General features: G+C 40.0%; 9 protein-coding genes, 2 long non-coding RNA genes and 1 pseudogene across 12 annotated transcripts in view; 8 read left to right on the forward strand and 4 right to left on the reverse strand.

Moving 5' to 3' along the window:
• Window positions 1–696: 696 nt before the first annotated feature.
• LOC121055142 (putative F-box/LRR-repeat protein 9) lies at window positions 697–2,068 on the reverse strand. The gene is given in 3 exon segments (XM_040526728.1): window positions 697–1,150; window positions 1,760–1,956; window positions 1,958–2,068. Coding segments are annotated over 3 exon segments (756 nt in total). The 3' UTR covers window positions 697–702.
• Window positions 2,069–4,793: 2,725 nt separating this feature from the next.
• LOC102719417 (F-box protein SKIP19-like) lies at window positions 4,794–6,372 on the reverse strand. Its single transcript, XM_015840033.1, has 2 exons — window positions 6,044–6,372; window positions 4,794–5,478 (listed from the first exon to the last, which is right to left on the reverse strand). Exons 1-2 carry the CDS (start codon window positions 6,370–6,372, stop codon window positions 4,929–4,931), a joined length of 879 nt encoding a protein of 292 aa, XP_015695519.1. The 3' UTR covers window positions 4,794–4,928.
• A 1,936-nt stretch (window positions 6,373–8,308) lies between these two features.
• On the reverse strand, window positions 8,309–16,090 carry LOC102719699. The gene is made up of 3 exons (XM_006659847.3): window positions 16,055–16,090; window positions 14,939–15,363; window positions 8,309–9,870 (listed from the first exon to the last, which is right to left on the reverse strand). Exons 1-3 carry the CDS (start codon window positions 16,088–16,090, stop codon window positions 9,153–9,155), a joined length of 1,179 nt encoding a protein of 392 aa, XP_006659910.2. The 3' UTR covers window positions 8,309–9,152.
• LOC102719982 (putative F-box/LRR-repeat protein 23) lies at window positions 14,486–20,646 on the forward strand. The gene is made up of 3 exons (XM_006659848.3): window positions 14,486–14,684; window positions 18,104–18,478; window positions 19,855–20,646. Exons 2-3 carry the CDS (start codon window positions 18,129–18,131, stop codon window positions 20,297–20,299), a joined length of 795 nt encoding a protein of 264 aa, XP_006659911.1. The 5' UTR covers window positions 14,486–14,684; window positions 18,104–18,128; the 3' UTR covers window positions 20,300–20,646.
• Window positions 20,647–26,618: 5,972 nt separating this feature from the next.
• Window positions 26,619–30,620, forward strand: LOC102715224 (nuclear transcription factor Y subunit A-7). The gene is made up of 5 exons (XM_015840323.2): window positions 26,619–26,739; window positions 27,503–27,616; window positions 27,898–27,969; window positions 28,053–28,217; window positions 30,071–30,620. The coding sequence occupies exons 2-5, from the start codon at window positions 27,509–27,511 to the stop codon at window positions 30,254–30,256; spliced, it is 531 nt and encodes a 176-aa protein (XP_015695809.1). The 5' UTR covers window positions 26,619–26,739; window positions 27,503–27,508; the 3' UTR covers window positions 30,257–30,620.
• A 4,532-nt stretch (window positions 30,621–35,152) lies between these two features.
• On the forward strand, window positions 35,153–39,458 carry LOC102720263 (MEIOTIC F-BOX protein MOF-like). The gene is made up of 6 exons (XM_040527040.1): window positions 35,153–35,253; window positions 36,511–36,622; window positions 37,156–37,342; window positions 37,930–38,705; window positions 39,085–39,240; window positions 39,354–39,458. Exons 1-6 carry the CDS (start codon window positions 35,168–35,170, stop codon window positions 39,447–39,449), a joined length of 1,413 nt encoding a protein of 470 aa, XP_040382974.1. The 5' UTR covers window positions 35,153–35,167; the 3' UTR covers window positions 39,450–39,458.
• Window positions 39,459–39,790: 332 nt separating this feature from the next.
• Window positions 39,791–43,107, forward strand: LOC102720545. The gene is made up of 6 exons (XM_015840034.2): window positions 39,791–39,860; window positions 39,997–40,089; window positions 40,187–41,331; window positions 41,902–42,063; window positions 42,167–42,356; window positions 42,635–43,107. The coding sequence occupies exons 2-6, from the start codon at window positions 40,014–40,016 to the stop codon at window positions 42,694–42,696; spliced, it is 1,635 nt and encodes a 544-aa protein (XP_015695520.2). The 5' UTR covers window positions 39,791–39,860; window positions 39,997–40,013; the 3' UTR covers window positions 42,697–43,107.
• Window positions 43,108–43,648: 541 nt separating this feature from the next.
• Window positions 43,649–46,456, forward strand: LOC102720821 (annotated as a pseudogene).
• A 7,149-nt stretch (window positions 46,457–53,605) lies between these two features.
• On the forward strand, window positions 53,606–54,350 carry LOC107304787. Its single transcript, XR_001550840.1, has 2 exons — window positions 53,606–53,740; window positions 53,968–54,350. It is a non-coding gene; the product is annotated as an uncharacterized LOC107304787 (long non-coding RNA).
• Window positions 54,351–61,317: 6,967 nt separating this feature from the next.
• On the forward strand, window positions 61,318–62,124 carry LOC102721103 (BTB/POZ and MATH domain-containing protein 1-like; the record flags this gene model as incomplete). Its single annotated transcript, XM_006659850.3, has 1 exon — window positions 61,318–62,124. A coding segment is annotated over one exon (633 nt), but the record flags the coding sequence as incomplete, so codon positions are not given.
• Window positions 62,125–63,646: 1,522 nt separating this feature from the next.
• On the reverse strand, window positions 63,647–66,564 carry LOC107304779. The gene is made up of 3 exons (XR_001550832.1): window positions 66,323–66,564; window positions 65,414–65,635; window positions 63,647–64,195 (listed from the first exon to the last, which is right to left on the reverse strand). It is a non-coding gene; the product is annotated as an uncharacterized LOC107304779 (long non-coding RNA).
• Window positions 66,565–66,825: 261 nt separating this feature from the next.
• LOC102721387 (F-box/LRR-repeat protein At1g55660-like) overlaps window positions 66,826–70,141 on the forward strand; it is a 3,708-nt gene continuing 392 nt past the window's right edge. Inside the window, exons 1-5 of one of the 2 annotated variants that reach the window (XM_015840238.1) lie at window positions 66,826–66,887; window positions 67,006–68,348; window positions 69,237–69,392; window positions 69,495–69,684; window positions 70,002–70,070. In XM_015840238.1, coding sequence (XP_015695724.1) covers window positions 67,023–68,348; window positions 69,237–69,392; window positions 69,495–69,684; window positions 70,002–70,021 — 1,692 coding nt within the window. In that variant the 5' untranslated portion in view covers window positions 66,826–66,887; window positions 67,006–67,022 and the 3' untranslated portion in view covers window positions 70,022–70,070. Of the gene's footprint in view, window positions 66,888–67,005; window positions 68,349–69,236; window positions 69,393–69,494; window positions 69,685–70,001; window positions 70,071–70,141 lie in introns of those variants that run through there. The other variant, XM_015840239.1, reaches the window with a different exon arrangement.

Here is a 70,141-nt window from a genome sequence, read left to right on the forward strand (position 1 = left end):
TTAATCCATGATTAGCCTATATGATGCTACAGTAAACATTTGCAAATTATGGATTAATTAGGCTTTAAAAATTCGTCTCGTGAATTAACTCTCATTTATGAAATTAGTTTTTTAATAGTCTATGTTTAATACTTCAAATTAGTGTCCAAACATCCGATGTGACATAAGGTTAAAAAGTTTAGCCACATCTAAACAACCCCCATGTTTAGTGGCATCGCATTTTAATTTGCTGTTGATCTAGCACATGGCTATCAGCATTTTCTTTAAAATTTTAGTTTTGAACTTTAAGGCCATGTTTGGCGCAACTCCACATTCTAGATACATATTGGATTTCGAGGTTATAAATAAAATTAAAGTGGTTTAAAATTTTGTATTTCATCTAAAACAGAACAAAATGTGCTACTAGTATTTATGTTGGGGAGCAGAGCGCATTTGTTTCAAAATATTGTCAACTTCTTAGCGGAGAATTCCCCGCCAATGAAACATCAGACACAACACCATGTCACCATCAGGCTGAAAAGATAACAAGCACCAAATCTTGAAAAGATAACTGAAGAACACAAATAAGATTTAAGTACATGCGATCATAAGTATTGAGATTGGAGTTCTCCAATAACTCACCAAAATAAGTGATACAGTCGCCATCATCAGAATAAAAATGATCATCAAAATGGAAACCATCGACAGCAGCACCAAGATCGATCATAAGTCGATAGCACCAATATCAAAGAAGAAGGGCGGCTTGAGAGTGATCTTGATCGTGGCACACTTGGCTAGTAGCACATCGTCGACGACGTCAAACACGATGGACCTGCTTACGTCGAGAAGTTCCAGGTGAGGGCAGCCGTCGATGATGTTCGTCAGCTCCTTTTTGTCATCGATCGTGTTGTCGGCGAGAACATTGAGGTGCCGCAGCTGGTGCAGCTTTGCGATCCCAAGCGAAGCCACGTCGAGGTGCGTGGTATGGAGAGGCCACTGCAGCACGAGTTCCTCCAGCTGCGGAGTCATGCTGATCAGCTGGGCTAATCCCCTTTCGGAGACCATCGGCGAGGAACACTCGAGACGGAGGCTCTTCACACAAGGCGACCTGCCCGTATACGAATTCACTAGAATCATTATATTTATCTTCCGAAATACAGTTACCTGACAAGGGTTTTAGCTATTTGCTATCTCTGTTTCATGTGATATAAGACTTTGTAACCACGCTTAGATTTATCTACTGATAATGCATATCATTTGTACAGCTCAAAAATCTTATACCGCGAAACGAAGGCGTTACAATTTAGTCTGGCTGACTGGCTATTTACCACTGTAGTATGTCTTATTTAGTGGTTTGAGAAGGCAGATCGCTGACCGGCTGTTTGAATCAAGTGACTTTTTGTTAATCTTTGTCACATCAGATGTTTAGACATTAATTAGAAGTATTAAATATATACTGATGAGAAAACTAAGCGTATAAATAAAGGCTATTTTATTAGACAGTTTTTTAGCATAATTAATCTATGATTAGTAAATATTTACTGTAGCATCACATTCGTTAATCATAGACTAATTAGGCTCAATAGATTCATCTCGTAAAATAGTTCAGCGTATGAGGTGAGTTTTATTAATAGACTATATTTAATAGTTTTAATTAGTGTCCAAATATTTGATGTGACGAAAAAAAAAGTCCATACCTAAACAAACAGGGAACAAATAGTCCATGTGAAATTTATTGGTCTAGTCAGATATGACTTTGCAGCTTAAGAATAGTATGTACCTGTCGGCAACATATACGAGGAGGTCATCGTTAACGAAGCTGTTCGGCTCGAACACCTCCAGCCGGCCGTCAGAGAGGTCCACGGCCACGTTCGCCATTGCGCAACAAGCCGCATGGTGGTGCGCCATGTCGACGCGTCGCCACAGGCGAGGCTGCTTGCCCGCGCGGAGCCATGAGCGGCACACCAGACCTGCCCCCCATGAGGATCTCCACGGCGCCGAGCTTGGCGAAGACCACCGAGAGCGCGTCCGGCGGGAGCTCCGACCAGTCCCTCGTCTCCGGCGCCGGCAGCGTCACCACGACGTCCATTTCACTACACTTGAAGCTGAAAACACATAGAAACACATGTCAACTTTCATGAAATCTTCCATTAAAAAGCAACAAATATAGATTTGATCGATGAGGAGTGGAAATATTACGGCCATGTTTTGAATCCATACCTTTGTTGGATGCCTGGATGATCCAGAGAAGATGGGATGTGGCTGCGTACGTGCTGTTTGGTCGCCTCGGCATTTTGTAGGTACGTAGAAGCATCAGACGAGACGAAAGCCTTTCGTGTTCCCTAGGCTGCATGAAGGAATTAATTGAAGAAGAAGACGAACGATCGGCTCTGGGAACTGCAGTAGCGCGGCCTCTCGTATTCTGGGCAGGAGGGATGCGGAAAGACTACCGGCGCGACCGCGTGAATTATCTTTGCACGTGGACTTTTTTTAAGCATGTAGTATAAAGTTTATATACAAAAAAACTATAAAACCTTATATATAGAAAATGTTAATAGGGAATTTTTACATGATTGTATTATTATGCAATGAATTATATGTGGGATGTATGCAATTGCGGATCCAGAAAAAATATTAGGAAAGGATAAACGAAAAAGAATATCTTCCAACCATTTCTTCTCTTTAGTATCTCTTTAGTAATAGCAGAAATTTTATTCCGGTGGCTAATGGGGGGCTTCAATGACGCAGATCGAGTAGGAGGGGCTGAAACCTCCTAGCCCCGGTGGTAGATCCGTCCCTGGATATATGTAACTTTTCTTTTTTACCAAAGTCAAATACAAAGTTTATACACGGTCACACAGAAAACTTATACCTGAATAGTATTAATACCAAATATTTGCATTTACAAATTTCATGTATATAAAAATTATACGTATAAAGTTTGTATATAAACTTTATATGTCTCTCTGTGTGTATATATATGAAATTTTTTTCTAGGTTACTAACTTGGAGGACTGTTCATGAGCCTTAGCTATGAATATTGTTGATAAAATCTATGGTATTCAAAGAAAAAAAGTGCTAAGAGAGTGATGCATTCACGCGGATAGTCATACACGAAGGTTCACGAAACACTTAGGGCTGAAAACGGAGAGAATACGGACGGATAACACATGTACCGTATTTGTTTTCAAATTTTTAGGCGGATACGAAAACGGATATGGATATCTCGGATACGGAAACAAATACGAATTATCTCGAATACGAATAAGGATCGGATGTAGTCGAACACGAATACGAAAATAAATATTTCTCGGAACATACAAATCACTTAAACCGTTCATAAAGACAAATAGCACCACATATATATAGCTAACTTAATCAAGATAGTTGTCATTTTAGGCTTTATCATAGATTAAACACGTTATATTTAATTTCACGGGTAACAGATAAATGACATAAGTCCACCACATAGCACATAATGAGTTCAACAAATACTGATAGTCTAATAGCACAAAAGCAATTTGTAGTAAATTGGTTGATGGGCCAGATCTGAAATCAAGTGGGCTGAACTAATTTCAGGTGTTCACGGATATCCGCTCATTATAATTTTCGGATATCTGTCGGAATATACGTATCTGTTAGAAACTGTCATACCGTATTCATATTTGAATCCAAACAAAATTATCCGTATTTGTATCCATATTCGAATTATCCGGGAAATATCTGCTCCGAGCTACCTCTGAATTTTTCAGATCGGACGGATACTATCTGCTCCGTTTTCAGCCCTACGTGACAGACCTACCCGAAAGGATGGACACGAAAGTTATTTAGGATAGGCTTTCGTTCAACTCAATAAATTAAGATAATGTTAAAAATAAAATAAAATTCGTTTCGTTGAACTAACTTGTCCTGAATTACCTACTGAGCAGGCTTCATGTAGCGAAGAAATTCAGAAAAGTTTGAACAAATTAAACTCTGCTCTATGATGCCCGTTCTCACATATGAGGATTTTTCCTACTATTTTCCTACGTCTGACTTCAGTTGGTCCCAGTAAGGGGAAGGGCACAAACACGCACGTATATTTCTACAAACGGTGCACACCAAAGGATTTAGCGTGTGTTGAATGCGCACAACTGGGTGCGTACTTGTTGTGAGTGTGGAGCATGTTTACGTGTCTATGCTTTATGTAGCGATAAAGCAAGTTCAATAGTATAGTGAACTATTGACTTTAAATCATTTATAGCCAATTTAATAGTCAATTCATATGATAGTTATTTATAAATATACGGTACATAATTAATATCCGGTCTCACATGTCATACATATATGTGTCTTGAGTATATGCTATACCTATCTATAAATTTACAGCCCGCTGCTCAGCTGGTTTATAGTATGGAAATATCTGCACTAAGAGTAAGTTCAATAGTATAGCCACTGACGAACTGAAAAACAGAGTTTTGGTGATGCCTAAAAAATTTCAGCGGCATTTCGGTTTCACAAACTACATTCTTCTCAACCAGTGAGGTTGTTACATGCAGAATAGACACCAACTTTGCTGTATCCAACGACCGAACGCGCCGTCCCACGCTCCAAATCCAACTCAGCCACTACAAACTAAAAAAAAAAAAAAAAAACTCTAACAACAACCCTGAAAAAATCTAAACTAGCCGTTGCAACTTGCAACACATCGAGAATCCAAGACAATGCTGCTACAACTTGCAAGGAACTGAATCAAACAAATAAAGATGCAAATACATAAATAAATACATAAATAATCAAAAGACCAAATACATAAATAATCAAAGGGAAACACATTAGTTTATCTGGTTGAGTACATTTGATTCAGAAAATATTCATCTTCATAAAACACTCAGACGTTGAGCAGTACGTAGTTCATGAAGTTCCCGACAAGACATGTACTTGATGCTTTGATGGATTTAATTATCCCACTAACGGTAATAGTAAGAGTTGCATTCACCAAACTCGTCATAATCGTAGTCATTATGGACCAGATTAAATTCAAAACCGCCATCGTCATCTTCTTCCCGACCAAAATAATAATCATCATAATCAGAAGCAGCCACAAAGCCGGAGGGCAGCTTGAGCGAATCGATCACGGCACACCTCGCCCGCAGGGCGTCGTCGACGTCAAGCAGGACACACCCATCTGCGTCAAGAAGCTCCAGGTGAGGGCAGCCATCAACGATGGCGGCCAGTGCTCCGCCGCGGACGACCATGCCTTTGAGCGTCAGGCAACGCAGCTCGTGCATCGCAGCTATCCCGAGAAGCTCGTCCTCGGAGATCCACCTGCGTACCTCGAGACGCCTGAGCCGGGGGCACGCCTTGGCGACGGCCTCATAGACGTTGCCGCGGAGCTTCTCGCAGAATTTGAGCACGAGATCCCCCAGCTGAGGAGACTTTCTGATCAGCTGTTTGAATCCCCGTTTGGTGACCTTCGAGCATGAATCGAGGTAAAGGCTCTTCAGAAAGCTCGAAGACCTGCACAAATACTCCATGAAATTAATGACTCAGCTAACATAATGCAAACAATCAAACAAACCTTGTCAACTTCTAGAAAGTTTGACACAAAAAAGTTTTCAGAGCTAATTAAATGAAAATTTACTGTTTGCTATAAACTGCTCCCTCCGTTTTAAAATATAAGAAATGAGTACATGGCTATTTTTTATCTATCATATCCATGCAACCATTCAATATCTAGCACACTTCTCTCATATAAATTTGATTTATTTTAAATTCTTCGCTAGCAACACGCTCAGCCATGCACATTACATACATGCATATATAGGTTATAGTTCTTATGTTTTGGAGAGTAGGGAGTGTTCCACATCTTGTCATTCAATCAAAACAAAAACACACAATCATCTATGCCAGGAAAGAATCTGTATTATATATGCATGTAGGTATAATGAATTTCCGTGTGCCTTCGGCTCACCTGGGCCAAAAAAAAAAAAAGAATCTGTACTATAATGTTGCACAAAATCACTTAAATTCAGTATCGGTACCAGTTGAAAATATGTATAAATTGTAAGAGATTTTGCCATACCTGTGCCCTACATACGTGAGGAGCTCATTGGTAGCAAAACCCCCACACTTGAGTACATCCAACTGCCTGTTCGATCTCTTCACGGCCACCTTCCCCAACGCATTCAGTATGCCTCGTCTATTGAAGCTGGAGCCCATCTCCCTGCAGACCAACATCTCCACGGTTCGCCACAGCACAGGCACCTTGGCAGCGTGGAGCCATGAGTGGCACACAAGCCCCGCGCCCATGAGGACCTCGACGGCGCCGAGCTTGGAGAAGATCACCGAGAGCGCGTCCAGCGGCTGCTCCGACCAGTACCTCGTCTCCGGCAGCGGCGACTGGCCATCCATTCCGCGGCAAGCCCGGCGACGGACAACGCACGCACCACCTGATCACACTGGCAACAATGGTGTGCATATATATAGGTGCTTCCCTTGATCAGATCGATTTGAGATTCAGAAGACTGATATGGTGAAAAGCTTAAAACTTAATCCATGGCATACCTTACTGACGTTTTAGTCTTACTCTTGTTGCTGCAGGAACCAGTTCGATCGTCCTCTTTTGATGACGGTATTTGTAGGGGTGGGATGGGCGGAGAGAAGCAAATCGGCTGAAGACGAAAGGTTTCTTTGAATTGGAAAAATACAAAGCATGCATGCGACCTCTCGCGTTCTGTGCATGTCGTATGGATGTGGAGCTGGAAATCTGGTTCTGAGTGCGATTGGCTCAAGTGAGCGGCAGCATAAATCCGCTCGTTGATTCAGAGAAAAACTGCTAAAAGTTTTTTAAAACTCAGTACATTTGTTGATTTATTTTCCTCTCAATATATTCAAGGATTTGCATTGGGTTGTAGGAGTATATCACTATACCAGACTCAATTAATAAGACATTTGCTTCTGTCTAACAAAAAGTATCTTAATCCAACGATTTAATATTATGAGGTAAAGATACCTCGAGCTCTTTTTTATTGGACTAGAGCAAATCTCTAGGGGCAACATTTACAAATGACCACACGCATTCTGTTGGAAGATTAGTTAGTTTACAGGCCTTTGTAACCACTAGGCTACAGGCTCTTTCGCCTCTCGAGATAGATTATCATCACTTAGTTGGATATTCACTCCTATTTTACTGTCATTTAAATTTTGGACTTTTTTTTAAAAAAATAAGATAGATTAATATGAGATATATCATTTTACACTAAGTTTATACTCAATTTCTATAAGCTGTACAAAATAACAAATTAAATCAGAACTAGTATATGTATATTCATTGTTTTTGTTGTAGTTTGTAGATGTCAAATTTAAATTTGCATGTTTGTGAAAAGATGTATCTCATATTAATTTATCTTATTATTTTTTTAATATTCTAATAACTATTTAGATGACTTGTAATAAAAGATAAAAGGATTCACCCGGCTAATCACAATGTCTCCTCGGTTGGAGGAGCTCGTGCTCCACTACTGCCCTGGAGCTACGCTTACTAAGAGCATCTCCAAGAGATTACTTACCTCACTTGCCATACTAAAATTAAACAAATTATCCTACAAGAGATTACTCATTTGGCTTACCATAACATTTGAATGGTTAAATATGGCTTCTCCCATGTTAGTAAGATTGTTATCTGTGGATCTTACGTGGAACCCACGAATCATCATCCTCCTTACCAAATTTGAAGTGAGGACAGATAGTGCATATCAGATTTAAAGTTGCCAAACATAACATAGATAACTAAATTTAGTTTTGGTGAGTCAAAATTTAACCATTTTAACGCGTCGGCGTCAGCGATGAGCCGTAGGCATCGTACGTAGACGGCTGTCCAAACCTGGGGCTCCTCCCCCCGCCACGCCGCCGTCCCGCGAGCCAAGTTCGCCGGCATCAACACGCTGACGCTTCGCCCATATCATGAAGCGGCCGTCTGGGGACACTGATCTTTTTACCGGATAGTGAGCAAGATTAGGAATTCTGACGATGCATGCTTCGTCTGCTCAGATAAACTTTGCAATCATATCACTCGCCAAAAAACAAAACCAGCAGTACCAACCAAGAGGATATCAGAGCAGTTACAATAGCAGGATATAAGCTAGCAATAAGTATATTTTAAATGGATAAGAGAGGATAGAGGAGAGGGATGTGCTACTAATTTGTAACCAGCTACACACAGACTCATATCACTCCCCAAAAGACAAAACCATCAGTACCAACCAAGAGGATATAAGAGCAGTTACAATAGCAGGCTCTAGCAATAAGTATATTTTAAATAGACAAGAGAGGATAGAGAAGAGGGATGTGCTATTAATTTATAACCAGCTACACACAGACTCCAAAACATAGTGTATGTATGACATCTGAGACCATATACTAATGTTTTATAGGTAACTATTGTATAAATTAGGTATTAGATTGACTATAGATAAATTGAAGCTAATAGTTGGCTATACTATTGAACTTGCTCTCTAATAATAGTCAAGCTGAGTAGTTGAGTATATATTGTCTAAGCATTACGCTTCACAGAAGCAATAGTACTAAAAGACTTCTGGTGCTGGAGTGCTATATATGTACGTATATCATATCTAGGTTCAAACCAATGTTATCTGATCGTCGAATTAATCACGATTAATCACGATTAATCGGGCTGATTGGTCCCCTAATCTTGATCAGGACATTCTAAACGATTAGGTCGGGGACGATCAATCGGCCGATCAGCTGGTCCAAACGATCAGGCCGATCAGGATGTTTGCCTGGAAAATCTTGTCACTTAGAATTCTAGTTGGGTCGGCCCATTATTTGTAGGGTTTCTTTCCCTCAAAGGTCTCAAAGGTAAGTACCATCTAACCCTCAAATAATATCACTATTGTTGCATATTATGGTGCACACTAAATATTATTATGGTCCAGTAAATATACCGCACTACTGTACCGATCAGCCTCGATTAATCGGGCTGATCGACGATTAATCGTCCTGATCGACCTGATCGGTGCCATGGCGATCAGGTCCGATCGGCCGATCAGACAACATTGGTTCAAACTACCACATGAGGAACATGGAAACTCTAACACGAGCTTGCAGAGACTTGAGCTAAAACAATAGCATCTAATCACTTAAACTTCCTAGGTCCAGCAAGCCGATGGAATTCACATCAGGAGCGCACGCAAGGCATTGAGGACCATCCTGCCTTCTTCATCAAGCTCTTCCTCGTTGATATCATCATCAAGGCATTCATTCTCCTCCGAGTATATAGCACACTCAATACAGGGAACCTGGTAATCATCATGATCCATGTCACCAGAAGAACTGCCTAACTCCTCCAAAACCGGGCTTGGAACCTTGCGATCATCACTCGCATCAGAAGAATTGCCTGAATCATCCCAGACAGGGCTTGCAATCTGAAATTCGTAGTCATCGGTTGAGTCATCAGGAAGCCTGAGTGCTTTGATCCTGGCGCACTTTGCTTGCAGGGTGTCATCCATGAAGACGTTGAAGCAGTGGCGTATGTCAAGGGATTCAAGGTGAGGGCAATTGTCAAGGATGTCTTCCAATCCTGCGTTGGTGAGGCTATTACCGAAAATCTGGAGGGAGCGTAGCTGAGTCATAGATGCTATCCCCATGGCTTCATCATCGTTGATGTCCTCATATTCTTCCATGCTGTAGAAGCCACATTCGCTCAGTCTGAAGCGCTTCAGCTGCGGGCATGCTCTCCCAACAGTCTCAAATACATCATGCCCAAAAACATTTTCACAAAGTGAAAGCTCCAGCTCCTCAAGCAGAGGGAACCTCTTTATTGCTTCTCCAAATCCTTCATTGGAGACATCATTACAAGAGATGAGGCGAAGACTCTTTAGACCTGGTACCCTGCAATGATATCAGTATATGGATATTAGTCAGCACTCAGCCCGTAAAAACAATCAAGATTACTGCACGAAACAACAAATAACATTTGTTTAGCCCAACAAATGCACAAGCATACAGTTCCTTGATTTGTCATTTACAGGTATATAAGATTACTGCACTCAGCCCGTAAAAACAATCAAGATTACTGCACAAGCCCAACAAATAACATGTTTAAATGGTAACAAGTGTCTGGAGGCTAGAGCTTGCAGTTGATGGTATTCAGCTGATTTCATTCTGTTTCAGAATTATTCTTTTTTAACATTATCTCATTTTGTTCTTTCAACAGGAAGATGCTAATGCTTCTAATCCCTGAAATTTACTCACAACTGCATTCAATTTCATAGAAATAAACGATTTCCATTCTCTTTAAGTTAAATGTCAGGAGCTTGTTATCAATGCTGTATTAACACATAATCACGAGTTCTAAAGGAAATTATGTTTATAAGATAATGATGCCTTTTTGGGTTGGGATGGAGGCAGAGGAAAGCACACCATATACATGCCCTTGGGGGAAAATTGCCAAAACACCACCCGTAAAGTTAGCACTCTCCAGAACGCCATTAGTAAACAAAAACTCTCCAAAACACCACTAGTAAACAAGGTAGTAATGCCAAAACGGCAAAATTCAAAAAACAGGCATTAAAAGTGACCATTCTACCCCTAAGCCTTGTATTAGCCGTATATTATTCCAGAAATTAGTAAAAAATATAAAAAGAATTTATTTTTGAATAAATAATCGTAGAAAATATGAATAATTATTTTTTGGTGCAAAAAATTAATTTCTGAAATAATATATGGCTTTTTGAAGACTTCATGATTTTGCGCGAAAAAACAATTATTCATATTTTCGATGACTATTTATTCAAAAAATATTTTTTATATTTTTTATTAATTTATGGAATAATATATGGCTAATACAAGGCTTAGGGGTAGAACGGTCACTTTTAATGCCTGTTTTGTGAATTTTGGCGTTTTGGCATGACTACCTTGTTTACTAGTGGTGTTTTGAAAGGTTCTTGTTTACTAATGGCATTCTGAAGAGTGCTGCCTTTACAGGTGGTGTTTTGGCAATTTTCCCAGCATTTTGATAAGATTGAACATACTAGAAAGATCATTGGAGATCACCTATGGTTATCCAATTGATATGCAGGGAAATTCAGCAGAGCAAATTTTGAATAATGTTATAGTGATGAGTTGCTTTTATTGATTTATCCAAGTGCTTCTAGTTTTTGAAAGTTGCTGGCCGTAGAAACTAATGAAGGTGCTCCGATGCAACCATGCAAGTCACCCAGTAACATTTTAAAAAAAGGACTCTAGACAACAACGGTTACAATGCTTAGGACAGTAAGTAATAACATGAGAATATTATATTACTCCGTATTATAGTATTATCACAGTACTGATAGAATCCACATGATGGTAATGACAAAATTTCTCAAAATGTCTAATGCGATTCAACAAAAATGAGCCTCTATGCATTAAATCAGGAACTAACGTAACTAAATACTTTCCCGAACACGATTGCATTTTGATAGCCAATTTGAACCAAACCCAAACACGAACGACGAAACATGGAAAGTCACCAAAATTAGGGGATTCACGGGAATCGAGATCCCACGCGTCGCCGAGGAAGAGGAGGAACTCGTCGTCGCCGGTGCACTCGCCCTAGAACGCCTCGCACTGTCCATGGCTATGCTTGACGGCGGCGTGCGCCACCCCGTGGAGATCAACCTGCTTGGCGAGCCCGGCATGGGCATGGGCATGGCCGCGCATGTCGACGCGGCGCCAAAGGTCGGGCTCGTCACGCGCGGCGCGGCGCCAAGAGCGGCACACCTGGCCGACCCCCGTGAGGGTCTCGATGTGGCTGAGCCTGCAGAGGACGGCCGAGAGCGCGGCCGGCGGAAGCTCCCGCCAGTCCCTCGCCTCCCCCGAGCGGCGGTTGCGACGACGACCTCGGTCATGATGGCCTCGCCGGCGGTGAGAAGAGGAGAAGGGCATTGCGGGAATGGGATTGGAGGGTAGGAATTATGGGAGGGGAGGAAGGTGTGGAAATGAAAAGCTGTAGGAGGCAGTTTCCGCGCCTAGAGTAGTTTCCTTGTAATGCTTTCGCCTGTCGAGTGGATGCAGTTTTTCAGCACGCCGGTCAAATAATCTCTCCATTCTCCGTTACTAGTATGTTATCTAAATAACTATTAAAAATATAAAAATAAAATAAAATTGATTAATATAAGTTATATCACTACACAAACATGTAAATTTAAATTTAACTTGTACATATGTAACATAAATAATTGTGAATGTACATATACTACTAGTTTTTTTCCTACAACCTATATAAATTGAATTTAAACTTGAATGGTTATGAAGTGATATAACTCATATTAATCTATCTTATTATTTTTTTTATATATTTTAATAATTATTTAGATAACATGTAAGCACCGTGTGCTTAAAACTATTTTCGCCCAGCGAGTGCACCGGAGAACAGAGATCGTGGGTCCTGCTTTGATACCATCGATTTGTGTAAAACTGGAAGAAGTTGATTTATTTGGTAGAAACGCTAGCTGCAATTTAAAAGCAAACACAACAGATAAGCGACTTCCCTTAAACTTTTAATATATAACTACTAATTTTTTACATATTTTTTAATAATTATTTAGATAACATATAAGCACCGTGTGCTTAGTTCGGGAGTTGATTTTAAGCCCTTGGGAAAATGTCATCTCATTTATTGCATGCTATCCAAATAGTCATCAAAAAATTTTAAAAAAATTATGAAGATAGATTAATATAAGATATATCACTACACAGACATACAAGTTCAATATGCCTTCTACAATCCATAACAAAAATAACAAATATAACTGTGAGTATACGTATACTATTTAGAGTTTAATTTGTTATTTTTGTTATGGATGGTAGAAGACATATTTAAACTTGCATGTTTAAACTTGCATGTTTGTGTTCGTGTAGTGATATATATCTTATATTAATCTATTTTCATAATTTTTTTAAAAAAAATTGATGACTTTTTAAATAGTATGTAATAAATGAGGGGATATCCCCTCAAGGGTATAGAATACTTTCCCAAACTATTCTAACATACAGCCAAGCTGGAAGCCTGGAAGAGGACGAGGACGACCTCCGGGAGCGCTTCCGGTGGCAGCTCCGATCAGTCCTCATATCCGTCACAGGCACGAGCAAGCAGGCTTCACAAAACCGTGATTATTATGGCAACGATTGTAATAATCGCACGTATCGCTAAGTTACCGTAGCAGGATGATATGGTTTGACAAATATCTGTCACGATTCAAAACTTTTAAAAAAAAATCAGTAGAAAAGTTAAAAAAAACCATAATGATAATTATGTTTGTTCTAAACTTGGTGGTGAATAAAACTTTCAAAACAATTCATGTATCAATTAAAAAAGTTAAAAGGTTTGAAGAAAATAAAAATCTCACTGTTTTCCTGGGTCCAATACAGCCTAATGCGGAGGAATTTAAAATTGCCGTGACAATCATAGCAAACCTTGCAATAATCACATAAAATCACGTGATTATCGTGATCAAAACCATGATTATCATTGTATTCAAAATCACACGATGATCATACTATACCATACGATTATCGTGATCAAAGCTATGTTATTGTTGTCTTTAAAATAGCCACGATAATCACACCAAACTGCTCGATAATCATGTTGAGCTCTACTTTGACGTCCAAAACCGTGATGATTTTTTAACCTTTTTTAATCATGTCAAGCGCGATTATCGTTGCTTCATCTTCCCTCCGCTGTGAGGGCGTCCCCAATAGTACTAGCTAGTAGCTAGCTAGGAGATGAGAAAATAGCCGGTCCAAAAAAGTTGTCTACTAGTACTAGCTATTTGTATATTGCTACACACAAAGAAACCGATTCAACTCATCGTGCAGTGTGCAAGATAAGCGACTCTCATCGCTGGCTCGAATTTTTATACGTCTCTTTCCTCCACGTAGGATACATGCTAACGTGTACAACTAAATAGCTAGCTCACTCACCCTTAGAGCAGGTACAATAGCAGGCTATAAGCCAGCTATAAGCATATTTTAAAGAGATAAGAGGGGAGAGAAGAGAGGTGGACTACTAATTTGTAGGTAGTAGCACACGGGCTCCAAGACAAAATGTGTGTATGACATGTGGGATCATGTATTGATGTTTTGTAGGTAATTTTTGTATGAACTAACTATTAGATCGGCTATAGATGAATTGGAGGTAGTAGTTGGTTATACTATCGAACTTGCTCTTAGACCACCTCCAACAATAGAGATGGCATACTATCTCTAAGCATTCTAAAAGACAACTTCTCCAATAGTCTAGTTCTAAACAAATAGCTCATAATATAAATGACCTCACCATTCATTCTTACTTGACATTAAAATATGTGCAAGATGTTAGATTGATCTCCACCTCTTGAGCCCAACGGCCCAAGAGGGACCTTGACACACGCTCTGATCGGGAGCGCCATCGGGAGCGCCCAGCCCATTGGCTGGTGGGCCCCTGTCACCCTGCGCCAAATAAAAGGGGATGGAGGCTGCACGGCACACGAAGTTCATCGTCGTCGCCACTCCATCCCACAGAACCCTAACCGATCTAGAGGGGCGCAACCAGTGACGGGATCGCCACCGCCGCGCCGCCACCTCGCCGGACTACTCCGACCACCGTCCCTGTCATCAGTCACAAGGGCCAGCGAGGACGACGATGGCCGGTTCTTCTTCTTCATCTGCAAGCGGCTCCACTGGTTTATACCCGCAACCCTAATCCCGTTTTGATACCCGTGCAATGTCATCGATTCATACAACAGTAGAACCCTACTAGAGCTAGAACCCTAGATGATTCGATAGGTCCTAACGATAGTATCAGAGCCAGGCCTCTAGGGTTTAGTTATGTTTTGGGTTTGAAATCCAAAGAAAAATCGAAAGGGATTCGATCCCCAAAAGAAAACCGAAAAGAAAAGCAAAGAAAAGAGATGGATGGGAGGGGCAAAACCCTAACCTCCATCGCCGCCGTCGGTCGTCGCTGACGCCGCTCGGTCGTCCCTCCGTCTTCACCGCCGGTGCGCACCCAAAGGTGGCCGACGTCGGCCGCCGCGGGACGCCGCCATGCCGGGTCGAAGAGGAGGAGAGCAAAGGGGGCAAAAGGCGCCGCCGTGTTTGTCGGGCCGAGCCATGCTCCGGTCGGGAGCCGTCGTGAGGCCGCTCGACGGCGGCGCGTTCACCCGTAGGCGAGCGCGCGCGCCGGCGAAGGGGCCCGCGGCGGTGCCGCCATCTCTGGACAAGGTCGGACAGGCAAGGACGGTGGGGGAGGAGAAGAGAAAGAGGGTGCCGGAGGCCGGCGCGAGGTCGCCGGCGATCGCTGGCTATGGCGCGGCGGCGCAAGGGCAGCCGATGGCGCGGCGGCGCAACCGAGAGAAACGGGGGCTAGGGTTAGGGTTTGTTCAGGGGCGGCGGCTGAGAAGGGGGTTTTGATCTCCCGATCAAGCCGGCCGGCCGTCCGATCGCCCAGCCCTAGATCGGACGGTCGGCGCTGCTCGGGCCAGATTAGGCCCAAGAGGGGGGCCGCGCGCTGGCACTTTCCCGGCCCAGGCCTAGGTTGTGGCCTAGGTGGGCGGAGGTGCGCGTGGGGGGAGAAAATAAGTCCACTGGGCCGACTGTTCTCGGCCGGAAGAGGTCTAATTTTGGTCCCTCGGGACCGATTTAAAAGGAAAAGAAGTCTATTTTACGCCCCTCTACAAAATATCTCAAATTAAAAGTCATTGAATGTTTATTTTGAATTTTTGTAAGCAATTTGAACCAACGTGACAATTTTTTAGAGAATATTAATTGTTTTTTCCGCTGCGAATAGTTTTACAGTGTATTTAATTGGATTTCCGCTGCAAATAGATTAAAATTAATGAAAGTTAGTGTTTCCAAAATTAAATTTCGAACTAACGGGAGAATTTAATTTTGGGGACATTGATTATGTGCTGTGATATTTGATTTTGACCAACGTTTTAATCACAATATTACAATTATGGTTTTATCTGTTATGTCTATTTCTACCTAACGGTAACTTAGGCCTAATGCATAATATTTTATTATTGATTTTGTTTTCACAATATATGATTGTTACCGGTGGATACTTCTTGATGGGTTGCATCAAAGACATCCCAACCTTGACAAGAGACAACTACCTTGAATGAAAAAGAAAAACTCGACCTTGCCTTTATCTTGGGAGAGGTGGTCTGGGTATTGACTACCCATGTCCTATAGAGCCTGCTGCACTAGTCAGAGACGCAGATGAGTCAGTTGTTGACTGAAAAGAGAGAGGGACAATGCTCCCCTCGTTATGTCATATGGCATAAGGAAATTTTACTAATTGCCACTTTTACATGTTGAGTGGCAATAGATTTGTCACTCCTCCTCACTGTAGCTGTGAGAGGGATTAAGATGATATGGCAAATAGTAGCAAAAAGTTAAAAGTCCCTATGGCATAGAGCATAAAAAGTGGGTCTTAGCCAACAATAATTGTTTGGCTATGGTAAATAATACGATTGAGCCCACTCAATCTCAAAATGTGACACTGTCACAGAGTATCTCGACATAATAAAGGGTCAATTTACTGGTCCTTCAAAGACTTATGTGACATAGCTGATTAAACAGCTTACTTCAGAAAAGTACCATGGAGGTGGTGTGAGAGACCACATCCTTAGGATGAGCGACATGGCTTCCAAGTTGAAGCCAATGGTTTTGGATAGATATCATTGTCGTTTGGAGACGACAAATGTAAACTATGATGTAATAATGAATTATTGGTCTTGTTGATTGCAAGATGAGCTTTATATTGTTATCTCTTTCTAAGAGTGTGAATGTTGTGTCCTCGTCGACAACAGAAAATAAGAAAAGAAAAAGAACTCCTAATGTCTCATCAAAATTATGACACCGTTGTTTCGGCCATATTTCGAGGGGGAGAATTAAGAGACTAGTTAAGAATGAGATTCTTCCCCCATTGGAGTTCTCCGACTTAGAACAATGCATAGATTGCATTAAAGGAAAATTTGTAAAGAGCATCAAAAGGGTGCAAATTGAATATTCAAGGATGAAGTTAAAAATCAGCGTGATAAAAGGATTAAAGCAGTAAGGTCTGACCGTGGGGGAGTACTATGGTCAACACACGCCATATGGGCAAGTCCCTGGACTATATGGCCCAAAAGTAAAGTATCTGTTTCTGAATAGAAATGTATGTAGTGGTTGTGGAATCCATCGGTGATTAACTGAAACGATGAAACATGCTCTATACGTAAATCTGTGATGGAATGGAAAAAGCCTAAAAGTAATAGTGAGATCAAGGGGGAGAATGTTAGATTGATCTCCACCTCTTGAGCCCAACGGCCCAAGAGGGACCTTGACACGCGCTCTGATCGGGAGCGCCCAGCCCATTGGCTGGTGGGCCTCTGTCACCCTGCGCCAAATAAAAGGGGTAGAGGCCGCACGACACAGCACACGAAGTTCATCGCCATCGCCACTCCATCCCACAGAACCCTAACCAATCTAGAGGGGCGCAGCCAGTGACGGGATCGCCACCGCTCCGCCGCCACATCGCCGGACTACTCCGACCACCGTCCATGTCGTCAGTCCTAAGGGGTAGCGAGGACGACGATGGTCGGTTCTTCTTCTTCATCTGCAAGCGGCTCCACTAGTTTGTACCTGCAACCCTAATCCCGTTTTGATACCCGTGCAATGTCATCGATTCATACAACAGTAGAATCCTACTAGAGCTAGAACCCTAGATGATTCGAGAGGTCCTAACACAAGAGACTATTTATTGATTAAGAGATAGATTTTATCTTTCTTTTATTAAAAAATTATATAACACATCTTATAAATAGCTTATAGCTTATAGATAGCTTATAAAACCCTGGCTGCATGACGTCCATGTCACAGCAATTCATAATGATTCTGACAAGAATCTGAAGAGTCATCGGAATTCGGAAGACGAAAGGTGCTCGCTCCATCAACCAATAAAAAAAATCAAAAATAAAAACAATTAAAAGAAGACGAAAGGTTTCAACTCGCGAGTCGCGACTCGCGAGAACTCAACGTGGAGCTTCCTTTCTTTCCCTCGCCATTTCATTTTCTTGATGATCTTTGTCCAGAGCATTCTTCTCTTGCTTCTGTGCAGAGAATCAGGTGGCCGGCCGGCAGCCATGGACGCCGTGACTGTGTCTCCGGCGCCGGCGACGCCGCCCGTGCCTGCCAGGGAGTGGTCGGAGCTGCCGCTGGATGCCCTGTGCGTCGTCTTCGCCAAGCTCGGCGCCGTCGAGCTCCTCAGGGGCACCGGCAGCCTTGTCTGCCGCTCATGGCAGAAGGCGACCATGGCGCCTGATGTATGGAGAACTGTGGACATGATGACGCACCACCAGATGCTGCGCTGGACGAAGGCAAGCGGACTGTGCGCCATGGCGAAGGTCGCCGTCGACCGCGCCGACGGGCAACTTGAGGTGTTCATGGGGAGCAAGTTTGTTACCAATCAGCTCCTCACGTATATATGCGACAGGTAAAGTTCTTTAAGTTGTGCTTCAATCGAAATGCATATGTATAATATTCCAATAAAATAGAAACGGTTTAACACAACAATTGAACCAAGAAAAAAGCGGGGCCGGAATTGATATTAATCTCTCGATGGCTTATCCTCTCGTTTTAGCATTTCGATCGTTCCAAATAGTTACATGGGTTTTTGAAAAAGAAAATTCAACATCAATGTGTGATATGCTACTCCATAAACATACGCATTTAAATTCAATATCTGCATGTTCGAACACAAATAACAATTTAAACTTTGAGTAATATACGCATATTTGGGGCATATTCATTTTGAAGAAAAAACAAAGGGTTGCATTCCCACGAAAAACATTTGGTTCTTAGAAATAAAGTATAGAAAAACCAAAGAAATTTTTTTTCTACATGTCGTAGAGAGAAAATATAGTAAAATTTTCATTTACTTAAATCTCTTAAAAGAAATTCTATAGATTAATGTTGACATGCATTTCAATTCATATACCATTTTCATTTCTATGGGTTAAAATTCCTCCCAGCTGAACATACCCTTACCCTTATTGTTATATTTGTTCTTTATTCTGTTGCAACTTGTACATGTTAAGTTTAAGGGTTTTTTATCATCTTTAAAAATTATCTTGAGGTACCAAAAATTTTAGTGTAAAATTCTGGTACCTCAAGGTACTAAACTTTTACATAAAAAATATGGTATATCTTTTACACTAAAAAAATATGGTATATTGCGATATTTTTCGAGGATGATAAAAAGCTCTTAAGTCTAAACTTATGTTTTTTTTAAAGGATCACACATTAATCTGTTTTGTTGATTTTTTAAACTCTTTTGGATAACAAGAGAAGTGCGAGTGGTTGCTGGTGAACACGTCATTACTAAGAGCCATGTACCTGCTCTTATACAATAGTAGACTATAAGCTAGATATAAATATATTTTAAAGAGATAAAAAAAGAGAAAGAGCAGTGAACTACTAATTTGTAGCTAGCTACAGCACGGACTTTAATACACAGTGTATGTATGACACGTGGGACCATGTATTAATATTTTGTAGCTAACTATTGTATGAATTAGCTATTGGATTGACTATTAATGAATTCTAACCAGTAGTTGGCTATATTATTAAATTTGCTCTTACAGCAAATAGCAGACTATAAGCCAGCTATAAATATATTATTAATTTATAGTCAGCTGCAGTACGGACTCCAAGACGTATTGTGTATATGATATGTATGACCATGTATTAACGTTTTATAGATAATTATTATATGAATTAACTATTAGATTGACTGTAGATAAATTAGAACTAGTAGTTAGCTATACTATTTGAACTTGCTCTTACTGATCATGAAGTGATGATTCGCAGGTCACCATCTCTGAAGAAACTTTTCCTGGCACGGTGCTCCAGGGTCACCAGCGACTGCTTCACCGAGCTGATCACCAAGACGCCCCTGCTGGAGCACATCGTGGTCAGAGATTGCCGGAAGCTCCACGCCGGCGTGTTTGAGGTCGCCGGCAGAGCGTGCCCGCAGCTGAAGCGCCTGGAGCTACGCCTGGACCGCCGGTTCGACGGGAGGAAGATGGCGCTCGGCGTTGCGGCGGCCATGCGCGAGCTGCGGCACCTCACGCTCGAAGGCGACGCCGTCGTCTCCGGCGAAGCTCTGGCGGCCATCGTCAACGGGTGCCCTCGGCTGGAGATTCTCGACGTGAGCGACTGCTCCGGCCTCGCCGTCACCGTTGGCGGCGACCTGCTCGAGGAGTGCGGCCGCCTGAACACAGTGGTGCTCCCGGGCCGGTGGATGCATGAATAAGCTTGGATCGTCTACTATTATGACATTATCTGTCCTTCTAAGTGACTATAATATTACTACCATAGTGATGGATGACGGTAATCCTCCAATTAATAAGGTGACTAGCAGTTAAACTTTTTAATGCCGTACAGACGCTGAGACGCACAACCTTTGTATGCATGATTAAAGGCTACTGTAAGAAAATTATTGTTACATCGTTGTCTAGCTATGTAGGATTTCGCTATAATGCCACACTATAGTTAGATTTGCTAAATTGTCACTCTAAAACTAGCTAGGGCGATAGCCTATGATGAGCATTTTTTTCATACTTAAAAGAGGTAACATGAGGTATTACTATTTTCTATATAAAATTTGGGAGATTTGTTCTGATCTAATAAAAAGTACCTCAGGTACCAAATCATTTTCTACTGTGCTCTACTGTGCACTGTTAGATTTGTTCTGATCTAATAAAAAGTACCTCGAGGTACCAAATCATTTTCTACAGTGGACTGTTAGATTTGTTCTGATCTAATAAAAATAACTCGAGGTACCAAATCATTTTCTACTGTGTCGCGAGGTACCAATACCTCGAGATACGTTTTATTACTTTTTTTAGACTGAAGCAAATCTCAAAGTCTCAAAATTTAGTACTTTCTAGTATTTAAGATACTAAGACATACCAAATTTTATATAAAAAAACACCTCTAGTACCTTCTCCAGGATAATAAAATTGTTCTCCTATGATACTATTTGGTTAGAGCTTTTTAACATTTTTAAAAAATTACCTTAAGATAGCAAAGTTTTACACCAAAATTTTAGTATATCAAGCTACTTTTTAAGAACGGTAAAAAGCCCATTCGATGTCGCTATTGGACTCCTTCCGTGCCTTATTCCTCGGCGTCATCCGCATTGCTGTTCATCAAAGTGGCCCAAGCTCCTAATCGAGTAGCCGTTGGCCTCATTAAGGATCCGTTTGGTACAGCTCTAAGCTCCCGATCCTAACTAGCAGATCAAAACTGTTTCGCTAGTTTGGTCTGCTCTAGAACTTCTAAAAGAGAGAATACGAAGCAGATTGACAATAATAGCGTTACGAATTATTTGTAGTCATGATTAAACCATGATTTAATTATATTTATTTTCATGTAATTAAATACTGATTATTTTTCTTTTGAACTTCAACGACGTAACTATATAGTTATAAAATACTATATGATAGTTTACACATAATATAAATATTTACTAATAATATATAGTAGCATGAGTGACAGATTCAGGTAATTACAATAAAATAATAAAGGGTAGTGGGTCTTTTGGCGTGGAGTGGAGCTATGGAGCAGCAAAACCCACCTCCACCACTGTAGTTCATTTTTCAGGAGTAGCTCCATCAACTCCGCTCCAAAAAATTAGAATCTATACCATTTGGCAACTCCGGCTCCAGTTAAGTTGGAGTTAGGAGCTGGAGTTGTGCCAAACAAGCCCTAAACTCCTGCAACTCCATACTTCCATTGGTATTAGTCCCTGTTCAGTTTGCAAAATATTTTTTGTAAAACATTATATCGGATATACGGACACACATTTAAAGTATTAAACGTAGTCTAATTATAAAACAAATTATAGATTCCGCCAAGAAACTGCGGGATGAATCTTTTAAGTCTAATTAATCCGTTATTAGCGCATGTGTTCAGTGTAGCACTTATGGCTAATCATGTGCTAATTAGGCTTAAAAGATTCATAGCATGATTTTCTCCATAACTGTATAATTAGTTTTAATATTTATGTCTATTTAATGCTCTATTTAGGTGTCCGAAAATTCGATGCGATGATTTTGGAAAAAAATTGGAAATTAAACAGGGCCTTAGTATTCTCTCCATCCCATAATATAAGACTACCACTTACACAAAAAAACAAGAAAAAGTTATAACACCTTCTCGTTTAGATTACCTAAGGGCATATACAGTAGTATAAACGGTTGTTGTCTATTTGATATATAGAGATTTTTAAATAGATAAATACAATAGATTGTCTATTTTATTGTCTGTAGCATATTTAATACTTTATTTTGCATGTTTTATATTTGTTGCATGCAACCAATACATGAAGTATTTCTCGTAACTTAGGAGCACGTGTCCAAGCAGTAGACGATCGAAGAGACGGCAATCAAGTTTTTCACGAGTGAATGATATGGCTAATCTGTCGTGTGGATGTATATAGACGGTTATTGTCTTAATGTTATATATGCCTTAAGGTGCATATATGCATGCATGTCTTACATTATAGGATAAAAAAATAGTTATGTTTTATATTATCGAATATGGAGGGAGTCAAGCTGGGACCGGCAACGGCACAGTGATAAGCACACGGTGGCGGTGAGAAATCGATGATACGTCTAAATTTTAGGATGGAGTAAATAAAATTTAAGTTTTAGTTGTGGCTTATAAACTAAAAGGTAAACGATGAGGGAATTCCCTCCATTTGGACTTTTTAGAATCTTTTTTTATTTGCAAAACATAGTATAAACGTAAGTGATCATATATACACACACGTATTTATCAGCACTTCTAAAGACCGGAATGTAAAATTATGCAATATATGGTTATGATTTGTTGACAATGGAGAAAATAATTAATGGTTGTAATTTTTTGAGATAATGAATTAGGTGGAAATATTAGTATATTCTTTGAAAAAAAATTAAGTGATGATATAATTATATTCAGAGAGGTTTAAATTTTATAACTTAAAATTTTAATTTTACTAGCACGTTGTCCATGCGTTGCAAAAGAATTTTGTTAAAAAAATATCATTTAGCATGTTACTAATATTATTTTTATATGTATCACTACATATATTTATTATTAACATATAGGTCTATTCATCTCACAGTTTTATTCCTTAGATGAAATAAAAGAGTTAGTGAATGTGGTTGAGATAAATGTCTATAGTTATTTTTCATTTAAAAAAGAGAGAGTTGGCATGGGTAGGTGGCATATTCACTGCTAACCGTAAACCCGTTGGGAGTGCTTGTAGGAGCAGAGATAGTCTAATTCAAAATTTTACTCTCTTTGAATAAATATAAGCATTCCAAGCATTTAATTAAAATTTACCCCTCACCAGTATTTGCTGCATTTTGCCGTAGCACAATAATTCACAATTTACGTGCTATTCACAGAATGCTCCTCTACAAATAAATAGAACGTGTCCTTGCTTAAGTGGCATAACAAGGAGCATGGGCGTAAAGCGAGTCGAGTTAACATTTGTTCCATTATTGTTCTGAATTACATAGCTCTCAAGATTGATCAACTAACATGAATGCAGAACTTACAAACATGAGTCGATCTAATCATCTAATGCGAGAAAAAAAAATTCCCGCATAAATGTTGGACAAAAACATTTATTCCACTTGCGTTGAAGGTTCTTCATTTCAGGAACGTACGCATGCTCCTGGGAAGCATCTTATCATACTCTCTCCGAAATTTTTTTTTGACGTCGTTGACTTTTTATCTACATTTGATCCTTTGTCTTATTTAAAAATTTATATAATTATTGACTATTTTATTATGATTCAGTTTATACTTAAAGTAATTTTAAATATGTTTATAATTTTATATATTTGAATAAAATTTTTAAACAAGACAAATGATCAGCATAAATCAAAATGTCAGGACGGCAAACAAACGAAGGACTATCTGTCAAGATCTTCCTCGTAGCGGGAAGGACTAATTATCATAGTACTCAGATTCCCAATGCTCTGGTTCCTCCGCTCACAGGGCTGTCAGGTCAGTGTACCACTCAAAACTGAAGGCAGACAAGGGGAACCTCCACCTCAGCAAGATTAATAGTATAGCTAGCAAGTCGGCTATAAGACTGTTTGTAGCTTTCTCTTAGCTCATCTATATAATAGTTAGCTCTTTATCATTAATGCATAACCCACTTGTCTATCTCACAGAGTTTTTTAATTAGTTGTTATGTCCGAACTAGCTATAAACTTACAACCCGCTTCTCCTTTCTTTCATCCATCTCTCCTCTATATCAGCATTTAGCCGGCTTACACCTTGTATTATACTTGCTCTTAGGGGTGTGCACATGGAAGTCTTGAGTTACCAGGTGGCCTCAGCATCTTGATCTTGGCACACTTCACTCTCAGGGAATCGTCCATGTCGGCGTTCAGGCAATGGCGTATGTTGAGATATTCCACGTGAGGGCAATTATCAAAGATAGTTGACAGCTGACCTTTCTCGCTGAGGTTTTTGGCAAAGAGCTACAGGGAGCTTAGTTCATGCATGTTTGCAATCTCTTGGGCGTCTTGGTAACTGACTAATTGTCCCTTTAGCGATCGGATGGGACAAAGGTGAGTCAACGGGAGATGGCAACTAGGAAGGCGATTGGAGAGGCGAAAGGGGAGGAATCTCAAACCTCGCATGGCAGCCAAGGAAGCTCGAGTGGGTCGAGGCCCACAGATGGAGGGCTCATCTCCCACATCAAGCAGGCTAAAGACCATATGTCGGGTGAGTTTTTGGGGCATAGCCTAGAAGCGAGGTGTGGGGAGGGTGGGAGATGTCCATGGTGATCCAAAGAAGCCCATGGTGGTCTATGGATTGAAGATGTCTTCCCCAAAGCTTCCAAGTCTCTGCATAGTGAGTTGGTGTGGATTTCGGAAGGGTCGCTCCCCCGAACTAGGGTTTCCAGACATGACTAGCGAGATCTAGAAATTTGGGAGTTTTGCGAGAAAAGTGTGGAGAACATACGTTGAGGTGGTGATGGAGCGACGTCCTTCGTTCTAGCGCCAAGACCAAGAGATGAACAAGAGGATAGCTATGAATCAAATCAGTCAAGGGATTCTAGGTTCAAATCCGAAGGAAGAAGAGGATCTCCGTAAGTAACTAATGCATAATCAGAGGGGATGGAGGAATCCTGGAAGGGGAAGAACCAGGGAAGATGAGGAGAGGGGAGGTAGCAAAATCAAACCATAAACCCCGCACCAATCAATACTTAAGGCCAAGGAGGTGGGTATTGTCCGGATGAGCAGATTACTCGGTAGTCCCAAATCCAAAAGGTAAGAAACATTTATATATCCTAATACCCCAGAGATGGTGCTCATAGAGATATTGAACAAAGAGGTGGTAGTTCCAAGACTCCTATCAAATGCTTCAAATGTGGGAAAAAGGGTCACCACCACCAGGCTAATTGCTTTAACCCCTATTATGCTATGCTTGTCATAACACGGGTCACATTGCTTCAAATCGCCCTATTAATGCTGTTTCTATTATCTATTAGTGCTACAAAGAGGTGTGTTAAGATGTGTGGTTTTGGGATTCCAGGACATGTTTCTTGAGTCTTAATATAGATACCCATGTGACCGAGGTAGGAAAATCTCCTGTAAGATGTATCTTGTCAATTATTGAGGGAGTTGGTTATGTGGAGAAAATAGAGATAGAATAAAATCACATCTTCTCTAATCTTACTTGGGAGTGGAAAGTGAAAAAGTTGAATGAGATTGAATTTCTAGCAACCTTCCCTTCCGAGAACATCAGGTGGTAGATTTCCAAACCTAAGAGTTTTGACTTTGGCTGCACCTCCTGATAATAGCGAACGGAAAACACAACCAATAAAATATCAGTAGTAATTTTACTTTGTTAAAAACTGTCATGTATTTTTTAAACCGACAAGAACTTGTGTGATAAATATTTGTTAAGTATTATATGATCACTTAGTACTTGATTTAAATATCTTTTTATGTAATATAAGAAGACAAGATGAAATTTGTTTTTAAACTCATAAAAATAGCCTTTTAATTATATGTTATTTGAGAGTTTCACATTTGTTTTAATCATTTGATATATCCAAACGTCAACAAATTTTTATTTCTTATAAGAAGACGGAAAGCTCTATTATATGCAAAATATATTTGTATAAAGTAACTTTGACTAAATTTAGCTTTATAGAGTTTAAATTTGTGTTAATATTAGATAATATAAAAAATTATTTAATTAAAATTATGCTTACAATGTGTGAACTTGATATTATAGTGATTTTAAAATTAGTATATTAATTTGTTATCACAGTGTTTCTGAAATTAATGGATAAACTTGCCTTGTAAGTTCTGGAATTACCATCCAAACTCTTAGAGTCGCAACGTGTGACAACATATAATTAATTATGAAAAGCTACAGACAGTTACTTACAGTATTTTTCATGGAAACTATTTTTTTACGTATGATTATCATTTCTCCAGGGACCATTATATAAATTCTTTATCTATAAAAGGGTGTTTTGTAAGATAGTACTGACGGCGTTATAACGAACCCCAAGAGAGTCCGTCAAGTTCGAACCTTGGGGCGGGGGAGCGAAGAAGCTTCCAGAAGCTCGCATCCCCCCTTCAAAACGCGACGAGACGAGACGATTCGTCGACTCCTCCCGATCCCGAGCAGCAGAAGCCCCCCCGGCGATTCCGCGCGGCGCTCGAGGTAGGTGATCCTGTTCGCGAGATATCCCGCGGTGTGCGTCGTGGTGGTGGTGTGGGGGCGGGGGCGCCGGGGGTGGGGGCGGGGGGAGCTTAGCTTGGTGGCGCGGTTACTAGTACCGTGTGTGGATTCCGCGGCCAATTCCGTGTGCTCTGGATGCGTAATTGTGCGTGGGGATTACGGTCGCTGCTTGTGATTCCTGCCATGTTGCAGATGTCGGTGGTGGCGCTCATATCTTCTTGTGTGAATGGCTGACTGCACTTTCTCTTGTTCGGTTAACTTCTTTGATGCACACTCGCTCACTGCTGATACTCGTAAAATGCAAGGGATGCTATTTTGTTCTGATTTAATGATGAATTAGCCGGTTCCTGTTCTAATTTATGTAGTTTAGGTCGCTCGCCTTCAGGGTACAGGATCTAAGAACAAATAAGAATAGGCAATTCGTTAACCTGGAACTTGCTAAATGTTGGTTTTAATTTATTTTCATAGCATTTCTGTTATAAACAAATATTGGGGCATATTATGCAAGAGGTGGAGTTTCTTGCAATGGAAAAAATCCTAATCGAGCAATGCTGCGTACAGCTGGAGGTTTTACTGATACTTGTCATGAAATAATTTAGTTATGAGCTATCTTCTATGAAAGGGGAAGAATTCTGAATAGTTGGGAATGCATGAATCTGATTTCTGTTTGTGCACTTTGTGATGACTACAATGTATTTTTCACTTGCTAAAATACTGATTTCTTTTCCCCTTTCTGACGGTGAAGCCACACATGAAGCCAGATGGTGAAACTCAGCTTCGTCCTACAGCTGCTGGACATCCAGATCCTGGTCTGAGCACCTCATCTGCAGAATATGTGGCCCCTGTAGGACCAGCTACAGTATGTTCTGATCCTTGTCTTCTCTTTAGAAACATGATAGTATAGGTTATGCAACAGCTACCTATGATCCTTTTCTCCTCAAGTTCTGATGGTAAAATTTGACTACATTTTGAACAATCAATGAAAAAAATTAAACCAAGTCAATATATAACTAATTTCTTGCTGATTACTATCACTTCATAGTGCTTTTCTACCAATCTTTTCTAATGCTTCTCAGTTTCAAGCCTAACAAATAAATTATTATTCCTCCTGGCCTAACAAATAAATTATTGATGTTACAGACTCAGGTAGCTTATCCATATATTGGTACCTATTATGGAGGCATATATGGTGCTTATAGTGGACAACCTCTGGTAAATTACACTAGAGATATAGTGTAATATCAAATTTTTAGCACAACTATAGTAGCTGATTTTGGTTATGTATATTTCTTTAGGTGAATGCTGCTTTAATGGCAATGCCTCCGCATTCTGTGCCCTTGGCAACTGATGTTGTTTTGGAACCCATATATGTCAATGCAAGGCAGTATCATGGTATATTAAGACGACGCCAGTCTCGTGCGAAAGCTGAATCAGAAAATAAGGCTAACAAAAGCCGCAAGGTATAATTTTAACAATGCTTTATTGAGCTATAGGTTTGTAAGGTATTTAACAGATGGGAAGAAACTGATTTGCCAAATCTTAAAGATTGATATGTGAAGACTGATCCATGTAATTAAAACAGGCTTTATCAAAATTTAAAAATATATAGGGGTCATGAAGCATAATCTGTTTGCTCAAAGGTCATCATGACCGTGACATCTTTAGTGTGTTTTTTCAGTTTTTGAATTGATTTTTTCCTATAAATGCATCCATTGATCTGATCAGATGAATATATGCATTCATATGTGTTTGTGATTTCGTTTATTGCTTTCCTTTTCTTCAGTGCTGTAGTTATGGATTTGCAATGTCTGAATCCAGAATTTCACATATCAATCAAGATTAAGGGAACAATTTAGTCTCGCTTGTCATCCTTTATTTGATTATTTTGACTGCAAAAATTAGATTGTATTAGATTTTAGCAAGGTTAAGGGGGGCAAATAACAATCCTGTTATTGTCATCTCCTTGGGAATATTGTTCATCTCTATTCAAATTTATATCAAAATTGACCATGCCTAACTAATTTAAATAGTAGATTGTTCAAAGAAATAGTAGATTGTTCAAAGAAATTGGGAATATTGTTCAAAGATGATATGGCTATTTAAATCCCGACAACTTTATCGTAAGCTACTTTCTTCCTTTAATCTGATAACTACAGATTGACAAGCAATTTATCGTTAGTTTTATTTTAATAAGGTGCTCAAGTAATGAGCAGGGTTCCCCTTACCGCGGAAGCCGCCAAAACCACGGTACCGCACTCCCGCGGATCCCGCACGGTAACCGCAAAAACCGTGATGAATTTGAATCCAAAAAAATTAAACTTAAACTCGCGCGGTTTGCCGCGGTAACCGTGGTAACTACTTGCTGGAACAACATATGAGAACGGCGGTTACCGCGGCTTCCCGCGTGGTTTTTGTAGCTGAAACCGCGGTTACCGCGAGGAGACCGCGGGTGTGATGTTAAATGCAAAAAAAACTTTAAAAAATCTAAAAAAATACATGAAAAATAGGAAAATATTTTATGACTGTATGTACGGCATAGGAAAAATAGGACATGTTATAGGGAAAACAAGAAAAGTTTCACATGACATTTTCTAAATTCTTGATATTGCAAGATACACCGTCATATCATCATTCACCAAATAATTCACACCAATAACTTCATTATGATTGTTGCGTCACAACTATACCTACTACCCATTATTACGAATAAAACTATTATGTGTATTAAGATGCACGTATAATTTTTCTCTATACATATTTTCCATATATTCATCATTGTATATTTGTATTTTAACATTATGTACTCTAATGTCTAGTGTAAATAATAATAACTCAACACAAAATATTCTTGACCATCTTCCTATGAAATATTACTTGCAATAGGCTATTTTAAATTTTGTTTCCCGAAATACTCGTTTATGATTTTAATTACGTCGGGAATACATTTTTTCATTAATTTCTTTAACAAAACTACACTATATATCCACATATACAACATATATTTTTTTCATTAAATTTTCTCAAATTTTTTAAATTCTTCTTAAATTTAAACTTGGTTACCGTGGCTTACCGAAGCCGTTCCTCCGCGGAGGGCGCGGTAACCGCGGTAACGTAAACCATGGTAACGAGATGCACATTAACTCAGTACGGCTGCACACCTGAACATGTAGAGAACTAAGAAAAAACAGGACATGCTCCTTGTCCGCATTTCTTCATCATGTTTAATGGATTATAAACAAGTTTCTGTTCCTATTGATACTCGTGTTCTTTGTTTCTCATTTCTTCTGTATGTTTGGTTATATTCCCCTTGCAGCCTTACCTACATGAGTCCCGCCATCTGCATGCTTTGAAAAGGGCAAGGGGGTCTAGTGGTCGATTTCTCAACTCTAAGGCCATGGAGGGAAAGCAAGACAGTAAATCCGTGGATAAAAATGATGGAGCTCTGCCAGCTGAGGAAAACAGAGACAACAAGGATACCAATAGCAATACCAAATCATAGATTGAGAGCCCACCAACCCAGCCAGGTGCTGATGTGTCCGATGTTGTCTAATACTTATGTAGCCAATCTCCTCTAATCCAACCAACTTACCAGTCGAATTATGTCCTTGCTTTCTGTCATGACGGTTTAAGTCTGTATATAGCTGTTAGTTTTGATGATTGGATAAATCCATGACAGCAGAGTGAACATGTTCTGGGAGCAGTTCAGTGCTAGGGTTTCTTGCTGATTGCAGATTTTCGACCTGTATCATCGTTGCATCTTGGTCCTGTTAATGAATGTTAACTTTCGATAATTTAGACTCGTACGATAGTTACTTAGAAATGCCATGAAAATCCTTGTTTGCAAAACGTTTTGTTCATTCCCAAATTTTGTCAGGAATTGCTTGGATAATAAATGCTTTTTTTTGGCTAAATGTTTCCTTATAATTTAAGTTGCAGACTGAGACGTTATTGTGTCTCAAGGAATGGATTATGAGAGGTACAACATTTTGATTAACAATTATTTCAAACCTTAACTATGCCTCAAGCGAGTGCTATGACCATAAATGTGTGTTCCGACTTTCCGTTATAGCCTAAAAATAAGCATGACAACTGCAAACTGATTTACTTGCCTGATTTGACTTGCTGAGAGTGACGTATCAAAAATGGTGAATGGTTTAGAAAGACATCGCCCTTTTTCGCTTTTACTTATAGTTATAAGCTAAAATTTTAACTTTAACTTTAAATTTGTTTTAAAGGTTTTTCATCATAGTATGTTTTTATCGTAGTTGATTTATACATATATAAAAAATTTATTTATAAATTATTTTTTATTTATAAATATATTGTTTGCCACGCTGACCCTCCGTGGTTTACGGTGATCTTGTAACCCAATCTATGAATTGAATTTGTTCTCATCCAGACAGACTGACGTGCTCCTTTGCCTCCATGCCCAGTTGCGCTCTTGTGGCCTCTTTCCTTCTCATATTCTTGGCAAACGGTGAGAACATATACATGATGTTGTATTTTGCGAAGTGGCCTACTTAGATTTCTTGTGATGAAACCAATCAGGCCAGATTTAAATTCTAGATTTAACACGAGTACTCGTATTTATGGCTAATTATGTTTTAAGTGGTATCGGATATACCAATTGATAGTGAGACATTAACGATGACTTCATAAATTTTTTTAGTGGTATAAGAAGTACCCATCTTATTCTTTCAAGGTGTATCCATCGAGTCTTTAGAGGTGTACCCATCAATGTTTCAGTGGCGACTTCATTAATATCAGGCTCTCTTTAGAGGTGTATCATCAACAGAAAGACAACAATAAGGTGTCAGTATTGACTTCGTTAATTATTTTAAGATTTGGCTGACCCGACCTTCTAATATACTATCTGTGACATGTGTCTTTGTCAATTATTTCGAGATTTGGCAGACACAAAAAATATTATATTTTTCTACACACGGAATTGTCTATTGTCTATTGTCATTGATGGTGTTTGTGTTGGTGGGAGGAGGGTTTGGGGCTGGGGTGGGAAGATGATGGATAGATGATTTGTGGAAACGTGCGTGGAGCAGAAACAAGCCTTTTTATGGAGAAGTTTCTAGTGCATATAAATTAATCGAAAGACACATATAAAGATAATAAATAACAAATTTGTCACGTGGGTAAATTTGCTGAGTTGGCTGAGAGAGAAGAGATGAAAGAAAAAAGTATTTTGTTCTTGACATCGTCGCACGAAAACAGAGCCACGTCATGTATGTTGGCCCATCTGGAGAGATTCTTACTACAGCCTAAAAGATAGCTCACGAGGTGATGTGCTATTTCTACTTTTAAGTTGGTAAAACTCCCCTCTTAATTTTTCTATTTGGAACTATATCATCAACCCTCATCATACATTGATATCCCTCCGCACTAACCAGTCACTCGTAGGCTCGTAGGCTTGTGAGACCAATTATAGGCTTCCATGGTCTATTGGAGTTTGGGCCTAGACCATTTGAATGTGTATGGACCAACCATATTAAAAATTAAAGAGGAGTTGCACTAAATTAAAAGTGAAAAAAGTCTCTCACTTCTTGGAGTAGCTTTTGAGGTGTAGTAAGGATTTTTCTTCGGTTGAGATGACTACTCTTGCCTTAGGCCAACATGATACCAGAGCTAGCTCCAAAATCTTGGCCCAAGGCGGGAGTAGTAGTTGGATCAAGCAGAGAGAAATTATTACTACACTCCAAAAGCCAACTCAAGATATGAGTGTAAGTTAGCCAACTCAAGATATGAGTGTAAGTTAGTGTAACTCCTCAATTTTTAATATGGTTGGCTCATGCACACTCGGGTGGTATAGGCTCAAAGCTTAGTGAATCGTTGGTATATGTGAATAGACTTGTAAGCCTATAATTGACATGTTAGTGTTGAAAGGTTCCAATGTATAATGGGGGTTGATGTATAGTCTCACATTAAAAATTAAGGGAGATATGCACCAACTTAAAAGTGATAAAAGTCGCTCACCTCTCAAGTAGATTTTGGAGTGTAGTAAGGATTTCTCCCTAGTTAGGAGGCCAGTCAGTATCGAGGGGCACAAATACTAGGAATTTAAGTATGAGTGGGAGGTTTCCTAATCTACCTGCTTGGATTTGCGTGAAGGTCCATGTTCTTAGATTGCATTCTTTTAATTGCCGAAAGATGAAAAATTATCTGTTTTAAGCTATTTAATAGTATGAACGATAAATTAACTATTATAAAATTAAAAATCTACTCTATAAAGGTATGATGATAAACTTTAATAGAAACATTCTATAAAAACATACGGTTTAATGATTCGAAAAACATACCGGCAAAATCCGAGGAATAATCTAGCTAAAAAGAACGCGGACTTGCTCCCCTTGTAAAGATTTTCTTACTGTTTATCAGCAAAGAACCAATTTGTGTGTATAGGCTGCTGTACTGCCGTGAACATTGCTGCCCCAGGCCTTGAGAAATTCATATGCATACAGTGTGTTCTTCAAAGAAATTTATTTTTTATAATTAACATTGTTCTTTACATAGATTTTTTCTTGCTTTTGCGCACTCACTTACCAATTGCTGCATGTTTTGCAAAATGTTTCCATATAAAGTTTTATCATCTCATATTTCTAAAATAGATGTTTAACTTTTTAGCAGTTAATTCTATCATCTATATCATTATATAGGTATCACAAAATTCAAAAAATCTTTCATCTTTATCTTCGTCTATTCAAAAGAACGCAGCTAGCCCATTGTCGACCTGTTCAGTTTGATTTTGGACAGCTCCAATGCAACGCAATGTCACTCCTTTGTTTTTACAAACAAGTGGCTCAAAAAAACACATTGACATATTCGCAATTGATCATGAGAATTTACTAAGCACATGCACAAAGTTAATTAGTATGTACTCCGTCCAGAAAAAAACCGATTTTTGGAGTTCATGGCATGTCCCACAAAAAACCGATCTGCACAATGATCAGAGCTGTTAAAGAGCAGCAGTACAACAGGTTAAACAACAGTAGTACAACAAGAGTCTGGTACATGCTCCACCAAAGACCGAGCCCATCAGAAAATCAACAGGCCTCTTTCTCCATCCCGTACTTTCTGGAGAATAATTAATGAGATGGACAATTGTTAATCAATGATTGCACTACTTTAATGAGAACATAATAGTCATTTACTGGCACCACAAATTTCTCTATGGAAATCCTGGAATCAGTTTTTTGTGGGACGGAGAGAGTAAGTTCAGCTCAACAAACAATCCTTTGTATGAGTATTGTCTCTGTGCTAATGTGGACTCTCTAAGAGCTAATGTCTATGTTACCTCCCGAGTGGCGAGAGAGAAACAAGGGCCTGATGTTAGGCAAGTAATGATCACCGTTTAAAGTGCTCTCATTCAAAAGGAAGGTAACAATTACTCGTGCACACATGCTTTTGGTCCGTTTAGTTTAGTTTTCTCTTTCTCCAATTTGAATAAAATCGCAAATAGATTCTTTTAAATGGTAGATTAACACATAGAAAATGATATTTCAAATATTTGATACGCTTTAGCCACCACATGGCATGCATGGGCATTTATTTGACCGATATCACGTTTATTCTGAAGTTTAATTTCATAATTAGTATGGTTTCTATTGAAATCAAACCAGATAGTTTTGTTTGAACTACTACAGAAATTTTAAATTCAAATACCATCTTCAAAAATACTTATATTTTAAAATTTTGAATTGGTTTTGAGTACTTCCAAAGTAACTATATTAGATATTCACATTTGCCAAAACTACCTTTAATCAATCATGGTTGCAATTTAGTTTCCATCTTACCACCATGACATGTGGGTCCTCAAAAAAACTCTTCTTTTTTTATATTCTTTGGAAGAGTACTAAAAAAGAACTCTTCTTTTATTCATCACATCATAATCATATCATAGCCGCTTTAGAATCCCCTCAAAAAAAAATAGCCGCTTTAGAACACAACTTCATTAAGAGATTCGGGGGGCATTTAACTTTTTGCCACTCTTAAAAATGATTGATACCAGATTTATCACTCGCTGTCTATGACATGTGGGTCCTCATGTGTCTATGACATGTGGGTCCAGTGGCAAATCTATAAGGACCAAATGTAAGAGTGGTAAAAAGTTAATTACTCCAGATTCGGGTGGGGATATGCCACATAACTATTTATTAAAGGTTTTTCTGCCAATGTTCTAGAAACTACCTCACGTGTTGTAAGCGAGCCCATGTTGACAAGTCATGCATATAAGACATATCCGTCTCACACGGAAGCGTTTCTCCTTTTTATGGGTCCCACCAACAGCTAAAGCCTGAAAACTTCAATTTTGCTCATGTCATGAACCTCTTCTTATTCTTCCCCATCACTCAACCCTTCTACCTAACGAAACCAAAGCAGCAAAGACTTGTGTAAGGGTGCCATGGATGAACTAGGAATCATCGAGCAAGGCGTCGACTGGAGGACCCGCGTTGGTCAAGACATTCGCGATAGGATGACAGATGATATGTGAGTGCCTCCTACCCTACCTTGCCTCTACCTGTTCCCTCTCTCTATCCCTCTCCCTTTCTCTCTCACTTGCTCGCCCGCTTTTCCGTGTTCTTACTTGCCATGATAAATTGATTAGAATTTTTTTTCAATCGATGATGGTTTATTAAGGTTGGAAACCATGCTCCATGCTATACTTGTATAATGATCTAATTGAATCATGATACACATCGGTAGTCGGATCTACTGTGAATTTTTTCTGGATCTAAGCGTCATAGTTATATGTTTGGTATCTGAGCATCAAGAGCGCGTAAAAATCAAATTTCTTGGTAAAGATTTGTTGGTTGTGTTCAAACCTTTGTGTAACAAATGATTATACCTAAGTATAAAAAGGTAAGTTGTTTCATGTTAGTGGTGACCCCGGTTAATGAACTAAGGTTGCATGTCAATAGTTCCCTAGTGAAGTTCTGCGGCTAGCCCTTTGCATGGGTCCAAGGATGGAATTAACATGGGTGCGAGGGTCTCGAGCCCCCACTCCCAACTCTAGACACTACTACACAACAGGGATATTGTATCACTTTATGGACTAGTATTTTAGTTATGCACTTAATCTGCTAGCTCTCTCTCAATTTTGTTTAGGGTTATATTATCTAATACGTGTTAAAACTCGATGCCCCCATGTTCCCACCGTGAGGAAACACGAGGAACATGGAGAGGAGAATTGGAGATTACATAGTGTGTGGGTCATGCAGTTGTGTAACTATGTCCAACTCAGGCAACCAAAATTATATAGGTTCATGCAGCTACTCTAGAAACAAGTGAAGTGAACGGATAATTGTTTAGATATATAGGTTTAGTTGATTTTTGGGATGCAGATGACAAAAGTTAGAGGTAATATGATCCCAATATTCCCACATTCATCCTGTTATGTTTGCATTATATACAGCTTTTCCTTATTATTGGTTATGATGCTCTCCTACAAACCCTTAACGGTCATGGTAATGCATTGATGAAAAATGGTACTTCTGGTTCGATTAATGATATTTTATTATTTATGAGTGTATTTACAATTTTGAACATTAGTTTGCCATATATGCATTTCCCAAATAGTGAATATATGCACGTACTATTTCTGGCATGAAGGCATATAACCTCTAAATCCTCAGTTGCATGTTTTTTGTTGCTTGTTATATTAACCAAGTTTTTAAATTAATTTGGTTGGAAGTGCCTGGATGAAAAAAAAAATTTCTTATATTACTATTTACATTCTATTTGCAGATTGTTCAGCCTACAGATGAAATTGCAAATGACTACTTCTACAACATTGATTGATCTCCAGAAAGTTGCTACCAGGATAGAAGAGAGGATATATACAATTGCTACTGACTATGTAATATAATTTCCTTAAGTATTTGCTTTATAATTTGGCTATGTATCTTGTTGTGCGCATGACAGTGTTAACCTTTATTAGTTATACTTTTGCTCACCTCTGATTATTGAAGAGTTTCAAAGCTTTTGAATAAGTACAACATCTTGCTAGAAGTCCTAAATTGCTTATAACAATTGTGTGAAACCATAGGGACGATTATCTTTCTTCAGAATGTAGTGGTTGCAAGATGTTCTACACAAATTTTGTCAATCTAATTACAAATGTCTTATTACTATTCCTTAGTTTGTATTAAATGTAAGTGTTCATTATATGTAGTTCCAAATTAAAATTTATGTTCTGTTTTCTTATTAGCTTGTAGATGTGCATCCTTAGATTAGTTCCATACTATATCGATTTTATTCGCATGTAGTTATCCATACACCATTCTATTATATATGCACTCATTATTGACTTGTTACTAAAGTCTAGACATGTTCTCTTTGCCATCTTTTTAAGTGAAAGATAACATTTTCTTTTTGTCATGGACTGCTTAGGGTGATTATCTACGGAGGATTAGTCTGACAAAAGGCGATCTGGAGGATTCATATCCTATGTTATTGAACAATTTTCTACACATTCGTCAGCAAGCTTCAATCCATTCGTCCATCTTGCTCCATCAGAACAATAATCAGGGCCAAATCATCCAGGCAGAAGGAAATGTTCAGGGGACGTCATCAAACAGTAAGATCTTGAAATTTCATCACTGGTATACTAAATGAGCAATTTTATAGTTCTTGAGTAGGTACTGAGAGGTATCAAAATTTTACACTGGTATCTCTCGGTACCTAGGTATTATGAGGTACTAAATTTTACATTAAAATTTTGGTACCTCATGGTATCTTCTTAAGAACTGTAAAATTGCTCATACTAAATAGATGCATTGTTTTCTATTTTATGGTGCTTGTATGATGAATAGTTGCTTTCTTACATACAACAAATTTGTGACTTATGCATTTGTAATGTGGTTGCAAAACAATGAATATTTGTTATTCTTGTGCAGCGTGTGATTGAAGTGTGTCTTGCATCATAACTGTTTGCCATTTTTTTTTTTCAAAAACTCAGAGCAAGCCTAGCGAGGATAATGCTTTATCATCTATGTAAAATGCATTGAAGATAACAATATCTCTATGAAATTAAAAACTGTAAATTTGTTGCAAGTTGTTTTCATGGTTCTCCAAGATCATGTACCAACTCAAAAGTTTAAGAAGCATATAAGTACTTGTTCTCCAATGAAACAATGCAACTGAATGTCCACTCATATATTGCAGGCATACTATCTAATGAACTGACCCTGAATGACCACAAGAAGCCCTTCCACCCCAATGCAAAAGATAGGATCAGTGAACTCCCTAATGATCTGTTCCAACATATCCTATCCTACTTGTCAACGCGAGAGGCGGTGCGCACCGGTGTTTTGTCCCAATGGTGGGTCAACCGGTGGGCATTCTTGCAGTCCATTCAGCTTGATGTAGACTGGTTTCATATGGATAGGGAGAAATTCAGCAACTTTGTTGACAATCTGTTGGTAAACCGTCACCATGCTGATGTTCCCATGGATACTTTCCAGCTACACTCTTTTGCAATAGAACACGCTAATTGCTGGATTAATCATGCTATCAAGCACAATGCTAAAGTGCTTAAATTTACTGAGTATCAAAGATGGGAACCATTCTACTTGGATCCAAAACTTGTGGGGTTCAGCTCTCAGTACCTGAAAACTTTGGAGCTTACAAATGCTGCTCTATACAATCTCGTGTTTGATCCCTTGAACAATGCTTGCCCAGCATTGCAGAACTTGATACTGACAGATTGCTTAATGGAGGTGGAAGAGATTTCATCCAGTTCACTACAGAAATTGGACATAATTGGCTGCTTTCTTCTGAAGGATCTGAGCATTTGTACCCCTGGTTTGGTCTCATTGCGAATCAAGGATCGAAGGATGGACAATTCTTCGTACAAAAACTCTTACCTGGTGTTCACAAATGTCACACTCATTGATGCTTCAAACGTCACTAGTATGGAGTTGTCAGCTGTTGATAGAAAGGTACAGTATCATTGATCCTTTCTTCCAGACACTGTTATTTTGTATGTTTATTGTTTGTTGAATAAATTCATTTCTACCCCATCACCATGATATATTTTTGTGGGATCATATTTATGCAAATGATCTGGCATGTTTAGAAACTAATATTCTAATGAGTATTTCTTGAATAACAAGGACAACATGAGACATCCATTTTCCATGATATATATTTATGTTTGTATATATAGCAGCTTTCAACTCCCGATTTATTTATGTGATGTTTTACATAATACATGAAAAGAGGAGGCGAATTGAACTCTTCAGTTTTGTACCACAATTTTCTGGTTCTCATTGCATTAGTATTTAACTAAGAATTTCTTTTCTCAATGCACATATGAAGTTCACATTCGTGGAAAAAGCTGGGAGCAGCCCAATGTTCAGGAATCTCAGAAGCCTGCACCTGAGTGAATGGTGCATTGTTGATCTGTTTTCTCCTCTGCGTCAATTCATCCAGCACTCACCTATGCTGGAGATGGTGACTCTGAAGCTCAGTCTGGTCAGTACATATCATCGATTGCATCATCCCTATATATGCTTCATGCATGTGTCCAATTTTCATTTTTAAGCTCTAATGACATTGTGATTTGTGTGAACCTCTCTTAACTTCAGTTGCGCTGGCGGTTCCAAATCACGGATGAACATGCCAAGACGCTGGTCCGCGTTCGTGATGCTCGTGGCCTGCTTCTTGATTTTGATTGGTACTGAAGACGGAGGAGGGGCTTCTAACGCTGAATAAAAATTGCTGCTAAACTGTTGCAGCTGTGTGTGTCTGCTGGTTGGAGACGTTGAGACCAATCTAAGTTTCTGGCATTTTAACTGTGGATCATGCTTGTTGCAGTATCCATTAATTACCTGACTATGTGTGTTGGTCTGGAGCCTGGAACTCTGGATGCTGTCCTTATACTGTGTGTAGTCGCTGGTTGACCATTGATATGGATGAACCAATGAGTCTTTAAGAGAGCCGTAGGGCATATACATACACGTAGAGGGAGCGATCGATTCAACCAGCCTACTACTACTAGTACTAGCTACCGCCACCGCTCGCCGTCGTCGTCTTCACCGCCCGCCGCGCTCTCGAGGATCGCGACCTTCCTCGCCGTCGCGGGAGATCTCTCCGTGAGTTCCCCTTCTGCGCTCTTCGATCAGGGATAGGATTCGTTGCGAACCTCCTGCCCCCCCTCCCTCCTTTTTTGTTTTCTTCTGATCTCGAGTTGCGTTTCCGCGGCCGTGTGCTGTGCCCCCCACCGTGCAGGCCAGCTGCTCGAGGAAATGCCGCCGAAAGCAGCCGACCCGACGGCGGAGGAGGGGGAGCCCGGAGGCGTGGATGATGCCGTCGCTTCTTTAGGTTTGGTTTGCTTCTTGCATGGATTCGTCGGGAACCATTTTTTTCTTTTGCTGGTCTTGAGTTGCGTTTTCCATGGCCGGTTGTGCCCCCTGTGCAGGCCAGCCGTTCGGGGAAATGGCGCTCAAAGCAACCGGCCCGACGGCGGAGGAGGGAGAGCCCGGCGGCGCGGAGGATGTCGTCGCCGCGGACGACAAACTCAGCGAACTCCCGGACGTGATCCTGCAGCACATCATGTCGTTCTTGCCGGCGTGGGAGGTAGCGCGCACCTGCGTGCTCTCGCGGCGGTGGCGCCACCTTTGGGCCACCGCGCCCTGCGTCGACATCCGCTGGGCGATGGACCGCCGCGAGCCGCCGAAGGACATGCGAGGGTTTGTGGACCAGCTGCTGATCTCTCGCGATGAGCACGCGCCGGTGGACATGCTCCGGCTGAGTTTTATTCGCGGGGATGGTTACCCGTACAAATTTGACAATCGCGACGCCAAGGAGTTGATTCGTGAAGCTACCAACAGAAAAGCCCGGGAGATTCAGCTTGCAGATCATAGCAAGCGGTTCCATGCATTGGATCACCAGACCTTCGCTTCCCACCATCTCAAAATCTTGAAACTGTCGTACGCCAAGCTGGTTGACGAGGTTTTCAGAGGATTCTCTTCACAATGCCCTGTCTTGGAAGAACTGGAGCTCAAGGAATGCTGGGTACGTGCCCATGAGATTTCATCAGTCACCCTGAAGAGTTTGATCATGGTTAAGTGCAATTTTACTATGAATCTCTCTGTTGATACCCCAAACCTCGTGTTTCTACAATGCATCACACCAGTGAACTGGGTTCCCGTGCTCAAGAACACTGGGTTGCTGGTTACAGGCAGTATCATGCTTGATGACCCTATACTTAGTGCTGTTTTTAGAAAAGAAGATGAGGCGTATGGTTTCTCTAACGATGATTTCTATGTGGACTCTTCTGATTATTATTTGGTTGACGGTTCCAGTGACAACAGTGATGACTATGACTATGGAAGTGATATTGATAGTGATGCCGACACGTATAAGTACAGTGAGATTGCGAGTGGTTCTGAATTTGAGCTGTTTACAAACCATGATGATGGAGGTGATTGTAGTATGGGTTGTAAATATCATGGCTCCAGTTCTAGCCATGGGTTCAATGATTACAGAACTTTAGGTGGCCAAAATGTTCTTCAGGGCCTTTCAAATGCTAGAAGTTTGGAGCTGTTAGGTCATTCAGGAGAGGTACTCTCCTTAACTTCTACTAATATCCTTTTGTAGTCCCTACTTTCGCTTTCACTAATGTGCAGCAGGGACCCATGTTAGAAAATATAAAATGAAATTCGAGTGCAAAAGTTTATTGGTTATAGCCTGCACTTCTTTCAATTGTATGCAGTATGTTCAAGCTTAGGAGGATTTATCTGCCTTGCTACTGTTCACTAGGATGGCATGCTAGGTTCTTGTTGTCATAGTAGATGGAGCATTTAATACCTTTTTTCCTTACTAATGGAATGAGTTTGCTAATGATTTCATTGATTTCATTTAGACATTTTTACTCCTCATCAATCTTCAAGAGTTCTCACTTTTCACTAAAAGTAAGTATTTACCAGCATTGGAAATTACAGACAACGCAACCATTTAATTGCATACAAAGAACTTCCTATATTCAACAAGAAATTTGTTTGTATGTATCTTATAATTCTAAGGCCAGCCCTAGGAATATATGCATTTTCATTTGCAAAGCTAAATGATACTGCATCCATAAATATACTATTATCACCTGCAATTTGTAATTCACTTTGATATGCAATGTAGGTGGTTCTGAGCAGGGAATCAAAAAGTTGTCCAACTTTTAGCATTCTGAAGACTTTGTCCCTCGGCGCTTGGTGTATCAATATGGTCGTTGACTTCGACATATTGATTCTCTTCCTTCAGAATTCACCTAATTTGGAGAAGCTTTTTCTTCAGCTTGAAATGGTACAAAATACACTAATGTTTCTCAATGATGTGCAATTCAGTACATAAGTTTCAGCATTTAGTAGTAATTAATTAATTTTGCTTTTCCTTTTCCTTCTAAAAGGGTTACAACATCCAAAAGGAATTGGAAAGAGGTATCAAACCAAATGGAGGATCATTTGCCTGTAGACGCCTCAGCATGGTGAAGATCAAATGCACCAAGGATGATCTTAGAGTCCATATTCTGGCGCAGTTGTTCAATTCTAACGGCCTGCCCTTAGAGAAGATTTTTGTCCGTCGATCTGGGAGCTTCCGTGAGTATCATCGTTCATATCTCTGCTCCATTTTTTTTTAAAATTCCTTTTGCTGTACAATTGTTATAACATTTCGTCAAAAGATATGCTGATCAAGAGGCATTCTATCACGTGATACAAATGTGAACCATCAAATGGAAAAATTCGACTGTTCAATTATTTAACTTATTTTCTTACGAATTATTAACTTCTTTTACACTAAAACTTCTGCCAGCAACACTTTCTCAGCATTGTTCTTTGCTCTTTCCACCTTTTTAAGTTTACGATGTTTGTGCCAGGCCTTCGTAACTCCAAGCTGATTAGACAAATTGTCCATGGCCGATATAGTGAGCGCATGTGAAATTCAGACCTACAAACGTTCAAGATCAGGTCCACTAAGGATGACGTAAGAGATTCCATATGTTGGCGAAAATTGTTCAGAGCTTATGATATAAACCTTGAGATGATTTACCATTCATGTACATTTGGATTGGAGTTGGTCATGTCCAGTTGAAGCCATCATCTTACTGTCCCTCCAGTTGCTCCTCTGCAGCATGTCTTCATCAGAATGGGTCTAAAGCTTTAGCTGTATTACCAATATACTGTTCGAATTTACAGTTAACAGAATGGGTCTGGCCACGTGGTTGACCCAGAAATCATCTACACGCTTCTGTCACCGTTTATTTTTCTGCTAAACTCATCAGTTTTGCTATGTGATTAAATGGATTCTGAACTCGTTGACCTGAAAATGAGATACTTTTTCACGTCATGTGCATGGCAGAATGCAATATTGTTTTCATCTTCCCATTTTGCAAAATGCGAATGCCATATTGTTTTCAGTAGAAAACGAGAAGTCGAGATTCAAACTATTTCCTGTTGTACATACGTCACAAAAATCTCTGTAAATATCTAATTTCGAATGAGGCCCATGTGGTACAGCCCAAGAATAATCGAAAACTTACAGGCCTCGTTTGCATGGAACTTTTAACCAAATTTTGGCCCACAAACGTGGATGGGCCAGAGTTACGGCCCATTAGATGATTGGAGCGAGGCGTTGGTGATGATTAATTTGCCGCCTCCGTCTTCGTAGCTCGTTCAAATTTGAATTCCTCAGTCCTCCTCACCATTTCAGCCATCTTCCGTTGAGGAGACGTACGCTCGAACCATTCCTCCTCCTCTCACCCTCTGATTTCGCCTTCACTTCCTATTCGAGTTGTTTATTCGAAGATTTTTGTCGCGATCTTTTTGTCTTGACAGGTTGGAACCGAAGGATGGAGGCCGGACGTTACTGAGATCGGTTCGACGAGGAGGTGCGGCCAACCCGTTCGACGGAATGCACAGGAGGAGCGCCGCGCTCGGGGCGCCGCGCCGCCGCGAGGGGGAGATGTCCCGGTGTGGAGAAGGGGGAGGAGGTGGAGGCGGAGGCGGAGGTGACGGCGATGGCGACGCGGTTGATCGCCTCAGCGCCCTCCCGGACAGGCTGCTGCACCGCGTCATGTCGTTCCTCAAGGCCTGGGAGGTGGTGCGCACCTGCCTGCTCTCCAGGCGGTGGCGCCACCTCTGGGCGTCCGCGCCCTGCGTCGACCTCCGCGTCCGGTACCGTGACCTGGACAGCGAGCCGCCGGAGGAGCTGCGCGATTTCGTGAACCGCCTCTTCCGCCGCCGGGAGGCGTCGGCGCCTGTGGACACGCTCCGCCTGCAGTCAAGCGACCAGGACGGGTTGTTTGATAACGACGATGCCAACGCGTGGATCCGCACTGCTATCATGCGTAATGCTCGATTCATTCATCTGACTGGACATCGCAATGAGATCGGGGTGTTGAAGCACAGGGCCTTGGTCTCTCACCACCTCAAGATCTTGAAGCTGTCCTGTCCTGATCAATGACAAGATCCTCAAGCAGATTTCTTCAGGGTGCAAATCGCTGGAAGAGCTGGATCTTAAGGACTGCGTGATCACTGGCCCAGAGATCTCTTCTGCTTCTTTGAAGACTTTGAAGATGGATAGATGCAAGATCAATGTGGAGTTTTCTATCACTGCTCCGCACCTCGTATTGCTGAACCTGATCACACCTTACATCCGAGTTCCATCATTCAAGAACCTAGAATCGCTGGTGACATGCTCCATCATACTTGATGACCTTTTCTTGGGTGATGCTTATGAGCACAGTAGTGATGAAGATGATATTGATGAAACCACTGATGATGATGATGATTTTGATGATCACAAGAAAACTTATAAGACGGTATGGATTTGGATTTGGTTTTCCTCAGAAAAGATATGGGCTTGGTCGTAACAAGGATGATTATGGCTATGGTAGTGATATTGGGAGTGATGACAATACCTATGAATATAGTGAGATTGCTAATGAATCTGGAGATCTGCAGTTTGGCCATAATTCCAGTAACAGTGTTCAGGGAGTTGGGACTAGTCAGCAGACTAATGCTGAAATTTCTGGTGGCCATAATGTTCTTCACAGCCTTTCAAATGTTAGAAGTTTGGAGCTATTAGCTGGTGCTTGAGAGGTACAGCAATCACCATTTCAATATGTTATATTTACTTTTGTTCTACACAATATCCAGCCTTTTTTTTACATTATAATCATTTTCTGACTTTTGCCAAAGAAACCCTTTTACTTTCAAGACTAACCTGATCTCTGGGTGTGCCCTGTCCACTAAACACAGCTGATACTTTTGCACTGCTGTCTGCTGTATCAATTAACAGTAGCTACTAGTGGATGCACTCTAGGTTTCCCACCATCAGTCGCAGGCATTCAATAGACTACGAAAACTCTCAAGTTTGCAGCTCTGAGAGAGCATTGTTCTTATTTTTCGAAATTGCTTGCTATCTTTTTGTTGTCACGATAGTTTATCTTTTGACATTAGTTCAGGACTCTCCTAAGGGCAATTTCCATCTGTACAATTTTGTTCAAGAAAACACACTTTGTAGCACGTGCTAATCCACTTGCATTATATCACTATGTCATTGGTTTTATTTTCAATGTAGTGACTATCACTTGTGTACATTATGTGAAGTTTATTCAATTACCATTCATGGTTCAATGATGAAAAATCACTTTTGTATCCAATATGAAAGGTGGTTCTTTCTAGGGAACTGAAAAGCTGCCCAATTTTAAGTAACCTGAAGACCCTGTCCCTTGGTGAATGGTGTATGGCTGCTGAATTCGATGCATTAATTTTCTTGCTACAGCGTTCCCCTAATTTGGAAAGGCTTTTCCTTGAACCAAAACTGGTATGTTGCCTAACGCTTATATGTATAATTCTGAATGTGTGCACACGTAATAAATTGCATTGTTCTGCAAAAAGTTCAACAGCAGGAAGCCAATTGGAAGTGATGTCAAACCTATGGGAAGATCATTTACTTGTAAAAACTTGCAAATGGTGAAGATTAGGTGCTCTAAGGATGATGCAAGAGTCCACGTGCTGGCACATTTGTTCTGGGCTAATGGAATACCCATCGAGAAGATTTATGTCCGTCGGACTGGGAGCTCTTGTAAGTCAGACCATCACTTCATGTCATTTTGTATTTATCTGCACTATCGGTGTAAAATTACCCATGTCGCTGTTTAATTGAAGCATGTGATGTGTGAAGTTTCTGATGATCATGCTATTTTTTTTAAACATGTTCTATACATATTGCCATATGTTCTCAAAACTCTAAATATGCATAGATGGACATATGGCCCACTTGGTATCTTGCCAACCAGTCCTTTCTGTTAATCTATATACTTATTTGCTTCCTTATATTTCTACCAGGCCTCCGTAGCAAGCAGATGATGAGAGATCTAGCCAAGCAGGAACTGGAGTTCTGGGGGTCAGATTCAGAGTTCTGGGGTCCAAATTCTGAGTTCTGTGGTCCAGATTCAGAGTTCGAGGATTCAGATATGGAGTTCTAATGCACCATATGATAATCTATCGTCCACGTGTCTTCTATCCTATTTAGTTATGTTACCATTTTCGGATTGCAATTGTAGAAATGATCTGATGGCATGAACCAATTAAGCTATGAGTTGTAGGGCCCTGACAAATCTTGTTATGCATATTTTGTGTAAGATGGACCTATGTATGGCTATCCAAATACTGAAGTGCTCTTGTCCAGTGAAATGTCTCCTAAGTTTGTTTAAATACCTAAAACAGGCATGAATGCTCTTTGCCTAAATGGCTATCAATGGGTTGCACCTTTTTTTTTTAAGAGAAAAGGCTCAAAGCCCCGCTTTTTATAAAGCAAAATAGAGTTTTTTGAGACTGCTGGGGATACCAGCTTTACAAAAACTAGGAACAGAAGAAACTGACAAGCCAACAGCGCTAGAGACAAAACCAGACTAGCTGCAACGCAAACCGAAAACAACCTTACAAGTTAACTAAAACAGCACAGAAACTAGCCAACCCCTACTCCACGGCTAAGTTGTCGAACATAAATTAGAATCATCTCCTTTAGCACTTCCAACTTCTCATCTTCCTCTTTTGCAAGCTTGCACCATTGAGTCAGAAGGGAAGCGCCCCTGTAAATCAACAAACAAGGTGAATTAACCACTTTTCCTCTAAAGATCATCTCATTCCTAGTTAACCAAATAGTCCAGCAAAAAGCTCCTATCACCATCAGCATCGACATACAATGACAATGAGAAAAACCATCTAAACCTAGGCGAAACAATATCTCTAGGTTAACAGGAACAATCATCTAGCCAAAAGCGTCTCTACAAACAGTCCAAATGAATCTAGCAATAGGACAAGTGAAAATTAAATAATGAGTTGATTCTACTGCACCACATTACATAAATCTGAACCTCCTTCCTAGTTTTTGCTTTTCAGCACAGCTGTTGCCTGAATCCTCCCTCTAACGACCAACCACAGGAAATGTTATGTCATGTGGTGCAGTAAAAAAATGACAGGAATGGGTTGCACCGTTGCAGCATAATACTGTAGTATTCATTATTTTGTGTCCATCGATATGGGAGTTCTGTTATGTCAGACTGTCTCTTTCTTCCTGTCATTTTTTTACCATTTGCATTATCAGTGTAAAATTACTCATGTCTTTGCTGGTTATTTGAAGCACTTGAAAAACTTTGCTATACATATTGCGGTGTTCCTGAAAAAGCTAGATATGGTTAAATGGACATTTTGCCCAACTGATGTTTTGCGAACCAGGCTTTTCTGTTAAACAGTCAAAAGCCTATTCTGCTTAGAGTATCTAGGTTTTTAAAATTGATCCATAAAGCTAAATTTTGGGAATTACGCTAAAATATAGTTTATCTTTAATAGGTTTCCAAGTCTATTCTTAATATTTATATATGTCTAAAATCAGTTCTCTAGTATTCTAAATTTGGAGTAGACATATGTATTCCTAATATAAGTTATCCAATTTTGGGCTTTTTGAAGAAGGGTGTAACTCTTATGCCCACTATTTTTTGATGGACATAATATGGGATTTGGATAGTAAAGTATTATCATTTTTTGGAGATACTCTAACATGATGTAGGGTGTCGCTAATTCGTGCTTGCTCGTACTTAGCCCCACGGCTTTCTGTTTATGCCTATAAGAAAAAAAAATAAATTTCTAATCCTAAATTTAGAGTCGATTTTGCGATATTTTCATTGTAATTTACTTTTTAGTTTTAATTTTTAAATCAATAAGAACGTGTATGTAAAAATTTTATTCACAAATTATTTTTCGTATGCAAATATGCTAACTCTAGTTAATCGGCTATTCTCTCTTTTTGTTCTCATATGTGGCAGCCCCAACTCGCCAAGCATAGCGTGGGCAGCAAATAATTATTGCTTTCAATTCAAATCTAGCGAAACTTTCGTTTCACCAATGAAAATTGGGAATACTTTTTTAGCTGATGCCAAAAGTTAAATTTCCACTGTCTAAAAACAACAATAAATAATCCATATTTACATGAAGACCATAAGAAACATCTGATCACTTTTTGTTAGCCAACAAAAGTTCTTGTAGGAACGGTCAGACGATTATCTGGCAGCGAACTCAATGGCCTTAATTTTAAAAATCCGTCCAAATGCTAGGCGTTTTGCAAGAGTATTATAGAGAGTATTAGCTGCCTTTGCCAGGGCCCTGGGAAGGTCAACAACAAACCTATCTCCTCTTGAACACTTGGGGTGTAATGTCAACTTTGGGCATGTAAAAAAGACAAAATAATGAATAAATTAATTTCTTAATTACTTGTAGATCCAAAAAGTAGCATATAATTATATAGGGAAGAAGAATAAGAACTACATTTGGTTGAGATGCAGAGGGTAGGATAGTCCGTGTTGGGTGTAAGTTGTGTCCAAGGGGGGTCATGATGACGCCAAAGGATTCGAGATCGAGTTGATGAAAGACACATCCACTGTTGTAGAGACTTTAGCACCATACGACGACTATGGCCAGATAATACAAATATGATGCAAGATCGCTACCGTACAACATGGAGGTGGTAAATGGTTCAAGATCTGCTTGGTGGAACATGCATCTAAGTTCGTCAAATCCTAGATATCTCGGGTTGCCCTCCCTTGAGGTTAGAAACGTTGGTTCTTTGTGCTCCAAACCGAAGTGGTGTTGGATGCATAGGATGGGCGTGTTTAGGTCGTGAAAATAAAATTTTTGGGTGTCACGTCGGACGTTTGACTGGACATCAGAAGGGTTTTCGAACACGAATGAAAAAATGAATTTCATAGCTCGCCTGAAAACCGCAAGACGAATCTTTTGAGACTAATGAATCCATCATAAGCACATGCTGGTTACTGTAGCACTTATGACTAATCATGCACTAATTAGGTTCAAAAGATTCGTTTCACGATTTTCTCCCTAATTATGCAATTAGTTATTTTTTATCGATGATTAATGCTCTATTCAGGTGTCCAAAAATTCGATACAATGTTTTTTAAAAAAAAACTTTTTGGAACTAAACCGGCCCTAAGATGCTGGGCTGGATCGGAAAGGTCTCCCTGGAGGGCACGCTATAATGCACGAGCGAGGAGAGTGGGAGAAAATAGTACAGTATACACAAAGAATCTGTGTGGTTGTTGCTGGTGTCGATGAAAGAGAGAGATGAGAGAGAGAGAGATATGACACGCTGCCGGTAGATGCAAGGGAGGACATCAGCTGAAACAAAGCAGGTTCCCATTTGTTATATAGTGTACGATACATGATTTTGTAGTGCTATCCTATATGCGGGAAATTGTGTTAGGCCTCTATAGTCATGATCATGGTTGTCTGATCTGAGCCACTTGAAAAATACCCAACCCGATCCGACCTGGTAAATATGTTGAGCAGGCACGAGCAAAAATTTTTGACCAGCACTAAAACCAAGTCAGACATGGGTCGATTTTTTTATTACCAAAAATCCTAAAAATCTAATCCAACATGAAGAATGTACAAAATAAAAGGAGTTTTACCCAACCTGACCCAAACTTGGCATGACTCAACCACATGTTAGTTCCGATTTAGGCAAAAACATTTAACCCGATGGTTGGCTTGGGTCAGGCGAGGACCAAAGAAAAATATTAGGTTTTTTTCACCAACCCGAACCTAACCAGACCCCAGTAATGATTAGGTCTAGGCATACAACAATTTAGGTAGTGTATTCATAAAATCAAGTATAGTAATGATTACTCAACATCTGGAAGGTACTCTACAATCAATAAAATCTGAGCTAAAGGGGAGAATAGGATAGATAACACATCGGGCTCCTAGTGAAACGTCCTAACGAGACACATGAAATGAGAAATTTGTGTGAGCTTTTAGCTCTTAGACGAATGTCCATGCGAACGTTATATGATATACATCTTCAATTCAACTATTACAGACGACTATATGATCAGACTATATTGTCAGCTCCATATGATGTGGCAAACTGGCAATAGTATTTAGCATTTGGCTGGTTAAATCATTAACTATGCTCTAAAAGAGATAGCAAAAAAAATACTTCTGCAATAGTTCATCTCTAGCACATTGCTTTAAGCATTGTGGGACCTATAATCTCTCTCCCATCAATAAAGTGTGGAGCCACTTTTGATAATATTCTCACTATGAGCTAGCTCTTGAAGAAGAGATAGTACACACTCTCTCTCCCTCCCTATCTCTACCTTCCACCTTATAAAAACTTGTGGAGATGTGAGAGCTAGATGGGTCATAATTGTTGGAGGTCTAATATCCATCTGATGTGCCCTAACATGGCACTGCAACCCCACGTGCTCCAATGGTAGAGATACACAATTGAGGTCCACTTTTGGAACATAGTATTTATGAAGCAATTTTGTAGGATTCAAATCCTATTGAAACTTTTTTCCTATATGGCCCTTTTTGAACAAAAAATTGGCCATCTTGAAATCCTTCAAAATTCTTATGGAATAACTTAGGGGGTATTTGTTTCCCCTCGGACTTTTTTTAAGTCTCTGTCATATCGAATGTTTCGACACTAATTAGAAGTATTAAATATAGACTATTAATAAAACCCACCCTATACTTTGGACTATTTCGCGAGACAAATCTATTGAGCCTAATTAGTTCATGATTAGCGAATATGATGCTACAGTAAAAATTTGCTAATCGTGGATTAATTAGGCTTAAAAAATTTGTCTAATGAAATAGCCTTTATTTATGCAATTAGTTTTGTTATCAGTCTATATTTAATACTCCTAATTAACGTCCAAACATCTGATGTGACAAGGGACTAAAAAAAGTCCCTGTATCCAAACATCCACTTAATCTATAGGAATTTTGAAGGAAATATAATATGAGGGCTAATCTGTTGGAAACTTTCCTCTATGTCTCTCTTTTCTGATTTCTATGTTTTTCCCATGTTGCATCCAAATGCTTTATTAGAAACTTCCCTATATTCACGAAGGATTGCAAGTGACATGCAACTTAATTTCTACAATTTTCATATTCTTGTGTTTTGGAATCATGTGTTCCAAAGAGACACTAACATTGTGCAGTCCAATTTACTGAGTTTGTAATCGTAAGTAGGGATGAAAACAGTGGGGCTGGTAATCGTAAGTAGGGATGAAAACAGTGGGGTTGGTAATCATAAATAGGGATGAAAACGGTCGGGAACGATATCATTATTTTATTATGTTTCTAGAAACAGTCAAAAGCGTTCGAAAATTTCCATATTTATGAATTCAACTATTTAGTGTCAGCTTCAATATAACACTGAATTTTTATTAGAAAAACTAAATTTTAGAAATGTTAAAACTCAGTAAATATATTGTCGTTATATTAGTTTTTGGAAATAGTATCGGTATGGTCGGGAAATATCCGTAACATTTTTATCTCTAACCATGCATTAGAGATCACCTGGCAGGGTCAAGCACTCTGGTCTTGTTTAAGCACGCTATGATTAGCCCACATGAAGGTAGAAGGGATTTTCCTGTGTCATCCAAACCTGCAGTGCCAATGCCACATTTTTTTCCTACTGATCTATAGGTGTTATTGGCCTAATCAAGCAAAATTAGATGGCAACAAAAGACAATAGTCTGACGTGGCTAAAAAAACTAAGATCTAGCTTCTCGAGATTGTAATGCAGAAAATAATTTGGCAACTATATTGTTTTGAGTTGAGTTTTGTCATGGTGGCTTATCAATTATTGTTAACTGTTTGCATATGGGCCTTTGGATGAGATCTGAATTATGCTTTGATTCTTTCATCAGACCCTTTGCTTACAACGTGATCGTACTCTCAGGTGCAACTTGTAAAGCATGATTCCATAAACAATGAAGACCATATCTATAAGTGGTCTTAGTGCCACGTGGGATGAAGATAATACAAGGCTACTCAACTACACAAATGCATGCTACTCTCCCTTCTCTCTTTCCTCTCTACTTTTTCCTACCTGTCAAGCTAAAGTGCATAGTCCTTTCACTCTTTTTTTACTTTTCTCCATGCTTTTTCCTTGAAGTAGCTATGTCTCTGCGACGTTATACATATCTCTGTAAGGATATTTTGACACCACTTCAAGCCACTCATCCCAACTCCTCGCATCCTACGTGTACCTACGAGACCACTCGACAACGTGGTGCATTGTTCATGCCCTAATTAAGAGCGTTTTGAACTAGAGAAACCATGTGTGACGTGTGTACTATAAAACAATCTTCCATAAACTCAAATCTAGGTGATCCACATCTGCATGTTTAGACTAGTTGGCATGACATAAAGTTTACCCCTCTATGGTAAATTTACTCCAATAATTTGGCCAACAGAATTATATATGGCTATGCAAAACGTACGACAAACTATACACGGGATGACTTGGCTGTTTGGATCCTAGGATCAATTTTTGTTCCTAGATTTGGCAAAAACTAATCAGGATTAAACATGGACTAATTGATGAACTAATTGCACATACAAGGACTAATTAGTTATTAGAGCCTATTAGTCTAAAATATTAGAACTAGAAGTAGTCCATGTTTACTTCATTGTCATACATCAGACAAATTTTTCCATCCTGCTCTTTTACTCAATCCAAACAGAACATGACCAGTCATCGCAGACTAGAATTCATGTCAATCGAGCTGCATATAGGCTGGAGTTGTGACGTGCTGATGTGGTACTTATATACTTAATACTCTTTCAAGTTTTTTATTCGACGTCATTTACTTTTACGTGTACATTTGACTCACTCATCTTATTTAAGATATATATAATTATTAATTATTTTGTTCTGATTTGATTTATTACTAAAAACTTTAAGTTTGACTTATAAATTTGCAATATTTATACAAAACGGTCAAATGTACATGTAAATGTTAAAGGAGACAAATAAAAAATCTGAAAAAATTACTTCATCAACTTACATTATATATCCTCAGATCAGTCAACTAAAAAACACCCTTCCACTAAACAAGGTGATCAATGAAGACTAAACTCCAGCGTGTAGCTAATGTGACTCGGTAAATTCTCCAATTGGATCTCCACCCTAGCTAGCTACTTGAAAATTAAAAACTTATGGTAAAACATGCATATATATGCGCTGAAAGAGTAAATGATGCTGTATTTTCGCATGCACCATGATATCAAGTCAAAGACACTAGATTTTCCAATAACAATGCATATAGCAATATAATGCGAGTGGCTTAATTTTGTGGTCCTTAATTTGTTTGGATAATTAAGGAAACGGGTGCATGCAATAACTACCGATGAATATATTTTTTCTCTCTCTAGTCTTAAACCAACTTGGAGAAAGAACTGATCACTGATCCACTTTTATCTCATCTCGCACACATTAAACACATACTGACCAGCTATAAATATGCCTCATGTGTGATCCTCCCTATCACATCAAACACTTCTCCACACCAAACAAGACAAGATGAATGCGAAGAATGCAATTCTCTGTTGCCTTCTTGTCGTGCTCATGCTACAGCACGCAGATCATGCTGTAGCCATCGGTTGGTGCTCTGATCAATCTCTTTTAAATTATGTTATACTTATAGTTTGCTACATATAGTTCGAAATGACTAAGATATATAATTAAATTTACATGAATTTACATGAATTATATATATATATATGTATATATATTCAACATTATGGTTTTCTTTTTATTTGATAATAAGAATGTACATTGCTGACATGTGGATATGTATGTGTAAATGTTTTTATGATGTTTATGCAGACTGCGGCCACACAAATCCTTCGATTCCATTCTGTAAAGGTTGGATGTGCAAGAGCGAGTGTTGGCTGGAGGGAAAATTAATGAGAGCTAAAGTCGTGGAGCACAAGTGCATGAAAGGAGGATTCAAGGGATGGTGTTACTGCGGTTTCTGTCGTTAATTTGAAAGCTGTGGAAGAAGAATCAATCCAATAATAATAATTCGACACATGTCGTTTTTCCCCTATTATTTTGCTAGCTAGCTCTCAATATAATTTAAGATAGTAGTAGTTAAATTTCTGCAGCAGCTAGTGTTAATCTTTTTTGCTTTGGAATATTAATTAGTGTCTGCTATTTTATTGAAATCTTTTTGATTAAAGAGTACTAGCATTGAGATTACTCTTCAACGCTGATAACCATCATTCAGAAGCCTGTACCAAACTTCGCTACTAAACGAACAAACCCACTCGATGATGTATTTATTAAAAACTCTAAAATATTTATTGTTACCATAGCTCCCCAAACATGTTGTTGTATTTTAGTATACATATATCAAGTTATAAAAGTTTGAGCTCGCTTGAAAATTATTTATAATATACTATAATCATCAGATTCATACCAAATGTCACTCCCATATTTATATATAAATATTATAGAAGTTTATATGATCAGTTCTATGACATAATATTATCTAAAGATACTATTACCTTGTAGCATTACAAATTAGATTTAAAAATATCTCAAATTAACATTAACATGGAAGAATATGTACAATTATTAGCATTAACTTGTGTAAAAATCATAAATAATAAATACAACATGTAACATCATGTTTTTCATAGACCAAATTTTCGGAAACCAAAATCTAAGGACGTAACTTTTTTTTTTGCAAAATTACTTCATGGTAGAGTTAGATCTTCTAGAGTTTATTTGTTTGGGACCGGTGACTCTTTCACTTTCCTTTTGTGCTTGTGGATGGAGGCTAACCCTCTCTTTGTTTCTTCAGTTAGCATGTTTAGCCAAGGAATCTCATGCTTCACATTGAATAAAGAAACAACTGAAATAGATTTTTTTATGGTTGAAGTTATATAAAACCACAAGTACTATAGTATATTACATATGACCACATGTTTTGTGATCTATGTATTTCACCGTAACTCCATGTTATCTAAATAACAAGTGAATTTAACATATCTAAAAATCCTTGTATTAGGATATTAATAATTAAAAATTACATGGACACTTTATAGAATGAAATTTCTCGAAGTAAATGCGCTCAATGTCAGGGTATCAGAAACCACTGGTGACCTCCGTACAGCCCAACAGAGGAGGAGCTGTTACCATGGAAACCACGATGAATTTAAAATTGAAAAAAAAACTACGATAACCATGGTTGGACGGTGAAAACCATGTGGTTTGGCATAGAAACCACTTAGTTTCTGGGAAAAACAACCCATAGTGCAAACCGAGGGTAAAAAAATTTAAAAAACATAAAAAATAGTTTAAAATAATAGAAAATAATAATATGTTATAGTTATAACAGTTAGGCATGTTTCATATAGCATCCGCATTCATGTAACTAGCAAATAATTCACATAATATATAGCTACAACCATTTCCATTTTCCCTACAAACATAACCATAAAAAAATATAAAATGTATACTTACAAATAATTCACGTGGTAACTATTACCTAACAAGTAACAACTACAATTTTCATATAACCTTAGCCCTACAACATACAAATATATGCCTAGATGGCTATAAATCACCCACGTACTGACTAAGAACGTCATTTCATATTTTCCATACAACCTTATATCTAAAAATGTTTATTATAACAAGAAGGTCACCAAAAATTTACCCCCTATATTAAAAATTAACCACTCGTAGCTTATACCTACAAACAATTACTCCCTCCGTTTCACAATATAAGACTTTCTAGCTCTACGTAGATTCATATAGATGCTAATGAATCTAGACATATATAAAAATTATATACATTCATCAATGGATGAATCTAGGTAAGACTAAAAAGTCTTACAATATAAAACAGAGGTAGTATTATAACACGATAGCTAGACTGGAAATTAATAACCTACCTACAAATAATTCTTATAAAATACCTACATATCAATTACATACTCTAAGCATTCAAATACATAAAGCATTTAGATACATTTTAAATACCCAAAGCAGAAATTACAAAACCGTCGGTTTTACCAAAGAAACCATCAAATAATGTACAATTTCCTGGTTTGGGGGACAGTAACTGTGCCAGTAAGGTGCTAGCGCTACATCCTACCAGCGATGGTTACCACCCCAAACTGCGCAGCTTCGGCCATAAAAAACATAATTACTACTGATGAGCCATCCTTGCACAATGCATTTTTTCTTCTTTTTTTTGCAATATTTTCACTTTGTTCTTGCATTTAATTTTTTTTCATCTATTTCTTTCGCCAAACATCACTGCACATCATTCTCTACCACATATATTTTTCTTTCAATTTTTCTTATTTTTTGAATTCGGCCAAATTTTATTTGTCCCTACTGCCTCATACCAATACCGCACCCCGGCAGAGGCCTTAGTTACCATGGTTTCGTGAACCTTGATTACAACTATACAAAAGAAGAGAGAGGATTGGTTGTATTTTCTTAGAAGGAAAGGCCAAATTCAATTATACCTTAGATTTTAAATTGTAAGACTTATGCTATGCCTAAATTAATCTATTGGTCAAATATATATTGTTTACATGAATGTCTATATTCATTAGTATTCATATAAATATAGATAATGCTAGAAAACATTGTGAAATAGAGGTAGTATTATCTTACAAATAAACCTAAAATGAAACGGTTAGGAAAAGAATACTATTGAACAAATTTTATTACTTATGTTCATGTATGCAAGAAATTTGTTATAGTTTTTTTTATAGGAAAGACAAAAATGAATTCTATTATCTTACAAAATAAACCTAACAGGAAACGGTCAGGAGAGGAATACAAATGAACAAATTACTAGTACCTATTTATGGTTGAAAGAAAACCCAAGGCTCTTCACGGCTCAAGGCACCACTGCTGCAACTCTTGCCATTCTTGGTTGCTTGGATCGACTCTCCACGCTCCCGTCGTTTGGTTGGTAAAAGAAAAACCGAAATGATTATTAGCAATAAGAGTTAATTATAAATAAACTTTTATATAAATATTTATAGCAGTTTAAAAAATCTCATAAATAAATAAACTTTTAAAAAACATGTCGTCTTAGAAAGTTGGCCAACTTGCACCGGCGGGCCGCCTGGTGTTAGTTCAATCAATGCTCAGTTCAATTTCCATCTATCTCCTCATCGTCACCACGCCATCCAAGTGGGTGATCAAGGCGATCGACAGAGTTCGGCGTGGCTTCAGCTGGACTGGGCGGTCGGCGGCGAATGACGGACACTGCAGGCTTGCCTGGAGCAGAGTCTGTGCCCTCAAGAAATACGACGGACTGGGGATCGACGACTTACACTTAAAAGCTACGATAGCAGACTATAAGCCAGCTATAAATATATTTTTAAAGAGATGGGAAGAGATATGGGCTACTAATTTATAGTCAGCTGCACACAGACTCTAAGACAGAGTGTGTGTATGACATGTGGGATCATGTATTGATGTTTAGAAGGTAACAATTATATAAATTGATAATTAGATTGATTATAGAAGAATTGGAGCTAGTAGTTGGCGAACTTGCTCTAATGGGTCTCCTACCTCCGAAGACAGAACCTTTGCCACAGCTTGTATCAGCATTGAGTCGGGGGGACGGTGCCACTACTTTGTTTCGCTGGCCGCACACCGGCATTGTTGGACTGCTGGCCGTGTAAGAAGACGTGGCCTACCTCGGCATGCACAATTGACCATATTCTTGTCTCTTACCCCGAGGCCTCCCAACTCTGGATGCTACTGCTCACCGCAGTCGGGGTGCCAAGACTGGTGCATTCGGCGGTGACATGATTTACGGATTGGTGGGAGAAACAACGCTTAATAAGCTGCCAAAAAAGCAAAGGAGGGGTTTTGACACGCTAGTCACACTTGGAGCCTGGAAGCGAAATGCCCGTGTCTTCGATCGCAACACGACCACCTGGCCTCTTGCAGCGAGAGCGGCTGCAGAGGAGGCGGTGCTCTGGAGGGAGGCAAGGCTGATTGCATAGCCTGTGCCTGTCTATCACAAGGTCAGACATAAATACCGTGAGAAGAGGCCCTCCAGAGCACCGCCATGCAGGGGCAAAGCCAGGATAAAGGGTCACCGGGGTCCACTAAAATACGGATCATAAGGCAGTTCATCTAAATTTACTTCATTCTGTGAGATACACAAAGAAGGATGAGCTACTGTTAGGGATAATAGATCAAGAGACATGATTCAACGTGAAAAAACCATCCTAGGACAGGGAGGAAAAAAACCATAGACACTAACCGGCAATAATCACTGTGGTATGATGAATACAACATAGGGGAATCTCTAACAACTACTATACAGGGAGTATTTGTTGCATCGACTCTCGTAGAATTTCCTCCATCACAATTATGTTTCTCCCTAACAGAGGGTATTTTTCTTTTCAAGAATCGCTCCACTATAGTTTGTCTACTAACTAATTATTCAACAAGTGCCAATATTAATGATTAATTCGGGAATGCAGATTACAAAGTAGACCTCAAATAGATTAGTATAGCAGTAGCCAGTAGATACTACTATCAAAATCACTAATTTCTACCTTCCATTTGTAATTATGATTAATCCTCCCAGCTCCTCGCCTCCTCCTTGATCATACCATGTAACTAAAGTCTATTGAAATAAAAAAGTATGTATCTTAGAACTTTAAGTTTTCAGTCTTCAAATGTGAGAGACCAAACCAGCATCTAGATGGTGACCGGAGAAGACCAAAAGGAAGAATCACACAAGACGAGAAGTCGACGATATCAGCTAACCCTGGAAAAATACGGTATCTGAAGAGGTTTGTGTGGAGACTCGGTGGGCTACCAGCCAGCCTTAATTGTGTGCTTAAATATAATCATTGGGCTGGATTAGTGGATTGACACGCACACAGCCACACATATTGCATACGGTCTACTTTTCTGTTTCTTAGTTGCTAATTGGAATTGGTTGCATTATTTCTTTAGGCCTTTCACTAATCCATGTCAGTGGGCTACTGGGGTCTAATACTTTTTTCTGACTGGGGTCAAGGCTGGCAAAACACAGGGGTAAAATATGTTTCTAAAAAATCATCGGAGTCGTTGGATCCCGATACGTACCCGTAGCTTCGCCCCTGCCACCATGCACAGTGCAGGATCCTCCTGTGAGTAATCTAGAGTGCCACATCATCTGAGACCACAAGTTCAAACATTCATTTGCTTACAGTGCATGTAGCTCTAGGAGCGGCTTAAAAATTGCATGTCAGCCCCTAACATATTACACTTAAGACCTTATTTTAAAAAAATTACGAAGCATTATAATATTTTGCGACCACACCCTACAAAACAGGAAAAAAAAAATAAAACCCACCCCTTCTTCTCGTTCTTGTCGTTGCCTCTCTCCTCTCCATCTCGCTTTCAGACCACGACGCAGGTCGCGAGCGGGGCAGCGGAGGCGGCGGGCTCGGCGGGGCGGAGGAGGAGGCCGCCGACGGAGCGGCACGCGTGGCGGGTGGGCGCCGGCCCAGCGGCGTGGCGGGGCATTGGAGGAGGCCAGCGACGGAGCAGCACGCGTGGCGGCGGGCGGCGCGGCGGTGTGGAGGAGGCCGCTGACGGAGCCGCGCGCGTGGCGCGGTGGATCTCGGACCTCGGCGCGCATGCCACTCCCACTCTCCTCCACCGGCGGATCTCGGCGCGACGCAGTGGCTGCCGGAGCTCAGGATGGCGGCGGGCGGATCTCGGCGTAGCGGCGGGCGGAGCACGGGTGGGAGCGCGGCCGGACTTCGGGCGAGGTGGAAGGCGGAGCTCGGCGCCGGCGCGGCAGCAGGCAGAGCACGGCACGGCGCGGCGGCTGCCGGGGCTTAGGGCGGCGACGCGAACGGAGGTCGAGATGGCGACGAGGCGGATCTCGGCGCGGCGGACACCGTATCCCTCCTCCGATCGCCGCCTGACCGAGCTTCTTCAACCATGGTACTACTCTGCAAGCAAGCATCTTGGGAGGACCACATGCATTTGCCATTTTCAGCCTGAGGCAACCCTTGCAGAGGATACACAAACCTTGCAGAAATCACAGCTTTTCTTCCTTCTCTCCTCCAACTCAGATCGAAGCAAATGTGGACGCTTGAGGCTACTCGCCAGAGCGTAGCAGTGTGCATGTCCTGAAGGTACTCTAAGCCTCTAACTTGTTACAGCCCCAAAAAATTCTATTACAATGATACACTTGCTCGGCGTATTCAAAAAATAAACTATAATAAAATACCACAAAATATACTCTAAAATTTACGTTCTCTCCGTCATATTATAAGTAGTTTTAGATCTAGAGACTTCTTTTTTGTGTCTTGTCACATCAGATATTTAGACGTTAATTATGAGTATTAAATATAAACTGATAACAAAACTAATTACACGAATAAAGACTATTTCATTAGATAAATTTTTAAAGCTTATTTAAGCTACGATTAGTAAATGTTTACTGTAGCATCACATTCGCTAATTATAGACTAATTAGATCCAATAGAATCATCTCGTGAAATAGTCTAGAGTATATGGTGGGTTTTATTAATAGTCTATATTTAATACTTGTAATTAATGTCCAAATATTCAATGTAACAGTGACTTAAAAAAAAAGTTAGCAGGAACCAAATAGGCTCTAAGACATTTTAGCCTTGCGTCTATTGCTAATAAATCTAGACATATATACAAAATATGTCCTTCATTATATTCATATGTCTACCATAAATCTAGATATATATAAAAAAAATATATATTAATACGTATATAAAATATATATATATTAATACGTGGGATGAATATGAACATCGAAAGTCTCGTAACATGAACAGGTGAGTATTAAAATTTACGTTAGCCACCCAGAGCGCAATAATGCGAGACGAGCTCTCCGCCGAATGCGAATAGAATAATATTTTGTCTCCTTCCTTCGCGGCCGGGGCCGGCCACCTTTCCCCATTGACGAGAGTGGACGACGACGACGACTCCACCACCAGATCGACAAACACAACCACAGCTGCCTCGCGCTCCCCCACTTCGCCGGCCGGCGACCAGCCGCTCCCGGAGGCGGCGACAAACGGCGTCGAGGTAATCCACGGTGGATCAAATTGGTTTGTTTCAGTTCAACAATTTTTTCTAGTGCATCGATTCGATGGGGACTGGAGTGACGACGCGACTGGATTTTGCAGTTCAAGCTGAACCTTTTTTTCGTCCGTCGTCCATGGGGGCGTCGTTGTCGGCGAACTCGAACCTCACCGACGCCGCGTGCGCCTCCCCTCCAGCCTGAACAATCACCTCGGCGAGCTCCTCCGCCGGGGGACGGGGTCGGACGTCACGCTCGTGGTGTCCGGCGAGTGCTTCCCGGCGCACAAGGCCGTCCTCGCGTCGAGGTCGCGGGTGTTCATGGCCCAGTTCTTCGGCCACATGATGGAGAAGCGCTCGCAGCGCGTCGAGATCACGGACATGGAGGCGGCAGTGTTCAGGGCCATGCTTGGCTTCATCTACACCGACATGGTGCCAGAGCTTGATCACCAGAATGACGGCGTCAACATCGCGCAGCATCTGCTCGCGGCCGCGGACAAGTACGATCTCGACGGGCTCAAGTCCATGTGCGAAGAAAAGCTCAGCAATGGCGGCACCACCGTGGAGACGGCGGCGGCGACTCTGGCGCTGGCGGAGCAGCATGGCTGCCGGCGGCTCAAGGCCAAGTGCCTGGAGCTCATCGCCGCGAACCTCGATGCAGTCATGGCGACCGAGGGGTACAAGCATCTCATGGCGAGCTCGCCGCTTGCGATGAATGATCTTCTCAGGGCTGTGCGTGGAAGAAAGAACTGATCAAGAATCTTGGTGATGCTTGCGTTCTTGTCCGTGAATCGGTTGTGTTACTGTTTCTTGTACATGTATATATGTTGTCAATCGTTATTACGGTGTGCTTGTTGTATTTGAGTATTTGCTGAACTTTTAAATGATACAGCCATTATATGGTTTCATAGTAATTTTATTATTGAAATATCTTAGGATTCTATTTAATCCAATTCAGTTATATAAAAGTTAGTTTATTCGTTTGTATCGTCAAATACTCATCTCCCATCGTTTCGCAGTTGCAACCGCTTATAAGCCAAAATTTAAATTTTTAAACTTAAATTTAAACTTAAATTTTGGGTTTTTTATCGTGGTTTGTTTTAAAATTTTTACTTTTAAGTCACTATGGACACATATAAAAGTTTTACCTATAAATTATTTTTCGTTTGTAAATACTTTTTCGCTTTTTCTTCTAAAGTACTAAACTATGGGAGCCATTGCGATTTATTCCAGCCGCTGCCGATAAGCCCGTTAACCGTTCAAGCCACTACGGATCTATATAGTTCCGTAGTCTCACAGGGGTTTCACTTACCACGCAAACCGTCAAAACCGCAGCGTCGTGCTCCTGCGGATCCCGCACGGTAACCTCAAAAACCGTAAAAATCATGATGAATTTGAATCCAAAAAATTTGAATTTAAACCTGCGCGGTTTTCGCGGCTTGCCGCGCGGTTTGCCGTGGTAACCGCGGTAACTGCTTGCTAAAACATCACATGAGAACGGCGATTACCGTGGTTTTCCACGTGGTTTTTTAGCCGAAACCACGAGGAAACCATGGTTACCGCGAGGAGACCACGGGTGTGATGTCAAATAAAAACTTTAAAAAATCTAAAAAATATATGAAAAATAGGAAAATATTTTGTGACATATTCATGACATAGGAAAAATAGGACAGTTATAGGGAAACCAAGAAAATTTTCATATGATTTTTTTCTAAATTCTTGATATTGCAACATACAAATATACACCTTCATTTCACCTTTCACCAAATAATTCACACCAATAACAAGTAACAACTTCATTTTGATTGTTGCGTCACAACTATACCCACTACCCATTATTACGAATAAAACTATTATGTATATACTAATATGCACGTATATTTTTTCTCCATACATATTTTCCATATATCCATTGTTGTATATTTGTATTTTAATATTATGTACCCTAGTGTCCAGTGTAAATTAATAATGACTCAACACAAAATATTCTTAACTATCTTCCTATGAAATATTATTTGCAATATGCTATTTTTTAATTTTGTTTCCCGAAATTCTTGTTTATGATTTTTAATTACATCGGAAAAATATTTTTTCATAAATTTCTTTGACAAAACTACACTATATATCAACATATACAATATATATTTTTTCATTAAATTTTCTCAAACTTTTTAGATATCCTAAAATTTAAACTCGGTTACCGCGGCTTACTGAAGCCGTGCCTCCACGGAGGGCTCGGTTACCGCAGCAGTAACCGCGGTAACGCGAACCCTGTCCGGTACTGGTTGCATTAACATTCTTGTTACAATAATCACAGATCAAAACCATTATAATGTGATACTGAGTAGTAACAGTTCGAGTGAAATGTATAGCGGTATTTACCAAACAAACACAATCATTTACGTCAAGACCGACTTACTGGGAAAAAACAAAGTTTTAACTTGTGGTCATAAACTTTCTGCTAGTAGATATCGCCATTTCACTGTAGTATATATTGGGGAGCCACATACTGTACTAGATACTGTAATCACCATAGTTTAGATACTGCAGTCCTAAAATGAAATGGAATTTGATGCCCAAAATTGTATATATGACCATGGCAACTGTTTAGTCTAACAAATTAACAAAAATTTCCTTCAAATTAAGTAGCTAAAAAAATCCATTGATGTTTCGCCCATAAGCCCAGGCGGCCGCCTAGAGTTATGCAGAAAACTGAAGCGAAATCACAGAGAGAGGATTAGGAAAAGAAGTCTGATCATCAACAAAATTACCTGTTTATGTTGTAAGAAATCAGAACCAACCAGCAACCGCGAAAGCAAGAAGGCGATTCCTCCGAGCTATCGATTGAGTCAACTACTCATCTCAAAGTCAAGATGATGGAGGTATCGCTCTGCTCTACTCGACCCGGTGTGGAAGGCGGTGAAGTCAGTCGTCGCCTGGCAGCTCATATACAGCTCGAGACATATGGCAATCCCTAATACAACATTTACATCCGAATCTGCATTTAGTATCGGTGGAAGAGTCATTAGTCCATGTCGTAGTCTACTTACGTCTCAACTTGTGTACGCACTTATGTGCGTGCAAGCTTAGGGTCATGCCGATATGACAGGTATTTTTAATTCTTCCTTGATTCTTAACTTGATTCTTCATTTCACATTTGTACCTTGCATATGATTACAATTTCTAAGTCCCGAATTTTTAAAATGATTTTAGGTGAATTTGGTGACGGGATAAATGCATTGAGGACTGCTCTTGAGAATGAATCAGAATCGATAATATATTATTCTTTGTGCATTCATTTTTTTTGCTTGTTTTTACTTCATATTGGAGATAACTAGATGTGTACTATAATTTTTTTTTTCAGGAGGATGGACAACCTATTGTTTGGTCAAGTTTGAGGATTTGAGTGTCTCACTGTTTCATGTATGGGTTGATGCCTACATGACAATGTAATAGCCTAATAGGACTTAATTAACTGTTAGACCCCGAATAAAACAACTCGAAATAAATTTCAGGAAAGACAGAGCAAACAAGAAACTGACCGAATTAAGAACAGCAGCGTGATAGCTTGATTTAGCTGGGCAAAAGTAGATGAACATTACAAGATAGGGGCGCCACCATACGAGCAAGAAAGCAAGGAAAAAGCTAGGGTTTCAATTCATCAATAGCCAAGTCTATCAGGGTGACGGCTTATAAGGAATGCGTCATCGTTACACGACAAAACAGGTGACAACTACAGTACGGCAAGCACCGGAAGTGAATAGCGTGTCTCCGATTCCTTAGCCATCCGATCTTCATAATCTGTTGATCGAAACAGTATCCTGCAATCGGAGCCAACCCTTGCATCGTCTTCTCCTCCTTACATCTAGGCTTCAGCAGGGTACTGACAATTATGTGCTTGTATTATTGTGGAACTGTCATTGTGTTTGCGTGATCTTGAGCTATTGTGACTTGTGAGTTCGTGATTTGTGAGAAGTTAGTGTGAGGTACTGAGCTATTGAGTTGAAACTTGTGATTGGTCAACACTATATGTGTGATTTGTGATGTCATGTACTCATGTCATAGTAACCTTTTCTTGGATATTTATCGATGTTCTAGTCAATTTCATTTACAATTTTAGAATTGTCGTTATATTGTCGTTTATTGTTCTCTATCATATTGTGCAGATTGACTTAAGCATAAACATAAACAAAAAAGATGAGGGTGTTGGTCTTACCCACGTGTAGTGGCCCCACCTATATGCCATAATTTCCTCCCATTTTTTATCGCTCTCTCTTGCCAACGGTAAGTCCTTCGTCTCTTTTGCCAACCACCATGCCGTCTATTAGAGTCTCACTCATCAGTGCAGTGATCATGACCAACGTTGTCGATAACCGGAGTAGGGCCATTGTAGGTGTGATTGGATCAAGTAGAGCAGCAGCATAAGAGATCAAGGGAGCTGCTTGAAAATAACAAAAAAAAAAGAGAGAGAGAAGGGCTAGATCATTGGGTTAAGGATAATTTTACTATTTTTGATAAACGTATCTATATGTACTAATCATAACTGATTATACCATCCTTATGAAAATACCGGAATCGAGGTACTGCATTTTGTAGTGTAAAATCTGATAACTCTAGTTATTTCGTACCTCAAGGTACCAAAATTATGAAAATATTTTTGATACCTCTATATCTCTAATGTTAAAAATGCAGGTACAAACATAAAAGCAGCATTTGAACGGTTGTTACTTCTAACTGTACCAAACAACTAAACTTGAGGGAAAGTATATGTGGTGTGATGGTAGAGTCGTGGACACATGACTCTATATATTAGGGTTCAAATCCTAGTACCAACGAATATTAGGCACCTGCAAGCGAGTTTTTAATAGAAATTCTATGAGATTAGGGATGTGTTGTTAGTTTTGTGTAATCGAAAAAGAAATAGTTAAACTTTAGAAACACACCATGCACGCATCATCTAGCTCAACTAAGATCAAATTCATGTCACATAAAATCCTGACAGTTGTTTTCTAATTCAATTGCTCTAGATGAGTGCTATAGTAAAAATCAACAAGCCCTTCATCAATATAGTGCTTTTGGTACCGTCAGTGATGGATGAAGGATTTGGATGAAAGGGGCTTATCACCTTCTTCCTTGGGTCCTCTTTTCCTTCCTTCGTCTTTTGTCTCCTCTTATTTTTCTCCTAATCTTCATGGAGATCCAGTGTGTAGGAGTACTAGAGTCCTCCTGCCCGTCTGCCCCTACGCTGAATCCCCTCCGGGCTACACTACCGCAATTCTATTCTAGATCATGTGATGTATATACAACTGTTTAAGTTGCAGTTACGATAATAACTGCACACGATCTTGATCCCGCATGCTTCGGTGGCCGTGAACCACGCCGACCTCCTGCTGCTGCTGAATGCTCACGCCGGCTTTGCACGACGAAGAAGCCGGCCATGCCCAACGCCCGTCGCAGCGCTTCGTCGCCGTTGCGGCGCTTCTGGGCTCCCACGATAAATGGGCCAAATATTTGGGCCCAGAATGGACGGCCCAGGTATGATCGCCGCCAATCTCTGTGGGCCCACTCGCGGCTGCGGCTATAATGAGTGGAGACTTTTGCAGAAATTCCCCCATCCACCGGACGCGGTCGCGGTCTCCCGTCGGAAGAACCGCCGCCCGCCGCCGCAGCAGTGCCGGCGGTCTCCTCCGGTAGGTCGTCTCCCCCTCTCGCTCCGATGATCTGAAGGTTGTTCCCTTGTGCAGTTCTCGCTGCGGAAACGGACAAAATGATGTTAGCTTGGCTTTCTTGGTTGTCCCGTCCGCGCAGGCCACCTGCTCGACGGAATGTCCCGGAGGACCGCCACCGCGCGGTGGGTGCCGCGTTACCGGCCGGAGCCGGTGGGGAGGTCCGGTCCCGGCGTGCCGGCCCCTGCGGCCCACGCGTTCGGCCAAATGCCTCGGGGGGCTACCACCGTGCTGTGGGTGCCGCGGCGCCAAGGGGAGGGGGAGGGGAGGCCCAGTGGCTCGTCACGCTACGCCGTCGCCCCCGCCGACCGGCTCAGCGCCCTCCCGGACGAGATCCTGCACCACGTCATGTCGTTCTTGAAGGCGTGGGAGGTGGTGCGCACCTGCGTGCTCTCGCAGCGCTGGCGCCGCCTCTGGGCCTCGGCGCCGTGTGTCGACATCCGCGTGCGGAGCTGTGGCCGCGACGGCGACCCGCCGGAGGAGTTCGGCAAGTTCGTGTACCGTCTGTTGCTGGCACGGGAGGTGTCAGCCCCAGTGGATACGCTCCGGCTGCGGTCGAGCGACGGGGAGGAATATGCCGAGACCTATGACAATGATGATGTTAACATGTGGATCTATTCTGCAATCAAACGCAATGCTCGAGTCATTCACCTTAATGGGCACCGCTTGGACGACCTGGTGTTGGAGCACACTGCTTTTGCCTCTCACAGCCTCAAGATCTTGAAGCTGTCACACGTCAAACTTGATGGGAAGATCCTCAAGCAGCTCTCCTCTGTGTGCACTTCTCTAGAAGAGCTAGAGCTTAACAACTGCCCAGTTAATGGCGGTGAGATTCGGTCAGTCTCACTGAAGAAACTGATGATGGTCAAGTGCTCTATCACTGTTGACCTCTCGGTTTGTGCTCCAAACCTTGAGTTCCTATGCTGTGTCACCCCATTCTGTCGTGTTCCCTTGTTCCAAAACCTGAGCTCGCTGGATGCGGCCACCATCATGCTTGATGACTCTTTCCTGCGCAATGACGAATTCCTCCATGTGAACGAGGATGAAGAGCTTGAGGAAACCAGTGATGATGAGGCTGACTGTGAGACTATATCAGATCATTATGATAATACGAGGGATACTGACAGAGATGCCTATGACGACGACGACGACGACTTCTTATGTGATGAATATCTTAGTAGTTGTCACGATAATTTGGTCGATGATTACAACTACGGCTCTGATATTGAAAGTGATGACAATGTATATCAATATTGTCAGATAGCAAATGAATGTAGAGGTGGAAAGTATGGCAACTACCATGACAGCAAACAGATTGGTAATTATCAGGAATTATGCGAGCATGCTGATACTTTCAGTGGCCAGAATTTACTTTGCAGCCTTTTGAATGCCAGAAGCTTGGAGTTGTTGGCTCATTCAGGAGAGGTATTTCAGGACCTTTTACTTCTGATATATTCGTATCATGCCTTTATTTTCTATGCATGTGCTTTGGTACTATGATAAATACCACATGTAGAATAAATTTGTTTCCTTTTCTTGATAATATTGCTCTTGTCAACTCAAAATATGACACTCAAAATGACAAACAACTATTTAGCTGCCATTTACTTATGTTGCATACCTGTTTGCTATCTTACTGAGCAGAATAGGGAGGATTCCCGCCAATAAAAATATTAATTAATGTCTTACTAATGAATTGATTGACTATTGCTTTTTTACTGTTCATGTACTTTGTAAATATTTGTAAGTTATATAAGGTTTCCATCTCAATAATGAATTATTTGTTGCTGAGTTCTGGGATAATAGCATGGTGTCCAAAATAATACTCCTATATGACATTGTCTTTTTTTTTTAAAAAAAAAAGAAATATTCCTCTTTTCGTGGTCTATAATTCGACACCTTGACACTCTAGTTGTATTGTAGAAACCTTTTGAGGATTATGGTTCACTTGGGAAAAACAAACCTTTTCAGAACAAGTGAATAATTTCAAGTTTTCTGATGTCTGTTATTAAATGATGTAGGTGAATAAACTGGGTCCTAGACTATGTAACCTCTGGAATATGTAGTTCACTTATCATTTTCAATATTATTTTGAAGTGGATACTGTATGCTAACCGTATCATTTTCAAGTGCGCACCATATGTGTTAGCATGGAATTTATTTTTTTCATTTCTTAATGATACTCTTAAGGTGTTCAGTGTACATGGCAACTGAAAGTTGCTAATTCCTCGCAGTATCTAATTTGGTTATTATATTGTTTATATTATTCCATTTATTTAGAGTATTAAATACTTACCTGCGTGCATGGCAAAGGTGGTCATGATACGGGAATTGAGAATGTGCTCAACATTTGGCAAATTGAAGACTTTGTCCCTTGGAGAGTGGTGTATGGCCGCTGACTGTGATGCACTAATTCTCTTACTTCAGAAGTCACCTAATTTGGAGAGGATTTTTCTTAAGCTTGAATTGGTATGTATATTTACATAGTTGGTCAGTGTTTCTTGATTCTTGTTTCGGTGTAAGTTTTAACATGTTTGGTAACAACTGTCAACTTGGTTTTTCTGCAAAAAGAACTACAGTAACAAGGAGACAGTAAATGTTGGTTTCGAACTGAAGGAAAGATCATTTGCCTGCCACAATCTTGCGGTGGTGAATATTAGATGCTCTAAAGATGATGGAAGGGTCCATATATTAGCAGAACTCTTTGGTGCTAATGGTTTACCCCTTGAGAAGATTTATGTCCGCCGGACAGGCAGCACCTGTGAGTAACTCTCTGTCTTTCTGTTCATTTTTACCCATGTATTTGCAATATTTATATTAATCTGTTGCATTCTTATAGATATCAGATCTAATTATTCCTTTATTCTTTACAAACTAAAAGTAAAATTGCCTTCTTTTTTGAAATTGTAAGTTTGTAACTATGCTTAAGTTGGCAGATAAAAGCAACAACCTAAGTCTTGAAGTTTCCTTTGCTCTAGTAAATGTGCTCTGTTATTTCATCTCTATATTTTGTTCCTTGTGAAGTGAAACTGTGATGATCTAATAGATAAGTCATTGGCTTTTGTATATTTCTTACAGACCTTCGCAGCATGAAATAATGAGAGATTTTACTAGGGATGAGCTGCAAGAAGCTAGCGGGCACCACTGGTAATAGCTACAAGAACTACAGAAGCAAAAAGAAGAAATTAATTGTCTTTTACTTTTGATTCAAATCATAT

This window comes from Oryza brachyantha, chromosome 8, assembly GCF_000231095.2.
Source record: "Oryza brachyantha chromosome 8, ObraRS2, whole genome shotgun sequence".
NCBI classification, from domain to species: domain Eukaryota; kingdom Viridiplantae; phylum Streptophyta; class Magnoliopsida; order Poales; family Poaceae; genus Oryza; species Oryza brachyantha.

Excerpts from the sequence above, each read along its gene's own strand:
- LOC102719417 (XM_015840033.1), bottom strand. The coding sequence starts at position 6,372 with ATGGATGGCCAGTCGCCGCTGCCGGAGACGAGGTACTGGTCGGAGCAG. Across the intron at positions 5,479-6,043 it reads CTCACGTATGTAGGGCACAG|GTCTTCGAGCTTTCTGAAGA; the intron begins GTATGGCAAAAT and ends GTATTTGTGCAG.
- LOC102719699 (XM_006659847.3), bottom strand. The coding sequence starts at position 16,090 with ATGTCTTTGATGCAACCCATCAAGAAGTATCCACCG. Across the intron at positions 15,364-16,054 it reads CCATCAAGAAGTATCCACCG|CCCCCGTTTCTCTCGGTTGC; the intron begins GTAACAATCATA and ends CCCTAACCCTAG. Across the intron at positions 9,871-14,938 it reads GACCGACGGCGGCGATGGAG|GGTACCAGGTCTAAAGAGTC; the intron begins GTTAGGGTTTTG and ends ATATCATTGCAG.
- LOC102719982 (XM_006659848.3), top strand. The coding sequence starts at position 18,129 with ATGGACGCCGTGACTGTGTCTCCGGCGCCGGCGACGCCGCCCGTGCCT. Across the intron at positions 18,479-19,854 it reads CTCACGTATATATGCGACAG|GTCACCATCTCTGAAGAAAC; the intron begins GTAAAGTTCTTT and ends GATGATTCGCAG.
- LOC102715224 (XM_015840323.2), top strand. The coding sequence starts at position 27,509 with ATGAAGCCAGATGGTGAAACTCAGCTTCGTCCTACAGCTGCTGGACAT. Across the intron at positions 27,617-27,897 it reads CCCCTGTAGGACCAGCTACA|ACTCAGGTAGCTTATCCATA; the intron begins GTATGTTCTGAT and ends TTGATGTTACAG. Across the intron at positions 28,218-30,070 it reads AGGCTAACAAAAGCCGCAAG|CCTTACCTACATGAGTCCCG; the intron begins GTATAATTTTAA and ends TTCCCCTTGCAG.
- LOC102720263 (XM_040527040.1), top strand. The coding sequence starts at position 35,168 with ATGGATGAACTAGGAATCATCGAGCAAGGCGTCGACTGGAGGACCCGC. Across the intron at positions 37,343-37,929 it reads TCAGGGGACGTCATCAAACA|GCATACTATCTAATGAACTG; the intron begins GTAAGATCTTGA and ends CATATATTGCAG. Across the intron at positions 38,706-39,084 it reads TGTCAGCTGTTGATAGAAAG|TTCACATTCGTGGAAAAAGC; the intron begins GTACAGTATCAT and ends GCACATATGAAG.
- LOC102720545 (XM_015840034.2), top strand. The coding sequence starts at position 40,014 with ATGCCGCCGAAAGCAGCCGACCCGACGGCGGAGGAGGGGGAGCCCGGA. Across the intron at positions 41,332-41,901 it reads TGTTAGGTCATTCAGGAGAG|GTGGTTCTGAGCAGGGAATC; the intron begins GTACTCTCCTTA and ends TATGCAATGTAG. Across the intron at positions 42,357-42,634 it reads CCGTCGATCTGGGAGCTTCC|GCCTTCGTAACTCCAAGCTG; the intron begins GTGAGTATCATC and ends TGTTTGTGCCAG.